The 72,089-nt window shown below is 40.1% G+C and overlaps 2 protein-coding genes across 11 annotated transcripts in view; both read left to right on the forward strand.

The window, feature by feature from the left end:
- The first annotated feature begins 3,381 nt into the window (after window positions 1–3,381).
- On the forward strand, window positions 3,382–28,324 carry ccdc9 (coiled-coil domain containing 9). Its single transcript, XM_029446354.1, is given in 17 exon segments — window positions 3,382–3,500; window positions 4,679–4,731; window positions 4,831–4,935; window positions 5,558–5,701; window positions 8,095–8,508; window positions 8,511–8,642; window positions 10,750–10,833; window positions 11,073–11,237; window positions 11,360–11,541; window positions 13,682–13,743; window positions 17,265–17,466; window positions 17,934–18,090; window positions 18,622–19,156; window positions 19,281–19,457; window positions 20,316–20,471; window positions 20,777–20,840; window positions 26,221–28,324. Coding segments are annotated over 15 exon segments (2,580 nt in total). The 5' UTR covers window positions 3,382–3,500; window positions 4,679–4,728; the 3' UTR covers window positions 20,839–20,840; window positions 26,221–28,324.
- A 15,677-nt stretch (window positions 28,325–44,001) lies between these two features.
- pak4 (p21 protein (Cdc42/Rac)-activated kinase 4) overlaps window positions 44,002–72,089 on the forward strand; it is a 30,940-nt gene continuing 2,852 nt past the window's right edge. Inside the window, exons 1-9 of one of the 10 annotated variants that reach the window (XM_029445810.1) lie at window positions 44,011–44,128; window positions 62,660–62,879; window positions 64,480–64,716; window positions 65,176–65,387; window positions 65,529–65,739; window positions 65,906–66,124; window positions 66,755–67,213; window positions 67,607–67,740; window positions 68,466–68,592. In XM_029445810.1, the coding sequence (XP_029301670.1) occupies window positions 64,516–64,716; window positions 65,176–65,387; window positions 65,529–65,739; window positions 65,906–66,124; window positions 66,755–67,213; window positions 67,607–67,740; window positions 68,466–68,592 (1,563 nt within the window). In that variant the 5' untranslated portion in view covers window positions 44,011–44,128; window positions 62,660–62,879; window positions 64,480–64,515. The other 9 variants (XM_029445809.1, XM_029445817.1, XM_029445814.1 and 6 more) reach the window with 9 other exon arrangements.

Below are 72,089 nucleotides of genomic sequence, written 5' to 3' on the forward strand. Positions count from 1 at the left end.
CACACACACACACACACACACACACACACACAAACACACACACGCACACGCACACGCACACACACACGCACACACAAACACACAAACACACACACGCACACGCACACGCACACACACACACACACACACACACACACACACACACACACACACACACACACACACATAAACACACACACACACACACACACACACACACTGTCCTCTCTATTGGACAACATGTCCCACCCCCTCCAGGACACTTTGTCCGCACTGTGCAGCTCCTCCAGTGACAAGCTGCTTCACCCGTGGTGTCTCACGGAGAGATAACGTAGGCCCTTTCTTCCTGCAGAGGTCAGACTGTACAATCACCACGGCCCCTGGTACACCCCCACACCAAGAATAATCTATTCCAACACTGTGTGTAATTATGAATGCCTTGTGCAATATTCACTTTATATAACTTTGCAATTACCACTGTCATGTGCAATATTTACTCCTACACATCGACTGTACTTATATTACTGTTACTGTATTTTATTCTATTTAATTGTTACTCGCCACTTTACTATCTTTGCTGTAACAATGTAAATTTCCCCGTCGTGGGACAAATAAAGGATTTCTGATTCTAATTCTGATTCTGACACACACACACACACACACACACACACACACACACACACACACACACACACACACACACACACACACACACACACACATATATGCATCAATGGCAATCGGATGGAACAGATACCTGCAGCCTTCAGGTGGCTGTAAAGAGCGTCAGTAGAGTACTAACTGTTACATTGATCTTTATTCTGTGTGATCACACATCAGCTGGTATAATAAAAGTAGTAAGACAGACCAAACATAAAAGAAGGGGTTTGTGTGATTGTGTGACAAAAGTGCACTGAGTTGTTGACATACTTGTTCATATGAGGACCATAAAGGTGAAGCAGCTAAAGGGCATTCAGATGATAAATTATTTCATAATTTACACCTTTTGTTGTCCGTCATGTGTCAAAAATATTAACTATTAACTATTGTCATGTCAAAGTATGTCATTTTTTGTTATTTTATGTTACAATACATTGGGATACGTTGAGTCACATCACCTCAAATGTGGACCCCAGGAAGATTAGTTGTGCTTTTGATCACAGCTAATGATAATAATAATCCTATAATAAACTAAACTAAACCTATAATGAATTAAACTAAACCTGTCTCCACCTTTACCCTGGCAGCAGGTCCCTTCTGTATGTCTGCTGGTGATATGATGGCACAGACACGGCTCTGGTTGCACGATCTTATCAAGTGATTAACAAATCCTGCGTGGTCATTACTCAGTGATCTGCCTCGCAACAACGTAGCTGTTTGTTTTGACTGAAACTGGGCCATGGCATAGTCTGTCATCTGTGTGTGTGTGTGTGTGTGTGTGTGTGTGTGTGTGTGTGTGTGTGTGTGTGTGTGTGTGTGTGTGTGTGTGTGTGTGTGTGTGTGTGTGTGTGTGTGTGTGTGTGAGTGAGAGTGAAAGGGAAAGGGAAAGGGAGGTAGAGACAGAAATACTATAGTCTATGAAGATGATCCCCTGGAGACGGCAAACAAACAGTCACAACTCTCTGTCTCAGTTGTTGTTGTTGTTGACAATCAGCCTTATCTCACCTGCTTGTTGTTCTGAGGAGACTAACTCTACTCACCTATTCAAAGCAGATGCATCATCCTACTCAAAGGCGAGAGAGGTTATTAACATATACTTAGTCATGGTGAAGGTGGTGTTACAGTACATGTGGGAAAAGTACAAGACCTGAATTCAAAATCATGCAAAGTATTGTCAATGAAATCTTCATGAATATCTTCTATATAAGTTTGTAGCTGACTGCAGCCTTTAGTGGTCAGTTTTCTCTGTGAAAGACCAAACCAGAAACTTTGCTAAAAGCTAACCATGTTTTTTTTGTTGCTTTCTCGTTGTTTTTAATGTTTTTCAGCTGCCTGCATTGCCTTTTTCACAGCAGACAGTTAGACTTGTCCCAGTAGGAAAAGCACATGTGTTAGTAACAACATTAGCAATGGCTCTGTTCTGTTCTCAGTCAGCCAAGACAGAGTGATCAGTACGCACAATACCAAGACTCTGAATTAGCCATCATTGATTTTATTATTTACATCTGTTCTTTTCATACTTGAAAATGCATCTTGTGAAAAAGGACTATTGTACAAGTTTCCTTACAAGTAAACTAACTAAGTAAAAACAATTGCTGTATTTAAAGCTCCCCTTCAATAAAATACAAATATTTTGTGTCTCATATGGTTTATCTTCATAAAGTTAAATTAAAAGGTTCAAAATCCTACTTGGATTCAGTGATGGAATATACCTAAACTGCAAATGAATCAACCCATACTTTCTAACTAAATATTTATTTGCAACATTTTGGTCCAAGACCTTATCCTAGACCGTGTGTCACACCTGTCTCATGAAATAGATGAAGTGTTTTTCTGCACTAAGTACATTCACCTAAATACTGTACCTGAGCACACTCTTGAGGTACTTGTTCTTCACTTGAGTATTTCCTTTCTCTGCTACTTTATACTTTTACTACACTATATTTCAGAGGCAAATATTGTACCATTACTTAACTAAATTTGACACATGTAGTTATGAGTTCCTTTGAGTATTTATAGGTTAATATGATAAGATTTAATTGATCCTGGTAAATTGGTAAACTAACAAGCTAACAACAGATAAAGTACATGAATGAATTAAAATTAGCTCCACCTGCAGCTTCAACATTAAAGTGATGAACAAATTAGTGGATCAATAATTATAATCCAATAATATAAGAAACATAATTATAAAATGGGCCATGCTGCATAATGGCTACTTTTTGTATTGTATATTTTGATGCCAATACTTATTTAGGCATAGCCTACTTTTACTTAATCAAAAATGTGAATACATGACCTTTACAATCCTTGTTACAGAGTATTTCACATGTTGCTTTTGCTACAATTACATAAGTACAATACCTTAGTATTTCTTTCACCATTGCCTGTTTTTTAATCTATGAATATGCACATGTTTAGTTTAGTTTATTTTCAATTTCAAAAGTGAAACTGCATGAAACAAGATGGCTCCTGCTTGTGTGTTTACCTTTAAGAGTTTGGGCGGCAGGACATTTAGTCAAGTCAAGTTAATCCGCTTGGCGATGGCGTCCTCTGGTGGACAGTTTACGAACTACATTTGCTGTACGTATATATTTGTTTATATTATTTACGTCATTGTTTAAACATTTAAAAATAATGATTTCATAAAAACGTGTCGCTGTATAAGTAAAGTGGTAGTAACACGAATTTATCTTTAACTGTCTCTTTAAACCGCCGAGACGGGGGTCGTTATTTGGCAGGAAGTTAGCAAGCGGCTAACAGGAAGCCGAATAATGAGGATTCATTGAGGCGCAGAAATTGGCAAAGAGCAACGAGTAAAACGTTGGTCTTTACAGTCGTTACAAGTCCCACTGATACAGGTAATATTAATAAAGTGTCGTTAAAATGCATTTAAATGAGTATTTCGCTGTTTTGTTGTGTGTCGGTAGTGTCGTTGCTGTGGTGTGTTTGCATCGTGGCGGTTCGGCGCTGTGTCGGAACAGACATGGCTCAGTGTGCTTACATTAACGTTACTTCCCAGCAGAGCAAAAATAATATAGATTAATTTAACTGTTTATTCAAGTACTGTAAGGTTTAATGTCGTCTGTGTGTGGTGTACCATGGTTGCTTGTTTTGACTCAGGTAACTAATTTATATCCTAATACGCTTAGAAGCTTTGTAAACGCATGAAGGATTTATCCATTTGGGTTCTTGTGTCTCACACACACACACACACACATATGCACACGCACACGCACACACACACACACCTGGCTGTAATCCCGTTCCTGGTTAAAAAATAAATACAATAAAAACACTTAAGAACACATGTGCAAACATCAGCATGGGATAAAAAACAACCCGCCAATTAATCACAAGCCATTTACTCTATAAGAGATGCAGACATTCAAGGCATACATCTCAAAATAACTTGCACGCAAACAAACACTGACATATGACTTTTTAAAACTATTGTGTTTCGACAAGGTGACCCTGTTCCTCCTTCCAGATGCATTAGAACATAATCAGAGTTCAACACGAGAAGCGTCAGATAAAATCCTGTTGGCCTGCTGAGTAGTCGACACAATCAAAGAGAAGAGGGGTTACCCAATGTACCCTCAGACTAGTGCCAAGTGGTACTGCAACTAATTATTGATTAAATTATTGGTTGATCTGATAGATGGGTTATCATTTTTGTAATAACAAAATTAGAAGTGCTACTCCTGATCAGTGTAATTAGAAGACACAGGAAAAATACCACAAACACAAGACAACTTAAGCAATTTAACACCCACAGCCAACAACAAAGGGTTTGAAATAATAAGAAGTACAATAAAAGTAATTATTGCACTTGAATAAATGTAATCCTTGCACAAGATCCAGTAGGTTTGCCCTCCAAAAGATGGTCATATATGCATTACAATTAGAGAAGCAAGGAAAATCTTAGATCCAACAATGCTCATACAAATATGTATAAAAAGAAAGATGCAAGGAAGTGAAAACATGACTGGTTTACACTGCAGCATCATCTTCATCCTCTTCATCTTCCTCACCACAGGAGGAACAATCAGTCAGCCACCTGTGTATGAAGACAAGTCAGAAGCAGCTATGGTGAGTAATTATTATCTATATTTTCCTAGTTCTTCATTAACTGCAGACTGGCCTCCTCTTCGTTTCTTTGCTCTTCTAACCCCCTCCTCTCTGTGCCAGTCTTCAGCGGTGGATCTCAAGACTAAAGAGGAGAAGGATGCAGAGTTGGACAGACGAATTGAAGCTCTGAGGAAGAAGAATGAAGCCCTGGTCAAGAGGTATCAGGTACGGAGAACTTTTCCACACAAGCGCACACAAAATGTATCTTTTATTCCAACCCATCAAGTGAGTGATGCTTCTGCAGGATACTAAAAGATAACTGAGGATATCATCACTGACCTTAAGTCTACAAACCGTACTGCACGTGACCATGAATTTATTGTTAGATTTGGTCGTACCAGAGTGTCCTGTAAAAAATCAAGAACATTTCTCAGAGCTTTATGAAGAAATATATTTTAAACAGTTATTCAAAGTCTTGTTTTTTCACAGGTATTGGGTACAAGTGTTGTTCCACCACACTAAGTATTTTCATTTAATTTGTAAAAATAATTCAGCGTGTGCAAAACTGATCATTAAGCGGATCAAGTATCAGCCATGATGACGTCCACCATTTTCCATTGTATGTTGTTGAAGTTATTTAATGAATCAAAATGTTCTGCCATATGTGCGATAATTCATTCACTACGACTCGGCCAATTAAAACCGGGACAGAAAGCAAAACCTTTTCTTTTTTTTCTGGGGTTTGAACACACAACATACCCAAAACCTGCTCAGACTTAGCCAGGAGTTTAGGTTTGGGACACGGCTGTAGTGACACCTCACTCATTCAGTCACCTGATGTCCACAGGAAATAGAGGAAGACAAGAAGAAAGCAGAGCAGGAGGGCATCGCCGTGACAACACCTCGGAAACCCCGCACTCATGAGCCAGAGACGGACAGGAGGAAGTCTGAGAAAGAAAACTTCTCCGTCACAGTCGACCTCTCTAAGACGGTAAGACATGATGTAGATCTTTTATTTAAATCATGACACGTTTTCAGAAGAACGATTAATCATCAAACAGATTAAAATAAACCATAATAAGATGGTGATCATCAGTTTTATGATGATCCTGCAGACCGAAGACGCAGCTTATAAACCGACAGATTCTCATTACTGTGTTCACCAGTCTACCCATCATGCACTGCAGCAGTCCTCTGCCCACTTCTTGTGTTGGCTGGCAGTTGCATTTAGGATAGAAATATTTCACTAATATACATAAAATCCGACACATACATTATATAAAGGAGTGCACATTTAACATTGTATACAATAAGTGACTGTTATTGTCATAGTTGTTCAAGTGACATCAAGAACAATGGCTAAAGTTCTTGATATGAAATGAGGTGAAACGTTATACCCGCTGGTTAAAGCAACAGCAATTCAACAAGTTGAAATATAAACGATATAATAACATAATTAGATTAAGAAGCTGTAGAAACAGTGGAAATAATTTCCTAACATAAATAAGTGTGGAAATTATAAATCGGTGAACGTCTGGTTCCAAGCCAAGTCCCGACAGATTGAGCTACTGTACCCCAACGCACATGGAAAAGTTAAATGTAATGTCTGTGTTTTTGCAATCAATATCAAAACGTTGCCTCATGAATAAGTGGTGGAATAAGAGTACATTCCTAATTCCAATGCAGCTTTAATTGTCATTATGCATTTAGTGTCATAAAAAATACATCTTGTTTTAAAACCCATCTAACAAACTAAGTGGACACAACAAACGGCAAAAGCATTTGACTGATAAGAAACTTCCTCTAACTTTGTAAAGTCAGTCGGCATCGGGATCCTGTTCGATCACTGTATATGTACAGCGTGATATTGATTTATTATATAATATAGTCGTTTTTCTGGACGTTGCACGAATGAGCCATTCCTAGGTGAAATAAATGGATGTGAATGTCTGTTCTTGACACAAAATTACATGACAGGCTAAAAATACTAAATGTTGCCATATGAGAGTTTATGAGATGAAGGTTTTCATCTGTTTAGTGTCCTGTGTTGGTTAGCCGTCCATCTAGTCCGGATTATTCTTGATTTGATTTGAACACAGAGCTGAGATGGTTGAACCTGTTTATAGCAACATAATGTTCTGGGCCAGAAGAGTCAACATATTTAACACGTGTCCTGAAAACAAGCTCTAACCGGTTTATCCAACTCTTCATATTGCGTAGGGTTGGGCCTTTCAAGCTAAAATACTTTTCAATCACTGAGAACTATTTGATCGTTCCTCGATGAAATGCGCCGCGTGAAGACAGAAGCAGAGATGCTTGTTTAGATGAAATGCGGTCAATATAAACGACATACTAGTTGAAACGCAAAAGAACATTCATGGGGGGGGGGGGATGTGAGCTAGAGCGAGGTGCCCGCTGCGCCGACAGCAAACAGCTGTGTGCTCGCAACCTTGATTAATCTTCCCATCCCTAGACAAAAATAAAATAAAATGTATCTCTTTGTGCAGCGTCGTCCAGTCCAGAAAGAGCGTCAATATGTAGTTATTTAGGAACCGATGAGCAGAACTGACATTCTTTTTTGTTTCTTCTTTACGAGGCCTTTTTGATAAATTTCTAATTTGGACCGAGTTTCAACCCTAGTCTGGACCCTGGCAAAAAGAAGTGACCGTTTTAAAGTGGATTAAAGGGAAGCAGTCAGATGATGTTGGCTTCACCGAAAGCTTCGTTGCATATTCTGAGAAATTGTAGAAGACATTTTTAAAAATCAACAACAGTATGCAACTGTGCGGCGTCACAGTGCCCTCAGCTCCTCCTGATGACTGCACACCCTGGTGTTCAGCCTACAAAGGTTAGAAGACAAAGACGGGCCTAAAGGGTAACGTGGTGGCATCTGCTCCACATGTGTACCTGTCTGAATGGATATTAAAGTCAAAAGGTCAAATTTGGTTCATTAGTCTGTTAAACCATTTCTAAAGCTTGACAACTTGAGTCCTAATCCCTGATCTTAAAGAGCTCCTAGAAAAACGTATAACCAATCATTGCCTCTTGTTCATCACCTCCCTGCCTCGCTCTCTGAGTTCATCCTGTTGTAGTTTTGCATAATCCATAGCACTTATTACTCTTTTATACTTTTTTATAATGCACCAATTCTTGAGATTGAGTCTGTTTTATATTAAAGGTCCAGGACAGGAAATTATTATTATTTTTTACTATTACTACCCCGTTGATCTGCTGCTACATTTTTAAAGGATAATAGAATATTCGTGTTCACAGATGATTTCATTTTCCCAAAACAAGCTTCAATGCAGAGTAGTGAACAATATGGTACTCAGTAACTAAAGTACTGTGTGTGTGCGTGTGCGTGTGCGTGCGTGTGCGCTGCAGGACAAGAGAGTTGTGAACGACTTGAAACCTGGAACGCCTCGTGGCCGGAAGACATCAGAGGAGAGTGATGGCCACCGATGGCCCAGCGACGGTCACAGAGGAGGGACAAATGACGGCCACAGAGGACCAAGCGACGGCAACCGATGGCCCAATGATGGCCACCAAGGTGGCCTGAGGGACGGCCATCGAGGAGGGCCCAGCGGTGACCACCACGGGCCCAGCGAAGACCCTCGAGGTCCCAATGACGGCCAGCCAGGGCAGAGCGACGAACACAGCGCCCCAAGGAGGATGGGGTCGGGACGGACGGGTCGGGGAGGTCAGAGAGGAGGGGGAGGCCGCCAGGAGAGGAGAGAATGGGAACCCAGGACACCCAGAGATGGAGAACCTGGAGAGTCAGGAGGACCGGGACGCAGAGGAGGAAGGAGAGGAAGAGGAGAAAGAGGAGGAGGAGGAGGAGGAGGAGGAGGAGAGGAGGAGAAAGAGGAGAAAGAGGAGAAAGAGGAGAAAGAGGAGGAGGGACACCAGGTGGGACGGACAGGAAATCTAAGGTGAGTGTGGATGAACTACTTTACTAAGCTACTAAACTTTATTGATTGATATGAAGTCACAGTGAAACTGCAGAAGAGCAGAATTAGATAATCATACTCATCATACTAATACTCATCTTAAAATCGTCCTGTATTTAGCTTGTTCTGGATTAAACTAAACTGGTTGCAAGAGGGAGGATTAGAGCTACTCTAGGACTAAATTGAATCCTAAATTAATCCTTCAAGGAGGCAGGTTTAACCTCTGCTTAAATCCAACTGTTTGTTTGTGATGCAGCATGGACTACTTGGAATACCTAAATGAAGATGAACATTTACAGCAGAGGCCAGCCGGACGAATACTTGTTGATAGGAGTAATCCATTAAATTACTATGATGAAATAACGTTTACAGACCGCTTTAGAATGTACAAAGAAAATGCATTGTAAATAATATATTTGCTTGAGTCTAGCCCATAAGTCTTCAACAGGGGGTCCGCAAAACTGTTTTTAGATAAAGCAAATATTATTTTATAACAATCGCACAGAACTCAGACAGCACCCCCCCTCGTTTGAATACCGCTGCAGTAGGGGGTTCCTGCTCCATGCTACACCAGTTTGGGGGTCCTTGGCCTGAAAAACGTTGAAGACCCCTGGTCTAGCCTTTTCCTCCTTGTCTCAAAGAGGAAGGCCTTTACCCACTTCGCACCAAGCTTTTGGCAACTGGAACTTTTCATCGGGAAGCTGGTGATTTGTGTGGCGTCAGTGAAGCAACTGTTTGTAGAATAGTTCACAAAGTCTACAAGACCATTTGTGAATTGAGGAGTATTTATATAAAGATCCCTGATGCTGCTGCGCAAGCCAACTATAAAGTGCAGTTCTATGAATATGGCCACTTCCCAGGAGTGATTGGCTGCATAGATGGATGTCATGTTCCCAAGTGTCCATCAACTCCTGATGTTGAGGAGTACAGGAACCATAAGAACTGGTTTTCCATCAATGTCCAGGGTGTATGCAATCCTAATTTAGAGTTTTATTTAATTTCTTGCTCATGAACTTCTCTGGCTAACTTTTCATGCATGGTCATGTTGTTCTCTGCTGAAAGGTGGTGGCATCATTCTCTCTGGGATGCTACAGCAGATGTGGATGGCACACACTCACTGTGCCCTGGCTCTTCCAGCCTGTTTAGATTAATTTCCTCTGGGAAAATAACCATTAGAAACACAAATATAACCATCTGACGTCACTAATTAACTATCTGTGGTGTATTTACCATTGGTGCTCAGATCTTCATGTGAACTTTCTACATGGTCATCGTCTGGTACACCACCCAGTTGTTTGTTTCTGGTCCTCCAGCAGTCTTAAATCGCTCTCAAGCTTTTTAAAGCCAGTTTAAGGTTCTTCCACAGAGTCTATAAAGGCAAATATAATTCTACATGTGGTTTTGAAAAATATAAATCAACCACTCTTTTTGTTTTTCTCTGTAGCAGTAGTTTGGATGGTTGGACACAATTTGCTTTAGTAGCTTTTTTTCTTCTTCATATTCACTAAAGGTTTTGGAACATATTCTTTTTGCATCTGCCAGACTTGTGTCTCTAGATTTACATCACAATTGGTGTTTTTGAATCCATTCTGGGTTTTCATAAGCACCATTACACCAACAGCATGTTCTCATACTTAACCTAATGAGGCTTAACCCAGATGTTCTCCTTTAGTCTTGCTTACCTTATTCCAAGACTCTATAGTCTGCGACTAACTAAGCCAAAGTTAAGCCACCTTTATGCTAGCTAGAGACTTAGATGTTTTAGATTAACTAGCCCACATTAAGGCCTAGTCCTGGCTTAAACTAAGCTCTGTCTGTGAAACCGCCCCTCAGGGTTTTCCGGCTAAATAGTTTGACCCGTCTGAACTTTTACCGCAACGGCATCCGGCGCACATTCCTGGTGGATTACTTTGTAACAATACATTTATATTTCTGTTAATTGATGCAGCGAGGCATAACATATTTGCTGCTGTGAACTGTTCTTTCTGTTCTTAGTCTGAATGCCGTGTTAAAATCCTGCATTTGCAAGTAATGAATTGTGATCTGTCACTAATAATGCAGCCCTGTGTTGTTGTTGTGTTTTGGACAGGAGTGGGAGGAGAAGAGGCGACAGAACATTGAGAAGATGAATGAAGAAATGGAGAAAATAGCAGAATATGAGAGAGGACAGCGGGTATGAGAGTCACTGTTTTTAAAGATTATTTTAGTGTTTCAGCCCTTTTAAGATGTCATTTCATCTGTTGTGCTTTGAATTTCTTTCAAAACCATCCAAAGATTCCTGTCTCCCATCTGTCTTCTCACACTCTGTTAATCAGCTTTATTGATCAACTTAAAACACTCCATTTTCAAAAGGAACTGAGAGTAAACTTGTCAAATGTGATGGAGCTTTACATTTGTACTTCCTCTCCTTAGTCGGATGGAGATAAGCCGATCCGAAACTTCCTGGATGACCCGAGACGTTCAGGCCCAGCGCCAGACATAGACCGCAAGGAGGGAAGCAGGAGACATGTACGAAACTGGGGAGGTCTGGACTTTGATAACGTCAAGACAGGAGCCGAACTGGAGAAAGAGTGGACCGTGAGTAATGTCATTCTTTAAAAAGGTCCTATGCCATCTGGGCTTTTGACAGCCAAACCATTCTTATACTTCCTACTGTAGCATTAATTCCCCTCACTTATTGACCCCGCCTGTCTCTGTAGAGTCGAAGGCCTGGTCCGAAAGACTCTGTGGACATGACCATGTCTATGACCGGCCGGGAGAGAGCAGAGTACGTGCGCTGGAAGCAGGAGCGTGAGCAGATTGACGAAGAGAGACTTGCACGCCATCGTAACGCCACAGGCCAATGGAAACGAGAGTGGGACGCACAGAAGACTGAGAACATGTGAGGAAGCAATTATTAAACCTTGATTTGTATAAATTAAAAAATATATATATTTTAAAGTTATCCATCCATTTATCTACCCACACATATACACATACACATATACACGTATACGTGTATATGTGTATACACATATACATGTATTTGTGTATACACATATACATGTATACACATATACGTATACACATATACGTATATACGTGTATACATATACATGTATACGCATATACGTGTATACATGTATATGTGTATACACATATACACATACACATATACATGTATACACATATACGTGTATACATGTATATGTGTATACACATATACACATACACATGTATATGTGTATATGTATACACGTATACATGTATATGTGTATACACGTATACATGTATATGTGTATATGTATACACGTATACATGTATATGTGTATACATGTATATGTGTATACATGTATATGTATATGTGTATACATGTATATGTGTATACATGTATATGTATATGTGTATACATGTATATGTGTATATGTATACATGTATATGTGTATACATGTATATGTATACATGTATATGTATATGTGTATACATGTATATGTATATGTGTATACATGTATATGTATACGTGTATACATGTATATGTATACATGTATATACACGTATACATGTATATGTGTATACATGTATATGTGTATACATGTATATGTGTGTGTATATGTGTATACGTGTATATGTGTATACATGTATATGTGTATATGTATATGTGTATATATGTATACATGTATATACACGTATACATGTATACGTGTATACGTGTATATATATACATGTGTATACATGTATATACACGTATACATGTATATACACGTATACATGTATATACACGTATACATGTATATGTGTATACGTGTATATACACGTATACATGTATATACACGTATACATGTATATACACGTATACATGTATATGTGTATATGTATACACGTATACATGTATATACATGTATACATGTATATACATGTATACACATGTATATACATGTGTATACGTGTATATGTGTATATACATGTATATACATGTGTATATGTGTATATATGTGTATACATGTACGTGTATATGTGTATATACATGTATATACATGTGTATATGTGTATACATGTACGTGTATATGTGTATATACATGTATATACATGTGTATATGTGTATACATGTACATGTATATGTGTATACATGTATATGTGTATACATGTATATGTGTATACATGTATATGTGTATACAAGTATACACATGTATATGTGTATACAAGTATACACATGTGTATGTGTATACAAGTATACACATGTATATGTATACATGTATATGTATACATGTATATGTATACATGTATATATGTATATGTATACATGTATATGTATACATGTATATGTATACATGTATATGTATACATGTATATGTGTATACACATGTATATGTATATGTGTATACACATGTATATGTATACACGTATACACATGTATATGTATACACGTATACATGTATACATGTATATGTGTATTCATGTATATGTATAGATATGCTGCTTTGTGAAGGTTCCACTTATGGCTCTGGGTAATTGTGAAGGCATTTTTTACAAACTAAAGAATCAGTCAATTATTGGAAAAAAAGATCGACAGATTAATCAGTAATGAAAATAATTAGTTAATTATTTAATAATATTAGTTGGTTAATAGTTCAAAATGAGCTCCACCTCAACCAACTACAACAGTAAAATCCTGCTTTTGCATTAATGCATGAGTATAATCTAATGATTTATAATAGTAAAACAGTCATGGGGGACATTTTTCAACTTTTAATACTTGATACTTTTATTACATTTTGCTCATAATACGTGCGTACTTTTACTACTTAAGTAACATTTTCAATGCAGGACTTTTCTTATAACCGAGTATTGTCACAGTGTGGTATTAGTACTTTTAGTTAAGTAAAGGATCTGAATACTTCCTCCACCACTAGACAGAGGATAGGTGAGGACGATAGAAAGTTGTTGTCGTAGTCATCTTTATTCCAACTGACAGGCGTGACGAGAAGACCCGCTGATATCTGACGCCTGTTTGTGTGTTTCTAACCCTGTGGCTTTTTTCACAGGTTCAAGGAAGACCCATATGTGGCATCAGAGGGGAGCACACCCGAGCAGGGCAGCAGGAGAGGCAAGTACACACACACACACACACACACACACACACACACACACACACACACCCCAGTGTGTTGCTGTGGTTACACAATAGCTGGCAGGACTCTGACAACATGTCCAGTCCATGTCTCCGCTCGTCTGACATGATGTCACTCCGACATGTCGCCACATACACACAAACTGTAAACACACATCACGGACACAACACCACCTCCATCTAATCAAGGCGGTTATGTAAATAAGGGTTGATTAAGCTTGTTATGTAAATGCTCGCTGTATTTCCCCGGAGTCCAAATCAGCCTTTTATGTTGCGGTGGTGCTGATTTTAGAGGAGCTTTCAATGACTCCTATGAGTGTCAGTGAAGTGAAGGGGAAAACAACAAGTGAATAAACAGCACGGACCACTATGAATAGATATGAGTATTTTTAGATTAATTACTCTTTAAACCAAAAGTCCATGTCTTATTCTGACCTGGAGCCAAATAACTACCAAAAAATATTTTCTTTATTTAAATGGATTCATATTTAAACGGAATATTAACACACTTTACCCCTCTGTTGTTTTATTTTTATTTGTTTGTGCAGGTTCTCTGCTATGTATACTTTTTAAACTGCTCTGATGGGGATGAATACAATTATTGATTTTGAATTTAAAACACCAGCCAATATAAGTATGCAGTATGTGAGGCTGTAGCATAGTAACTATGAAATGACAATTGGTTATTAAAACACAGATTAAGTTTAATCTTGAGCCTTGTCCTTCTATGTAAATTGACACTTAACCCCGACAGCCAGTTAAACACGTTGAGGCTCTGAAGTCGTCTCCTTACAGTGTCAGCAGCTTTATTATGGCTTAACTTTGGTCATGCATGCTGGTAATTTCAGGCAGTCATCCAGATGATAAAATAATTCACTATGGTAATCCCAGGACGAGTCAAACTCTGTTGGCGCGGCTTTGCATCTTTAATGGCGTGTGTCCACATTCTTTCTAGCAGAAAGGCTCTGGCTTGGCGCTGGGCTCTACCTTTACTACCTTGTCATTTGCAAGTACTTTCATTATGTCAAGTGTTAATTGTAAAAAGAAATGTTAAAAAATACAACAATATTTTGACAACATATCACCACTTTGTTGTGTGTCGTTGTGTGATAGATTGGCATCGCCCCTTTGCTTTTTATTCTCTATTTGTGCTACTATCTATTTGTTTAACATTGTTTTTTGAACCCCGAGCACCAGCCCGAGGACGCTTGCCCTCATACTTTGTTTGAATGAGCTTGTCAATCTGACAGCCATAGAGCGAGGAGGGCGGTCCGTACTGCGATAAAGGCACAACACGCACCTGCAGCAACATTCAGTGTCTGCCCGGCCGATCTGCTCCAACAAATGGGCTTTTCAGTCTTCATTATGATGATGATGATGATGGTGATGATGATGGTGTCTGTCTGACATTGAAAGCTCATGACAGATAGACGAGGCCCTAACAAGCTTCTCGTAACCAGCGCTTTTCAGAGATTTTAAACTAGAAGTGCTTGGAGTAGCCGCACAGCTTCTCATTGGGAACAATTGAAAAGGACGCTTGGGCTCAGAAAAAGACACTTTTTGGACACACGCCCTAATGCTGCGCACACAATGATCACAGTTTTGACTTCAGGTGCAGAAACAACATGTTGTTACACATTTTGGGCCATAACTCAAGAATTCATTTCTCTAAGTTATGACAATTTCACCCAAATGTCTAATAGGATAAAGTGATGACATGTTGGACAGACATGGATGTAACTACAACTTGACTGGTTGGCAGAAGCATACACTTTCTTGCATTTCGGTAATTCTACTTCTGTTAATTAATAGGACAGTCTTATCTTTAAAAAAGCTTTTACAAAGTCTTAAATGCAGCTTTCTAAAAACCTCCAAATACACTGGATTTGGCCGTTGTTCTGCGCATTAACCTCCGTTTGTTTAAATAATAGCCATTTGTATCCCAAAGCTCGTTAGCTGCCCGGTACAGAGTGTGACGGTGGATGTTTGACCCCAAACGCAGTCCCGTCCTTTTTAGGGTTCTTTGCTTTTGAATTTGGTGAGAATCTGTACAGAATCTTTCCCTGAGGCTGTCGACACCTTTTTAAAAAGCTTCTGACGGCACACGCATCAGGATGTGTAAATAGTTCTTAGAGTTTGTGTTGCCTTCCCTTCCAGTACCTGTGTGGGTGATGTGTTCTTTTTCTGTGGCCAGAAAGTGGAATCATCAGTCAAAAGTAATCAGCAGCGACATCTTCCAGGCTGGTTTGTACCGTGAGAGGGTTCAAACTAAAGCTGAGAATTGTTTCTAACGGCTGCTCAGTCCTGCTTTCTTTAATTTCTTTGTGTCTGACTGCAGAGGATATTACGGATTATGACATTACACATGTGCGTGCGCGTGTGTATTCGTTCACACAGTTAATAATTTCTGGGGTGACTTGAGTGTCCTCTTCACGGCCTCTGGCTCCTCTGTTCATCTATTCATCCTCTCAAATATTTTCTTTTCTCCTCTCTGATCCCTTCATTTCTTTTGTACTTGCATCTTCCTCTTCTTGACTTTTTTATTTTTTATAACACATCCTCCCCTCCTCTCCTGCTTCAAGCTCTTATCCTCCTCCTCCCTCTCTGCATCTCTCTGACCTTCTCCTTCCTTCCTCTATCCTCCGCTTACATGTTTCCTTAACTGTGACCGTTTTCGTTCTTTCACACCTCCTTTGGTTTTCTTTCCATCTCTCTTCCTTCCGTACTTTTCTTTCCCTCTTTCTGACCTTCCCGTTTCTTTCATCCCTCCATCGGCTGCTCATCTGTTTTATTTCTCTCACTTTGACTTCACCTGCCTCTCTCAATCATTTCCTTTCTCTGCCACATCCCTCACATACTAGAATCTTTTGCATTTCATCTTCTCATTTTCCTCCACGATGAAATCAGGGGAGAGACGGACGCACTGATGGCTTACTGAAATAAGAATTACAGGTATTACTTCAAGAGGGTTTGTTACAATATACCACATACAATATGCAACCCACAAATGGGGCATTCACAGCTTCTTAAGTGGAACATTTATTTCTACATCCCTGATGTTTTTGCCAGATAAGTGTCCTTTTTAAAAGAAATATAAAAGAAATATAACCACAATGATACACCACGTCTCTTGCCTCCCACTCGGAGCCATCCATCACCCACTAGCTGACAAACAGACGTTTGACCTCGTCCCAGAGTTCAGGACTCTGCAGCGGTTTGACACGGCAGGACAGCTGCTGTCACACAAGTGTTGACTCTGATGTTACATAAGACATCGACTCTCAGACTGCAGCAGCAGAAATGGACTGTGTTTTAGTTTTTACTGTGTAACTACTTCTACTTATCACCTCAAAGTATTTCACCTCAACTCTGTCCACACACGTCCACCATTTCTTTTCTCCTCTTCAGTCCCCCTCCTCTTTGATTCACCCTAACCTTTTCAGATCAAGTATTACAAAACACATTGATTTACACTCGCCATCAAATTTTTCTTCCAGACGACAGTAAGCGGCCTCCTAAAGTTCCGACATTTGGCGACTTCATGTCCCAGGGCAGGACCCCGGGGCAGCGGGGAGACCGTGGCGACCGGGGCGACCGGGGCGACCGGGGAGACCGGGGCGACCGGGGAGACCGGGGCGACCGGGGAGACCGGGGCGACTGGAGCAGAGGGAAGGGCCGAGGACAGAAACCGAGCTACAGGTAAATCCAAACGGCTCCTCTCCTACAAAGATTATCCAAAGATGTTTTAGTTCATTCTCATAGTGATAGGATGTTGAAGGTGTTTCTTTATCACTCTTATCTAATTACTATTTTCATTTTTATGAATACATTTGATCAAAACATATGTTGACATTTTATGTTGTGTTTTTTATTGTTTAAATGAACAAATACAATTTCAATAATTTGTGTGTGTGTGTGTGTGTGTGTGTGTGTGTGTGTGTGTGTGTGTGTGTGTGTGTGTGTGTGTGTGTGTGTGTGTGTGTGTGTGTGTGTGTGTGTGTGTGTGTGTGTGTGTGTGTGTGTGTGTGTGTGTGTGTGTGTGTGTGTGTGTGTGTGTGTGTGTGTGTGTGTGTGGAGAGACACTAAAAGGCTTTTTTGTTAAGCGTTCTGTGTGAATTCGGTGTTTGCTGCTTCCAACATTGATATTATGTGAATATCTTTGACAGCATGCATGACAACCGCTGGGAAGAAGAAGAAGAGGAGAAAAAGGAGAAGGAGGACAAGAACAAGAGAGAGGAGAAGGAGGACAAGAACAAGAGAGAGGAGAAGGCTAAAAAGAAGGAGAAGGAGGAAGACAAATCCAAATCTCCCACAGCACAGAAGGTAGAGGCTTCATCTGTTAACATCACTGTACAGGTGGTGGTGGCTGCAGTTAAACACCGGCAGGGAGCTAAACTGGACATGTTTTAACATTTCCTTTTTAGAAGAAAGAACACAGACTGCATGTACACACAGCACTTACTCAAACCGAACGAACAACTAAGATTTCATAAACACTTTAGGTCAGGTAATGGGCTCATTTAATGAGCTAAAATCTATATGTTATTGTGAAACGAGCCACTCGTAGTAATGAGTCCGTAGAATATTCAGACTCTGCAGTTCCCCTGAACTCTGGGGTTTTTCAGTGTCTTTCTTTGAGCAGCTACAATGGGAGTCATTTCCCTCAGGAGTTGGTGGAGACCAAATCTAAAAGCTCAACAAAGGAGAGTGAATGATGACGTTTGCTAACAGGTTCTCCTGATTTAACAGCAAGTTTTTGCCCCCCCACCCAAAAAACTCAGTTGTTGCAGGTTTTCGATTTCAAACTTTTTTCAATGACTTTTCCAGTTATCCCCTCCATCCATCTTTTCTCAGGTGGAGGCCAAGAATGGAGACGGAGAAGATGACGACGAAGAATGGGAGGATGCCAGTGGGGGAGAAGACGACGAAGGGAGCGACTCGGAACACGACTCGGAACACGACTCAAGGGGCGACGAGAAGAAAGACATCGGGAAAGAGAAGCCAGCAAAGAGCAAAGACAACTCCCCTACATCTCCCACACCTCGTTCCCGACCGACATCAGCAGGAAGCCCCAAGGAGCAGCGGCCTCCCAGGCCCAAGGTCCACATCCCTCCACCGGCAGCAGTTCAGGAGTCAGCGGAGTGCGGAAAGCCCCTCAGCCCCTTCGTCCCTCTGGACAGCCACCAGCCTGTTTCAGACTGGGGGGAGGAGATGGAGATGCTGTCGCCCCGGAGCAGCATGGGAGGCGAGAGCCCACTGAAACCCCCCAGTGTGGAGTCCAGCCCGCCCCAGAAGAAGGAGCAGGACCTGGACGAGGAGCCAGAGAGCCACACTGCAAATTTCAATGAACCTGCTGAGCCACGGAACGAGGAGGATACAGGTAGGAGATGTAAGTCCAGGTGTCTCTCTCTGTTTGTTCTCTGCTCGACTGTCCTTGTGTCCTAGCTTGTCTCATCTCTTTCCTTTTCCTCTCTTACCCTCGTACCCTTTCCCGCTCTGCCTTTCATGCTCAGCCATAGACGTTTCCTCTCCTTCAGACAAGCCTGAAGACCGGCAGACTGTGATGGTGTCAGAACCAGAGTCCGTCCCTACAGACTCCCCCGCTGAAGAGCCATCTGACCCCGCCCCCTCTGAAGTCTGTGAGGATGCCGTGACGATAGACCAGGATACACCTGCTGCTCCATCACAAGGTAATATAAACCTCAAAAAAGTAAATAAACACTAATTAAAAGTCTACATTTATGCTAGTTGCTCTGCGCGGCTGTACTTTGGCACTGTGGTGCTTTGAACTTAATGCTAACGCTGATGTTAAAGTAGCTATAATCTATATTTTTATGATAACAATGTATCAGCAGCTCATTGTTTAACTGCCTGGCCCATAGCTTAATTTCGGCTGCAGCAGGAAGCTGTTTACCGAGAAAAAGCTGTGAAAAGTCATCGTACACTTCCTGCTCAACAGCAGACGGACAGTTCGAGACAAGCTGGTGAACATAGTGGAGCATTTAGCATCTAAAGAGACATTTCCCTCAGGAGTTAAAAGAGAGAAGATTATTACTTGCATTCATCAGGTAGACTCAAACATGACTCCTAATGATCATCATCAATGTATTTCCACTGGATCTTGTGAGACTGGTGGTTGTACCATTTTGAAAGTTAAATGCATTAATCTGGTGCACTCTGAGAGCACAATGACGAGGCTATATATGAAGAACGTTGTGCTCTTGTAAACAATGCTGTGCTCTACTAAACCTGATCACGGTACAAGAGGAAAAGTTAAGGCACCACTAAAGCTATTATAGTTCATCATGATCCAATGAAAATCCATCTTTTATCTGTCAAGATATTTCACTCTTAACCACAAATGTAAACCTCCTGATTGCACGAGACGAAGTGTAGTGATCACCAGAGTCTGTAGCATTCGTCCCCTGGGGGCCACGCATGTCTGGACAAAATGTGCAAGGCCATCCATCCAATAGCTGTTTACCAATGGATGGTAAACAGCATTGAAGAGATCAGACCCTGTAACGTAGACACTTTCTCTCTGACAGCAGACACACTGGACACCCCTCCCTCTCCAGCTGTCCTGGAGGCCGACCAGAGCTCCGCTGAACCAGCTAGAGGGAAAGACGACGACACGACGCCCGCTGAAGCCGACGCTGCTCCGACAGCAGAGACAGTGGAGTCCTCGGAGCAGACGTCCTCAGGTGCGGTGCATATCAGTGACTTTGAGACTGTTGCTTACTGTAAGAAACTTCCTGTGCACTTCTAACGCCCTCTCTCGCTTCACTCCCTTTTTTATTTTGTGAACATGATTGTTTGACATCATCGTCTTCGTTTTCCTCGTTTGTTGTTGTCCTGCTCACTCCGCTTTGCTTTCTTTCCTTCCACGTCTAAATAAATAATGGTGGGAGCTGTTTGGTGTCATGACAAATCCAAAGATATATTTATACACTCACACAGCATGTTGCCTGGTTATTGGATCTGACACAAGTCTCCTCCATCCAATCAGGACCCCACTTCCTGTTTGAAACAACGCCTGACTGTCTTCCTGCTCCTCCTGTGATGAACTGAAAGTATTAACTCCACCTCCTGTGATGATCTTTGTTGTTTGTACTGCCTGTGTGGTGTATACTGCCCCCACCCTTCCTCCTCCTGTTCTCATCTTCCTCGTCATGTAAAACCTTTTTAGTTTTTCATCCTCTTGTGGCTGACACAGCGCTGCATGGTATGCTGCCTGCATGACAGACCTTGGTGTAATGCCTGTCATTCTCGCTTGCAGTTTTGCCAGTGTTAGTGTTTGTGAATGAAATGACACGTGTTACTGCTGAGGAGAGAGGAGATAATGTTAAATGTGGGTTTCTGTCAATTCATGTCATCCAACTAAACTGTCCTACAAAACAAAACAAATTGTAATATCATCAATCAGAGATTCTTCGCTGCATCATTGTCTATCAAATGTTTACACTCATAAATTAAATATATATATATATATATATCTCCCAGGAGGTTAACTTGTAAAAATGCCGATGCTACGTTGGCTGCTGTGTGTTTGTTGGCCCGAGTTATCGTTCAATGTGCCGAACAAATCTGGATTTAAGATGGTGCACAGATTGAGAGCGCGGCGCCTCAACCAACATGTATCTGAGCAGAGCCAAACTGGAGATCTATTCATAAATCAAGTGCCTCAGAGTAGGACATCACTCCAAAGAGGGATTTGTCAAAAGTGTTTTATCAACATTCTTAAATCTCTCTCATCTCCAGACAATATTATCACCGAAGTGTCCTAACCTGTTTCATGCAGAGATGTTTCGTTAGAGGAGAGCTGATATATGCAGGTATATAGCATAGAGCAGGAGTATGATTGAAGTTGTATTATGCAGTCCCTGCAAAAACACATGGCCTCAGGTTGCACTTCACTGGGAGAATACATGATATTATTTGAGAGATGTTCACATGGAGGGCACATAACAAGGGACCAGGGAAGAGAAGAGTAAATGTTCTTCACAGAACCTTTTACCACCTGTACCACAGAAACTGCACATTAATATTCCACTTTGGGCTTTGATGAAGCTGCTAGTTTCTCATAGTTCCCTATTAGCCAGTGGCTGCAGAACACTTACAGCGGTGGAGGGAGTTTCCAATTTCTGTTTGCCATGAATGAACTTAATTCTGCTTCCTGTTCCGCTCCTGATGGGCTGGTTCACGACCTTCCAGTCACATTTTGACCCTTTTAACTGCTTTCTCTGCATTTCTCCACCGAAGAGTCAAAAACGCTTACATTTAAAAAGAACAAAACAACTCTTCAAGTGTTTTGCATGTAGTTGTTGAACATTTCATTAAAAACCCTGAATTCCCAGAAAGATATTCCTGAGCATGAATGGGATTTAATGTTTGTTTGGGGGGAGTGTCCATTCTACATAAGGACACACGCATGTGGAAATAAATGATATTTTTTCACCAAAAGTTAGCAGTCTGCTGTGCAGAGAAGGAACAGCATTCACACCATCATGTAGGGAAACAAACAAACAGAAAATAAATGTGAAAAATCCAAATACTTACAATATGGCCGTTTCATTTAATGTCCGCCCATAAGGAAACCTTTATTGTTATTGAGGTTAATACAGTAGATTCAGCCTCTTGGATCCAAAGTGCCCCATGGTACCATGGTTCATTAGTGACTACATTTTCTGCCACCAATCCTCCTCATAGAGCTACACGATCTGTCCGCCCATCTTCTGTTTCTGCCCACCGCGGTTCCAAAGCGAGCTAAGTAAATAAACCACAGACTAGATGAGGAAGTCCGGCCGTGAGACGCTCTCCTTACAACCACTTAGCTTCTGGCTGTGGTGTTATCACTTTAGCTAATGTCTAAGTTTTAGGGAAACCAATTATTTTATATGAACTGGTTCCTACCCAGAAGAATCTTCTGTTTAGATTCACATAGTAAATACAGACGACGACTGACGCTCTCCTTGCACTTTAAAAATACCAAAGTCATCCTAAAATGAAGTTTGAGCCATATGTCTTTATTAAACAGTTTGGGATGAGGACATGCAGCATGTTGAAGAACCAGAGGGCTTTTTTAGTGAGGGAGTGACTACCGGTATACTTCAGGTTGTTGAAAGGTCAAAAGGACACTAGAAAAGTTTCAACAGCCACAAGACAAGAAGTCCAGATGCGTCGGTCAACAACTAAGTTGGTTAGTGCTCTTTATAATAGCTGCTGTAGCAGGTACGGCTGTACGAGTCACTTCTTATTTTACATCTCAAGGTTCTGTTGAGGTTTCAAATGAAGCCTTGAATGACGTCATATTTATATTTTATGACGTCATCACACTCCAACAAAATCCTGAATGTCATCCGCGATTAAATTAGTTTAAATTAGTCCAGTTTTTTATTACATCATCTTTATTTAATGAATTTATCTCTTGAATATGTTTCTATAGATTATTAGTAATTTACTCTGATCGCTGCTTTTTCACCCGCCTGCCCGAACCCCCCCGGCGGACCAGCGGATTGTAGGTCGACCACTACTACTACTACTACTACTACTACTACTTACTACTACTACTACGCAGCTGGACTCTAATCCTACAGGAAGTAGACTCTCTACAATACTAACAATTTTAGTAACTGCAGAAACGCTGTGTTCAAACAGAATTAATAGACGTGCAGAAAAAAAGAAGCTGCGCAGCTTGTAAATGTTGATTTAAGAATTTGAATGTCAATGTTTTGAATGAGCTTCGAACTATTCGGTACAGCCGTAGTAGCAGGAAGAGCTGAAACAATTACTTTATTAATCCTCAGATCATTTCATAATCAATTAACTGCCAAAGATACTGTCTTTCAGATTGAGGATTTCAAGTTTTTCTTTGTCATAAATATATATATATATATATATATATATATATATATATATATATATATATATATATATATATATATATATGTGTGTGTGTGTGTATGTATATATATATATATATATATATATATATATATATATATATATATATATATATATATATATATATATATATATATATATATATATATATATATGTGTGTGTGTGTGTGTGTGTGTGTGTGTGTATATATATATATATATATGTGTGTGTGTATATATATATATATATATATATATATATATATATATATATATATATATATGTGTGTGTGTGTGTGTATATATATATATATATATATATATATATATATATATATATATATATATATATATATATATATATATATATATATATATATATATATATAGTAAACTAAATGTAATCTATATGTTGAAGACGTCGTCTTGCTGTGGGAAATAGTGTTGTGCCATTTTCTACATGAACAACATGTAAGGAAAAGATTCTGACTCCATTTGCACTGGTGACTCATTTGTGATAAACATTAGAGTGTGTGTGTGTGTGTGTCAGGGAGGAGATCAGGGAAATTAGAGGCACAATTAAGTTTTAAAAGGCTTTTCAGAGGAAATGAGCTGCAGCCTGCTAGACGGATGATCTGGCAGACAGAACGGAGACCGTTTTGAAGTTTGATTGAATTAAATCCTGTGATGTTTGCGAGGCTCCACAGTATCTGACACTCAAGTACCAGAAAATACCCCATTAAAAAACCATGACACTGGTCCAGTTATCTTGCAGTCACTGTTCACATTCATAAAAAGAGCATGATGAGCAGAAAAAACTATCATCCACCAGTAACTTCATTCAAAAATACTTCCAGTGTTTGTTCAGGTCCACTTCACTGGAGTCTCAACTGTCCATTATTATTATATATATTTCCCATATACAAATATTGTATTCAGGGCTACTGTTCGGCAGTGGCTCAGCCAGTAGGGGCTTGGACTGTGAGCCGTAGGGTTGCTGGTCACCGACCAGACCTAAAAAAAAAGTGGAGTGCGACTGCTACTTGGAGAGGTCCCAGTTCACCGCCTGCCCTGTCGTGGTGCCCTTGAGCAAGGCACCGGACAAATAAATGTTTTTGAAATACCTGAAGTGTTATCAGCCCCCGACAACAAGGATTGCCGAAATGCCCCGGGGCAAGTAATAGTCCTCGCTTGATTGGGCAGAATAAAAAATAATTCAATACATTGTTTTTTCCGGAGCTGATGATGGAAGTAGCGAGGGAGTGAGCCACGCCGCTTCCTCCTTATGTCTGTTGAGAGTTGCACATGCTCAGTACCGATTGGGCACTCGCGAGAAAATGGCGGCGTGTAAAGTTTATGAGCTGAAGCATTAGCAGGCTCTGGATGATCCTGGAAACAGTTTAGTTTGGTGGTGTTCAGGATGTGGGCGAAACTCCAGGTTAATTAAATAGATATTAAACATGACAAATAACTTTAGTCTTTGTTATTGATTGATAAGCTTTAATAAATAAAACTCTTTTTATAATAAAAGATTTACTTTAGGAAATTGGATTTCTGACAGTAGAAACAATAAGTCTTTGTGCTAAGTTAAGTTAGGCGGCGGCTCTCTGTAGCATCATATTAACGTACAGACATGAATCTTATCAGTTTATTTCCCAAAATGTCAAACTTTTACTTAATGTCAAGACATGCTGAGCCCAAAAGATGACTTGTTTTGTCCGACCAACAGTTCCACTCAAAGAATTCAGCATGGTGGTGACATAAAACTGAGACAATGATGAAGGATTTAATTAATTGATGTGTTATAAGAACTGCCGTCAGTAAATGTTTTGGGCGTTTCATGACTTAATTGGACGAGAGAAAGATGAGGAACAGCAGCAACAAATGGCTCCTGTCGGACACAAACGGGGGGTGTTGTCAGTTTCTCATTTAGTGAGGGAGTGACGTCCGGTATACTTGAAGTTGTTGAAAGGTCAAAAGGACGCTAGAAAAGAAGAGCTGAAACAATTACTTTATTAATCCTCAGATTATTTCATAATCAATTAATCTTTCAGCTCCTCCGGTGTGATCCTCTTCTTACTGTGTGGCATATCTGCAGAGTCGGATCACTGAGCGCAGTGTTTCCTTTAGTTGCAACACTGCGCTCATGTCATAGTGACAAGATTAGGTTTCATGTATTATTGAATTTGTAAATACATCGTTTCAAGTAGAACATATTTAATGTTGAGGCTCATAATGTTGGTTATGACTTGGAAGGAAAGTGTTTGTTTACACCCGGGTACGTGCACAGTACGTGCACAGTCTTTGCAGCTTCATGATTCAGTATTGATTATTAGGCACTCATCACTGCGTTCAGCAGCAGAGGAGCTGTATGGGAAGGGTGCTGTTAATAGCGCTGCTAGAGTCACCGTAAGGACTCTGTCCCCGGGGCTGCTTTGAAAATGTGCACACTTTACGGTTATTGTGATGTGCTTTGGATAAAAGCATAAAACACACACACACACACACACACACACACACACACACACACACACACACTTTACCACTTTCTCACTGTGGTTGTATCCACAGGCTGAAGCTGCTGGGAACAATCAGACTCACTTCTGAGGAGGGTGGAAAGATGAGAAGGACGAAGAGCACACTACTCATCACTGGAGTGACCGCCACACATCTAAATAGAAAAAGAAAAAATGACTAAAACCATGAGGAGGAGGAGGAGGAGGAGGAGGAGGGACTGTGCATAGCGCCCATGGACCGGCCTCTCTCACAGCTGCTTCTTTTGGATCAGTGGGTCTGATCCCCTCTGGTGTTTTGTCTCACTCAGTTAAGTATTAAGATATAAAGAGTGAAATGTCAGTCGCTGGTTTTCAAAAATGTTTTGTTCTCGCAGTGGGGTCTCAAAGTTTTCTGCTCTGGGAAAATGAACTGCACATGATTCGATGTAGATATTTTTCACAGCACACTCAGAGCTTCACAGAAGTCGGCAACAAGTAACATTTGTAGTGGGCTTTACAAGGCCGAGCCCTACCTGACCTGATGTCAGTTTATAAAAGGCTTTCAGCTGACCTGTTTGGAGGTCCACATCTTTTTTTTAAATGTACCGCTCTGCTGTCTCAGGAACAGAACCGACGTGGCTCATTTCTGTGTGGTTTCGCCTGGAAAAGTATCACTTCATCAACCATTGATCAGATTTATTATTGGGTCTCAACATTGCCAGCTTGTTGGCTAGTTAACCTTAGCATGTGGCGACCTTCTTTCTTGTTGTAAAGCCGTCTGACTTGGCTAACATATTTACGGGAAGCATGCATTAATTGCTGTTACTAGAGTACTCCACTGAATTAGTGTTGCACTCAATAACATTTTTATTTTTAAGAATCAGTTGATACAGCAGAGCCAGAGACTTTTTATTTCTTGTACATTCTTGTACTCGTCAAAACATTGCGCTTACATTACCCACAATGCAACTTGACCGAGGACAAGTGGCATAACTTGAGGCAGATTTCGTGCAGCTTCCCCCGGAGCCACAAAATGCTATATACAGCTTCTTTTTAACTTATGCAGACGTACTCCCCAACGCCTGTCGAGAGCCAGCTGTGCGGGCCTGCTGTGTGTGTTGTAGAATAACTTCAGTGATCATTCACCTTCAAGGATCAGGTGTGTTGCTTGAGGGCACTTTGATAAAGACACCATGTGACCTCCTCCTCAAATCTATCAAAAAATGATGTACTTCATGGCGGCGGTCCGTTTGCTTCACAATCAGAAAACATTTGATATTTTTAATGATGCAGACTGTCGTCATTTAGTTAATTATCAGTTCTACAGGGAAATGTGTTCATATCCGTCTGGTAAGAATTCCAAACTGTCTTTAGATGACACACTGCCTCTTTAATTGTTCTTTAAATCAAGGGTCTCATTCCAAAATGGCTTCATGGTATAAATGAATAATTGTCACTAATTTGGAAGGACAGACCTGCATTAAATGACCGGTTCAGTAACGTATATCAGCGGAGTAATGAAGTTTGTTTTGGAATGAAAGCCTTCACTCATACCTCAGCAGACCAAGGGCTTTCAGTGTGGTTTGTTTTTGAGTTTGTGCTTTGTTTTCTGGAAAGTCTTTGAATCATGATTGTGGACACTGGGATAAATTGGTTGCTTTAATGTTTTTTTGGTTTGTTTTGTATGAGAGGAATAAAGCTGATGCATTTGGGTTGAAAGGAACTTCAAAATGTACAGTTTTTAAATGGAAATGAACATTCCACAATTGGGTGTTTGTGCAAAATATAGCTTGTGAGCTATGAAAAAATATTTAGTTTTTGCATATGGATGTTTGTTTTTCTGAGCTTCGATGACTGATTGTAACTAAGGCAGGAGATATTTCAATGCATATCCATTTCTACAATGTCTTCCTGTTTGATACATGAAATCGCTCTGAGAACCAACAAGGTTTGCCTTTTTGGGCTGGAGGTGTGCAGCTGTTTTCATAAAGATTATCAGGACTAGCATGAATCCAAAATTGTAGCTTTTTAATGTTGTCAAAGCCATAGATGAAATAAATGTCCCTCATCAGCTCACACATCAGAGAGAAAAGAGCCCTGATGTGTGTATTCATGTGAAGCACACTACTGCTTTATCACTTTTTCTTTCTCTTATTTAGCCAATAAATGTATTTCTCTGATGTCTGAAGCCACGTCTGATTTATTCCGTAGGTGTTAGACCAATGACAGACTCTGGCTGTCTGAGGGCCAGGGGCAAAAAATATGAAGGGCACCAGCTGCATGCAGTGGGGCAGCAGGACGCAGGTTTTCTTGCATGTAGTGAAGCCTATATAGCACTGCGTCATGTTTTCCCCACTAGAAGAGCACAGTAGAGTTAATTACATTTTATTCCACTGGGAGGTCACTGCATCACATTGTCTTCACTGGGAGGTCACTGCATCACATTGTCTTCATTAGGAGGTCACTGCATCACATTGTCTTCATTAGGAGGTCACTGCATCACATTGTCTTCACTAGGAGGTCACTGCATCACATTGTCTTCACTAGGAGGTCACTGCATCACATTGTCTTCACTGGGAGGTCACTGCATCACATTGTCTTCACTAGGAGGTCACTGCATCACATTGTCTTCACTAGGAGGTCACTGCATCACATTGTCTTCACTAGGAGGTCACTGCATCACATTGTCTTCACTGGGAGGTCACTGCATCACATTGTCTTCACTAGGAGGTCACTGCATCACATTGTCTTCACTGGGAGGTCACTGCATCACATTGTCTTCACTAGGAGGTCACTGCATCACATTGTCTTCACTGGGAGGTCACTGCATCACATTGTCTTCACTAGGAGGTCACTGCATCACATTGTCTTCACTGGGAGGTCACTGCATCACATTGTCTTCACTAGGAGGTCACTGCAACACATTGTCTTCATTAGGAGGTCACTGCATCACATTGTCTTCACTAGGAGGTCACTGCATCACATTGTCTTCATTAGGAGGTCACTGCATCACATTGTCTTCACTGGGAGGTCACTGCATCACATTGTCTTCATTAGGAGGTCACTGCATCACATTGTCTTCACTAGGAGGTCACTGCATCACATTGTCTTCATTAGGAGGTCACTGCATCACATTGTCTTCACTAGGAGGTCACTGCATCACATTGTCTTCACTGGGAGGTCACTGCATCACATTGTCTTCACTAGGAGGTCACTGCAACACATTGTCTTCATTAGGAGGTCACTGCATCACATTGTCTTCACTAGGAGGTCACTGCATCACATTGTCTTCATTAGGAGGTCACTGCATCACATTGTCTTCACTGGGAGGTCACTGCATCACATTGTCTTCATTAGGAGGTCACTGCATCACATTGTCTTCACTAGGAGGTCACTGCATCACATTGTCTTCATTAGGAGGTCACTGCATCACATTGTCTTCACTAGGAGGTCACTGCATCACATTGTCTTCACTGGGAGGTCACTGCATCACATTGTCTTCACTAGGAGGTCACTGCATCACATTGTCTTCACTGGGAGGTCACTGCATCACATTGTCTTCACTAGGAGGTCACTGCATCACATTGTCTTCACTGGGAGGTCACTGCATCACATTGTCTTCACTTGAAGGTCACTGCATCATATTGTCTTCACTGGGAGGTCACTGCATCACATTGTCTTCACTGGAAGGTCACTGCATCACATTGTCTTCACTGGAAGGTCACTGCATCACATTGTCTTCACTGGAAGGTCACTGCATCACATTGTCTTCACTGGGAGGTCACTGCATCACATTTTCTTCACTGGAAGGTCACTGCATCACATTGTCTTCACTGGGAGGTCACTGCATCACATTGTCTTCACTGGGAGGGCACTTATGCTGTGGTTTTTTTGTTAGTTTTTTAACATGGGGGCAGCATTGTGTGAGACTTGAAAATAAAGTTCAGTGTCAGGTTGAAGGCATTTCTGAAAGCTATAGTGTGCACCCATGTTGGATTAAAAATGTTGAGATATATGTGCTGATGACCTCCGCTGCTCTCTTTTATTCATCCAGCACAGAGACTCATGAATGTACGTCCTTGCTCACCAGGCAGTGAGGCAGTATGAAATCATTCTGCCTCGTGCACAAATGGAATACCCAGAGTGCCCTGTTGTTGTGTTTGAATCTGTCTCCTGCATGATTTTGACCTTGCAGGATGCTGCAAGAAAGAAGAATGGCTCCATACCTCTTCTTTTCATCTCCATTTAACAGCACTCAATGCGCATCCCACATTTTATGGCTGCAGCAGGTGACTTCTCTGTGTAAAATAAGCTTATTTAGCTTTTTTAGGGTTTTGATGTCTCTTTTATCAGCTCCTGCGACCCGCTGCTGTGCTGTTTTCAGGCTGGAGGAAAAAAATCAGAGGCTGTGATAATTTGTGGATGAGGATCGCATCTCTCCCATCTTCTGCTGCGGGACGTTTCTCACAAACTATGACCCAATCGTTGGGTGGTGCGTACTTTCAGCCCCTCCTCGTCCGAATCTGCGTAAAGTAGGCGGAATGGCGCTGGAAACGCAACGAATTGTCCTTCAGAATAAGAGTGTCTTCCTCCATCATAAACGCAAAATAATTGTCCTGCCAAGTGAAACAAGCAGGTTCCTCTGTTCTGTCATCCCGAGGTGGAAGGAGTCATTAGATCTTTAGAAGTAGCAATACCACATTGTAGAAATACAAGTGTTACAAGTAAAAGTCCTTTATTCAAAATGCTGCTGAAGTTAAAGAAAAGTATTCGCAACAAAATATACTTTTAGTACCAAAAGTAAAAGTACTCATTTTGCAGAATGGCTCTTTTCAGAATAATGATTAGATTATAATTAGTGATGCATTAATGTGTTCATAAATTATATGTTGCAGATGATAACGTAGAGATAGTTTTAACTGCTTAACACATCTTGCCACCACTACAATTGTACTATTATTCTGTTACTCTTTCTATTTCTTTATTGCATTTTTTTCTTTTTATCTAGACTTTTCTTACATTTCTGTATTTGAGCTGCTGCAACACATGAACACCCCCTCGCTATATTATATATGATGAAATAATCTGTTGTAGTTTATATCATTTAAATGAGGCTATATGATATTACACTTTACTATATTATAACCATACTATATTGTTTTTATATTTCATACTATGTACTATACTAAATATCATGTTATATTATATGACCACTTATCCCCTATACTATATCTCATATTCCATACTATGTCATAATCTACCATATTGTACTTAATTATGTTTGTATGTCGCTGATTTTTGCATAATATATAATATAGTATATTTATATTAATACAGACAAACTTCAAGTACCACTACTTAATCATTTAATATAGTATGTTAGCATAGACTTGCTGTCACATTTTGTAGTCTAATGTTTATCTCCAAATACTACTAATTATAATAATTTAGTTTTATATAATCCATATTATTTATTTCTTCATTTATTTACATTGATATTTTGTGTTTTGTGCAGTTAGTTTGTGTTATTTTGAAAATTCCCACCGGAAACAGCCTCTGTCAACATGGCCAGCATGACAGCGGTCCCATCCAGCTGATGCCAGAGTCAGCCTCTTTGAGTTCAGTTTGCCCAGTGCGCACGGAGGACTCACGGGGGTCAGAGGAGGCTGCGGGACCCGAGCAGCTGCCCTGCGGTTTAGGCTGCATTCTTTTCCCGGACAGGAGGAGAGGGGAGCATCTGGCTCTGCTGTCCTGACTCAAATGAACACACAACATTCCGCAGAGGAAAGATCGTTCGATAATGTTTTAGCTCTAATACCAAGATGAAAGCGGCCGGCAGACAAGTCACCGTGACTGCGGAGAAGCTAAACGGGGACATGAAGCGGAGGCCGAGCTATCCCGGGGAGCTGCGGGCCAAACACGCCAACATGTCAACTAAGATTTGGGTGAAAGTAGCGATGGCGATCGCCTATTTCCTCTGCGTATCCGTGGCTGCGTTCATCCTGGTGATTTACTATGTGTTTTTCTGGACACCGGACAAGCAGTACAACATCACCAGCACCGTGGCACCGAACCCCACCGACTGCTTGCCGATGTTAGGATGACTATACAGCACACACGCACATATCTGCACACATTATGTAGGTGATTGCACACACACCTGACATGCGGCTGCAGCAGGGACGGATGGAAGCGGATCGAGAGACATGACTGCATCCAGAGTTTGGGATGCTGACTGAGGACCTGAGGGAGGACAGAGGGGGCAGGTGCTGACGGAGTGTTCACTGTTCCGCATGCAGGATGCAGGATGCAGGTGGGGAGGGAATTATTGTTGTTTTTGGTCCCAGCTTTACCTAAACACCCAGTCCTGAGGGGTTTCATATGTTTTTAGCATGTTCCTGTCACCAGACCCAAACGACATGTTTGCTTCCCCGGCCAGTAAGAGTCTTAAAAACCTCCAAAATGGGATGCTTTTTGTTCTTGATTTAGTGTTGGGATGTTTTACTGTGTGTGTGAGGGCTAAAATGGTGGTTCTTCTGAAAGTCATTCTTTAACTCATGGGTGGATTATGAAACAATGGGCCCCTGAGCACAGAAATGTAAAAGGCCCCTCAGACTGAAAGAGACTCTTTCAGTGAACCAGAACAGTTTGAATGCAGCTGTTGGTTCACAAACTGCAGTTGAACTTCAGTATTCATGACTCATAAGGTGCAGGTTTAGCTTTCTAAAGCAGAACTGCTCTCCTGTCAAACTGATCGTCAGACATTGATACGTTTTATTTGACTCTTAATTGAACATCTTGTCGACTGGTTGGTCGGATGAAACAAGTAATTTGAGACGTAACCTTGGGCTTTCGGAACTAATAGCGTCTTTAATTATAGTATGAAAACATCATCAGATGCAGCCCTAAGTATGCATTTCAGCTGTAACATAAAGAGAAATCAAAATGCACAAACAAATACATAACCCACGATGCAACTCGACCACCAACAGTCCGGTAAGGGATTCTGGCTTGTTATGCAAGTAGCTGCTAATGTGGCGTGGAGCAGAGAGGAGCAGCGGGCTACAGGTTGGGTAAGATCTGTATGTATGTCTAATTCTATTTTCACACCCCCAGATTATTTACATTTTTCAATTTGTAGTCTTCAGCCCAAACCGACTCTGACTCAAGTGACATCACTTGAGACAATTTGCGTGGCTCCCTCTAGAGCCAGAAAAGGCTTTATACACCTTCTCCCCTGATGGGCCCCTGATCCTGAGCCAGAGGACCCGCTCAGTAATCCACCCAAGCTTTAACTCTTGCACTTTCCAGTGATTTTAAAATATAATTTCTGCCTCCCTCAAAAAACCCAGACCATTTTTCCTGGAAATCATACGAAAACCACATCATACCCCTAAGACCCCCCCCGCACCTCCCCCCTCAGGAACCCCTGACCCCCCCCCCCCCCCCTGAAAACCTTGAATTTCCTGAGGAAGATCTCCTGGACCCCTTTCAAGAACTCTTGAACCCTCACAAGAACTGTAGAGAACCCTTAAGAACACCCAGATGAACTCTTTAACCCCCAAATATGTCTCATACACCCTCCTGAAGAACCCCTTACAACTCCAAAGATCCTACTGCACACTCCTCGAAAACCCTTCAAGATCTCACCTCAAGAACCACCGAGACCCCTCAAGGTCGCCTCCTATAAGATCCACCTCTCTGCACTAATGGAGACTTCTTTTTTAAAATATGCATATAGATAGATGATTGACTTTTCTCTTTGTTTCCACAGCAGGGGGCTGTTTTTATTCAGGTATCTAGAGGAACTTAAAGCGATACTGTACTGTAGCAGAAGTAGCCTGAATTGTGATCTCTGGTAGCTTGTAGCTGTATGAAATGCAAAGTGATCACTCGGTATACTCTCAGTAGTTGCAGCAATTTAACCTTTTTAGAGCAACTTTTGTCTTGCAGCTCCTCACAGCATAATTATTCAATGCAACGTCACGTTTGTACCTCTTCTTCATGACACGGTTTGTTCACTTCACTTCCTCTTCATAATTTAAACTACAATCCCTCAATCTACTAGACTGTTTTATTTACGATTTAGCCTTGACAATTTATTGTTATGATAAACTATGCATTTATTCCAGTGTGGGTGTCGTCATTCTGACTGCTGTCAACAGGTGAAGCGGTGCAGGCCAGGTCGCGCCAATTTTTATTTATATAGCCCAATATCACAATTTTACCAACAATCTGTACAGCATGTGGTGTCATTCTGCACTGAAATAACAGACACACACTTCACTGGAAAGATAGAGCTGATGTTAGCTTTAGTTACTTTTCAGATTACAAGTTCTCATTGTCTTTACTGTCCAGTGAAAACCATGTATCTCCAGATGTGTTGATGTTGAATGTTTGTGATGAACTGAAAAATGAAGTGTTCCTTAATGTGTTGAGAAAATTCTCCTACTTCTTAATCTAAATAAACTCTTTAAACACCTCCTGGATCAGCTGTAAAATGCTTCGTCTCAGAGCTGAAAACGTTTTACTGAGAAACTCATGAACTTTTTAGAGACACGTGGTTCTCACAGGACAGAGACGCTACAAACATGATGATCTTATAGAATATGATGCTTTGTGTAGATTAAACCACCAACAGGATATAAAGGTGTTTAAATGAGAACAACGTTAAACATCTACAGCAGCAACATGCAACACACACATTAATGCAGCAGCAACATGCAACACACACATGAATGCAGCAGCAACATGCAACAAACACATTAATGCAGCAGCAACATGCAACACACATATTAATGCTGCAGCAACATGCAACACACACATTAATGCAGCAACAACATGCAACACACACATTAATGCAGCAGCAACATGCAACACACATATTAATGCTGCAGCAACATGCAACACACACATTAATGCAGCAACAACATGCAACACACACATTAATGCAGTAGCAACATGCAACACACACATTAATGCAGCAGCAACATGCAACACACACATTAATGCAGCAGCAACATGCAACACACACATTAATGCAGCAGTAATATGACATCACATATGATAATCACTGACAGGAACATTTACTGCTCAAGGACTTAACTTAACTACATTTAGCTGATTACATACTTTTACTTAAGTAAGATTTTGAATGCAGGACTTTGTAGCGTAGCTCACAGGGTGGTATTAGTACTTTTACTTAAAGGATCTGAATACTTCTTTCATCACTGCCTCTGTCACATTTTCCGACATCCACTTTGTGTTCAAATCAGTGCTGTTAGATTCTCTAAATGACGGCAGGAAACAAAACTTGCGTGAGTACATTCTTCAGCATGTCAGCTGCTTGGCTTCCTCCCCAACCCTCCAAATCCACTGACCTTTCTCATGTTTATCCAATTATTCTGCTGTAATCTGAAGATTGGGAAGTCTTCTTCACAAAGGACGCAGTCCTATGTTCTCTTTAATATGCAGTTTTTAATTTTTTAGATACACAGCAAGTCTTATTCACTTTCACCATCCACAGTCTTAATTCTTTGTATCAGATAATGTTCATTTCACCCTCACACATGTTTATCTCAATGTGGCTGATCAATAGTTTAGTATTTAATCTGTTGATTGTAATGGCATTAAGTTCTACTGATTAGTTTTGTTATTACAACATATTTGAGCCCCTAAAGAAGATTTAAATGACCAGGAGGAGAGATTACCCCCAGCAAAACTATTTTCAATGTGCAGAAACTGTCCTTTAATCTGCATCTGGATCAATTGCAGCAGCAACTTTGTCGTTCACCTCTACAGAAACCCAGAGTTTCACTTCCAGTAGGGATACCTAGCTAAATGAAATGATAAAAAATGAAAGCTCAAGATGGAAAATGGCGTCTGACGTGTTTTAATGTATGTAGAAGTCAAATGTATGCACATTAAAACATCAGGTGTTCAATTTAAAATACAGTTAAATTATTTTAATTCGGTAAATAACTGTAATAGACGGAGTTGAAACAATATTCATAAAGGAGTAACAGACACACACACACACACACCCTCAGAGTGTGCTTCAGGGAGTTAACTCGAAGTGTTATTTGTAATATGGCAGCACGAACAGTCCCAGCGCCTCGTATGACCCGTATGACCCGTATGACTCGTATGACTCAATTGAACTCCTTTATATTCTGTTGGGTAGTTTAATCTACACAATGCATCATATTCTATAAGATCATCACATGTTTGTTGATGGGTTGAGGGTGGACAATGGAGTGTCAGAAGGGATTTGAAGGATGAAGCTGCTGCTGCGAGTCGGTTCAGAGCCATAAGCTCAGTCACCTTCAGGCATAAAGCTGCAAAACACACATTTCCTCAGCAAAAGGTTACATGAGTGACAAACATTTTATTTTATCAGCAGTAAATGAGATGCTGTAGATTCACTCTGTGTGTGGCGTGTAAAGCACTAATCCGCCTGAATGTTGTGGGATACAGTTGGATTGATTGAAGAAAATTGACAGCTGAACCAACTTGAACGCAAAGTGTTTTGTGATTTCTTTTGGTGCATATTTGAGTAGCTCTAAATACACAACCTCTAGCATGGTTATATGGTTGTGAATACATCCTGATATTTTTATTTAGATGTCTTGTGTTCTTCCAAAAACAGAGATTTGTTTTTGTTTTTTATTGGGGATTTGTGAAGTTAGTTTTTTAATTCTTGGCTTGACAATCGAGAATACAAATACTGTCACACCACTTTTATTTGGTCACCATCGTAAAAGTGTCTAATGTCTGATTTCATGGTTTTAAATTTCAAGCTTTCAAGCAGTAAAACCTGACGTGTGTGAGATGTGATGAAACAGGCCCGCCTGTATTTTACCTCTTCACCACTTTGGTCTGACCCCCTGTTAAAGTAATTAGCTGGTAGGATTGATGATGAAGCTCGGCTCTGAACCATCCTGTCAGGACTCTCATTACTTCAGAGGCCGCTCCACAAACTGCTGAGCTATGTCATTAAGGAAAGCGTTTCCTTCTGAGCAGTTGCGTTTCACATTTTAAACACAGATGAGTCCAACTGCACCATTATTCACAGACAATAAAAATCAAAAGTCAAAGGATCTTTAAAGGGAGCTTTTCTTAAGGAGGATGAGATGCTGCATTACTGCTTCATCTTTGACGCATGAATGTTGAAGCATAAACATGATCCACAGTGTAGAAGGGTAAATATATAATATAAATAATATATACAGGAAACATATTGAATGCAGCAAAGCAAACAGGGCAGGGAAGGACAGCTGCAGAAGAGCGAGCATGCTCAGCAAAACATCTCAGTGGATACATAAAGACTGGAAATCAAACTTGGAGAATGAACACAAGGAACCAGCGGTTTCAGCACATTCAGAGAACATTGATCTTCATTTGCAGAGTGTCGAGAAAAAGTCGCTGATCCTTGAGAATCGCCAAATTAGCTTCCACTGCAGGATCAACTGAAATGAAGCCAGACAATTAAAGGGCTCATTCCCAAATTGTTTTATACCCATTTAAAATAAATAAATGTCATAACCTAATATTTTTAGGAAAGAGAGAGTGTAAACACAAAGGATCTCTATTAGTTTTACTCAACTCTAGTAATAGCCTATACTTAATAAATATCCTTACATATAAAATATACACTTGTATAATTTCAAAATAAAACTCTTTGTATTCATTTACCTCCTGAGGCATTATAAGCTAATCATATGTGTATGAGATCAGTTTATAGTACTGTTGGATGCTGGTGATTTGATGAATGTGTCTGAATAATGAGTGATTTCTTACTTTCACAGAACTTTCACATTTATAATCAGTCTCATAAAACATGTACAAACAAGTCCTCAATAAGCCAATTTTGTCTGCATTCACATCTGAGATGTTCAAACTCCACAGATAATGTTTGTATTCTGATCATTTCTCTGCTCACTGATACTAAACCTCATTTTAGATGGGGTCCTTTTGATGAAAACCTTAGCCATATGTGGATTTCTTAAGAGTGTTTATTAACACGCAACAAATCTCAAACCGATGCTAACTTTAAAAGGCCTACTTGTATCCTAAAGAGTTTTATTTTGGAGTTACACAAAAATAAAACAATTCATTTATTCACATTGACTCATTGACTCCTGGTGATCAGAGCACAATAAAGAGAAACACTTCTTTAAAGAGCAGTACGTGTATTTCAACACTAGAGGTCAGTGTTGCACAGATTAAACTCTGCAGTGAGCCTGAGATATAAACGCAGTTTTACACACTAATGTTGGCAGTGGTGAAATGTAACTGAGCACAATATTACAGTATTACTCAAGTACTGTACATTTTTTAGGTAATTGCACTTTACTTGAATATTTCCGTTTTTTGCTTCTTTTGAATTTTACTTCAATGTTTTGTAGTTTTTACTGCATTTTAATTACTTTGCAGATTATGTTTTGTGTTATGTTTGTATTATAGATTTAGCTACCTAACAATGTGTAAAGTCATTACAATTAGCTACACATCTACCAGGAGAACACATTAATGCTTTTAATGCAAAAAACAATTATAATTATAATCCAATGTTATAGCCTAACATATTTTTCTAAATTGGGCCATTCTGCATAATTATTATTATTACTTATGGTACTTTAAGTACATTTTAATGCTAATGATTTTTCTACTTTTACCTAAGAACAATTTTAATGCAGTGCCTTTACTTGTAACAGAGTATTTTTGATTTGATTTAATCAGTTTTCTGTCTAGAATCGTTTCTTCAGTCAGAGGTGGAAGAAGCAGTCAGATCTTTTAATTAAGTAAAAGTAGCAATACTGCAATATAAAACAACCTCCCATACAATGACTGTCCTGCATTGAAAATGTAATTTATGTAAAAGTATATAAGTATTATTATCAAAAATGTACCTTATCTATCAAAAGTACTCATGGAGCAGAAAGACGGCCCCTGTGAGTGTCAAAGTGTTTTACTATTACACATTATTGGCTTATTATTGCTGACTATTAATGATGCACTAATATGTAAGTAGCATTTTACTGTTAAAGCAGGTTGAGGTGAAACTAATTTTGGCGATATTATATACTGTTGGTAGTTTAATCTACAAAGCTTTAAAATAAATGTAGTGGAATAAAAATCTACATTATTCAGTAAAGTAAAGTACAAGTACCTCAAATGTTCTCCTCAGAACAGTAATGAGTAAATGTTCTTAGTTACACGTTTTCACTGTCTGCTGTGCAGCCGGATTTGTAAAACACGACAACAAGAGTAATTATTTTGGTTTCTTGAGCTGTGTGACACTTCAATTTGAAATCACAATCAATTACGAGCAGCACTGAAGGCAGCACTATTTCACACTGACCATCACTGTATTGATCCGATGAACCAGGAAACAGTCAATTCAATTACATCTGTCTTGTTGACCTACAAAGAGCAAAAGAAAAAAAGAAAAGAGCAGAGAAGTGGGGGTCGGGGTCGATGGGTTGTTTTTACCCACTTACATGATATCTAGCGTGGCATTTGCATTAACTAGATTCTTTTTTCCTTTTAAATTGTTTAACTTGTGCTCTCTGCAGACTTCATAACGTAAAGTCACTCAAATTTCCTTATTCCTCTTTGTCTGTGTCACCACCACCATCATCTCCATTCTCAACCAGCAGCTCCTCCAGGTCGGAGTCTGATTCCACCCAAAAGTGGAATCTCAGTTCAGGAGCGGTGTGACGACGAAGAGCCCTGAACACGTTACAGGAGCCTGGTGCCTCATCTTCATCTCTGTTACTCTCACCGTCTCTGACTCTCTGACTTGTATCCGAAGCAGAAAGTTCAACTGGGCTTAGTCTGGCCTCCAGGAAAGGTTGCCCAAATATTCTGCCCCTATGTGGCGACATAACAGGCTCTCCATCATCCTGGGAACATATGTCCCTGAGCGTGGAGGGGCTGCACGTGAAGCGAGGCTGCAGAGGTGGAACAGCTGACTGACACATGTGCAGGTGGTCACTGGTCACCAGGCGAGGATGTCCTGATCCGGCCCGGAGCAGCAGATGTCTGGGAGTCAACCACCTCCACAAACCACTGAAAGCTTTGATGCTTGATTCTTTGGCGTTTGTAAAAGTTTGAGAGGTGCATTTCCTCTTCATCCACCTTCTCCAGACAGTTGTGATTCGGCAGGTGAGCGGAGAGCCAGGGTGCAGCTTGGTGTCATTATCACTTCTTGTAGAAAGTTTTCCCTCCTGGATGGTAAGCATGCTGTTGCAGGCCTCCTCCTCTTCCTCATCCTGGCAGAGCAGCAGAGCGTTTGGCATCACTTGTTTTGCCAAGAGAATGGATAAGGAGGCAGCTGGAGGAGAGGTGATGTGATATTCCACCAGCTCTCCTCACTTTGCCACACTCCCTCGCTGCAGCCTGCTTTCCTTCAGTTTCACGAGGCGTAGGGGTTGCAGATCACGTGCTCGGCTCAAAGCAGGTCACCCCCTACGTCACACAGGAAGCGGCCTGAATGATCGGATTCAGAGAGAGACTGCTGTCCTTTCACTGGCTTTACAAAATGACCCTGAGCTGTCCCTCTCTCGTCCACATGCAGCCTCAGAGGGCCCCTCCTGCATGCCTCTCTGTCTGATCATTGACTGTCAAGCCATTGCTCCTGCTCCTCCTCACTGGACGCAGCCACATCTGCTCTATCTCTCCTACGTCAGGCTTTTTACAGAAATAAAACCATCTTTCAGTTTTAAAGTTAAAGTTTAATGCCATTATTACGGTGTTGTGATTTAGAGGCACGCATCCTCTTCAACTTCTGGATTCAATCTCAATCACTCTGGTTTCAGATCTATTACTGGTGATGCCTCAGGTACACATCATTGTAGGGTTAGGGTGGTCTTCTCTCCAAGAGAGACGTGACACTAAGCCCTTACTGGAAACTGACCACATTACCTCTCAGAACGTCTTTGTCACGTCATATTCCACGAGCTAGGTCTGAACTTGGAAAAACTGCTTTTAATTTAAGTGCACCTGGTACTAAAACAAAATACAGCACCGCCTTAATAAAATCAATTGACTTATACCATTTGGACATTTTAGAAATGTGATCTTAAATCCTCTGACCTCGATGTGTAATTGTTTTACAAAACCTGTGTTTTATTTAACATCTTAAATAAACTGATATATCTATCAAATAGTTTTCCCTAATTAAAAAGTTTTATTGGCTTTTGTATTATGGTATTGCCTCTTCTCTGTTTGTACATCTCTTTGTTGTTGTTTTGTCACAGTAAATGTATAAATAAAGGTTGAATGAATGAGTGAACCTCCTCTGTGCTCCAGCTGTACAGTGCTGTGTTGTCCCTGCCGGGGCAGAATATACCAGAGGGGTGATACCATGATCATGCACCAGCGTCATGTCAGCTCCGTGCATGCAGCAGTCCACCTCCTGAAATGAGTGTGATGGTTGGACTAAGGGAGCAGCAGCTGTCTCTGCTGGAGAATCAATAACCAGTTCTGCCATTTCTTCAGCTCTGACAGATCTGTTTATCACAGTTTGACTTTGTCAAAGTAGAATAAAACCTGCCAGCTGAATTTTCTCTCCCGTCACGGTCTGGAGGAACTCATGCAGTCGAGTTTTATTCCCCCATTGATCCCAGTCTGGTCTTTCTGCCGGAGGAAGAGAAAATATTAATTGTCTATATGACTAAATGTGTCTTTGATTAGGGGAACAAAAGATGTCTGGACAGTGTAACAGAGCTTCAGCACTAATGATATAAGTACACTGGGATAAAAGGAATTTGCCTTGGAGTTTTAGTGCACAACAATAAACATGGCAAGAGAACATTTTAATAAAAAGCAAGTACAACTGTTTTGAAATGAAAGTGCCGTGCAGATTAGTGCAGGAATGTGCAAAAGTTCACAGTATGACGTGTAAAGATTATGGGCAATGTACAGAGATAATGGTCCAACAGATGTGCGTTAATGTAACACATATGTGGACAAATATGAGCTCCATCAAAGAGTGACATGTTTCTGTGCCTCATTAGGAATAAAATAGCAATGATTCTCTACTGAATTTTGATTCCTGCACTTGTTTGTTTAGGCAGAAAATCTTTTGTTCTGTTGTGACAGATTCTATTTTTCACATCTATAAATATATTGGACAGAAACTTTTATACATATATGTAAAATATTTATACTGCCACTTACAATACAATCACAAATCATCTGACAGCAGCAGATGTTTGGGTCGGAAAACTTTTGTCTTCATATATCTTATTGTCATCTTGTGCAGCCGGATGCGTACAGTCAGTCGCTCAGGATACTCTCCATTCTCTATGTTGCTTTTATGTTATGCATAACAAGACATTTCAAACTGAGCACAATAGCTTAAAATGTTGCAGTTTGCTATTGCTGTGCTGCACATTAGGCCTGCTGTGAGTGTAAGTGGGTGAAGTGTTGGGTCAATCTATCATGTAACCGAATAACAAATTGATTAGATGGAAAAGATCCCCGGGCGTATACCGACCTCTGATCCCCTTTAACCTCCTTATTACCCTGTGCACTGACTGTTAGAGCCAAAACATACTAACCACGTCTGGCCATGCTGTAAGTTTAAACATTTGTAAGTTTGTTGTAAGTTAGACTTTTGAGTGTGATGTTTTCTTTTTTTATGACACAATGAAATCTGTTTCGGGAATTTTAAAAAAGTTCTCTCACCTGCAAAAATCACGTCAAAAATAACTCTAATTTTGCAATGGGTAATATATATTTTTTAATCAGTAATATCTTTTGGTGCAGATCTTGCAGAATCCTCTTTACAAGTTACATCGTGACAAGATAATATGGAGTTGTGCAACATTTGTTTGCTACTACAGTATTTGATAAATAAATAATTAGGTAAATAATCACATGACTAAATTGGGGAAAATATATAAATAAAACAATAATTTGTAAATTAGTTTAAGAAATTATCATTATTATTCATTTTAAATGTTCATTCTTCTTATTTTTATAATAACAGAGTTTCATAGGACTTATCAAAATACATTTTTCACTTCACCTTGATGCTGAGTAAACAACTGTGTATTTACAGCAGCTGCCAGTTGGTTAATTCAGGGAAAAAATATATTTTGAGGTAGCCTACTTGTAATTTACTTGATTACTTCCATTTTATGCAACTTTATACTGATATTCCACTACATAGTGGAAGCATATATTTATTCCTAAACTGCAATTATTTTAAATGTTAAATTGCTTTGCAGATTCAGATTAATAAAACAAAAATATAGGCTAATCAACAAATACATTACCGTATGATGTATTATTATAGATTAAGATGAAACTTTATTGATCTCCCAGAAGTAATAAGTAACAGATAAAGTAGCCTTTATAAAGTAACGTTAGTTAAAATGGCCCCCACTTTTAGGATACCAGCCAGCAGCAACAATACATTGATGTATGCTACATATTAACACATCAATCATTATAATCCAATAACATAACAAACATTATTACAACATTTGCTATTCTGCATAATGAGTACTTAAGGTGTATTTTCATGCTAGTAGTTTCTACGTTTATTTAAGTAAAATATTGCATGCAGGCCTTTTACTTGTACCACAGTATGTTTACTGCTAGTTTTACTTAAGTAAAATATCATAATACTTCATCCACCGCTGCACATAGTTTTACAAAAAGATGTATTACATGTAGAGCATATAGTGTTAGCTAGCTCAGTGTGCCTCTCATGTATGAGCATAATGTAGCGCTAAAAACATTATGCTAATTCTACCCTCACTCGTCTCCCTAGCGACCTGTCGCTGACTCGGTTGCCATGGTACTTTGCTGCAGTTTCCCGGATGTATTTCCTACTGTTCAACATGGCGTCGGGAAAGTGAGACTTCGGCTAATGTTACTCAGTTTGCCCAAAGTTAGCCTGCGTCTGCTCTTTTAAACTGAGGAAAGTTTATTTCCATACCGCGGTGGCAGCCGAAAAAAGTTTTCCTGTGAGTTTCGGGGTGAGTAGGCACATTTGGTTTTAATAATTGTAGTTTGTTCTGCGCTAGCTTGTGGCGCGTCTCTGCTCCCCGTTTAGGTGCTAACAGTGGCTAATGTTAGCCGCTTTTAAGTCTGGGTTTGAGGAGACCATAGTAACCTCCTTCGGTGTTGTCTCTTTCTCCGTGTGTGTGTTGTTTGAATACCTTACTGAGATGTAAAGCTTGGGGTTTTCACAGTATGGCCAAGATACTAGATGATGAGTCACTTGTGAAAGTTGTTGAACAATTAAAAACCGCAGCTCTGGGCACATTACCAAGCTAACTTCACGTTAGGGCTGTGTTTTTTTGCTAAAACCCCCTAAGCTCGCTGGACGGCTTAATGGCAAATCCAGGAGAAAAGCTGGTTCTGGTAACATTGGCAAATTCTTATATGTATGCCAGCTACCATGAAACACTGCAGCCAACTTGTCTTCATTGTCATGTATTTATGATAGTGATGGGATGTAACTAAATACATTATCTCAAGTACTGTATGTATGCTTCTTTATACTTCTAACGTTACTCCACTACCCCAGAGGTAAATATTGTACTTTTTACTCTACCACATTTGTCTGAGAGGATTAGTTACTTTTCAGATTACAATTTATCATCCCCTTCCTGTCCAGTGAAAACCATGTATCTCCAAAATGTGTTGAATTGGAATTTGAATGTTTGTGATAAACTGAAGAATGAAGTGTTACGTTTGAGTCTTCAACTTCTAAAGCTAAATCAACTATTTAAAAAGACTCTTGGGTCAGCTTTAAAACGCATCATCTGTGTTGAGATTCGTGGTGATTTTATAGAATATGATGCATTGCTGTAGATTAAACTACCAACATAATATAAAGGATTTAAAATGAGCACATCCTTAAACATCTACAACGGCAAAATGCAACATACACATTAATGCAGCATTATTAATCCCAAAACATCATATAGTAATAAAACACTGACAGGGAACATTTTACGGCACAATCAATACTTTTGATACTTAACGTTTTGCTGATAATACTTGCATACTAGATTGTACTGTAAATGCTCTTATTCTGTCTAATCTTGTACTAATTGTTATGTTTCTGCTGTGAAGCACTTTGGGCTGCAATTCTTGTATGAAAGGTGCTATACAAATAAATCTTATTATTAGTGTGTGTGTGTGTGTGTGTGTGTGTGTGTGTGTGTGTGTGTGTGTCTCGTCAATGTCTAGCCAGGCGGAAGGAGGAAACAGGATATTGTCTGTCTGAGAGTCTCTCCTCCTTCACCTCACTTTTTATCACAAAGTCATCCTTTGGTCTTCAATGTTGTTCCCTCCTCTTCACAGCAGGCATATATGTATGTGTGTACATGTATGTATGTGTTATTAATATGAAGTGTGTGCATGAGTGAGTGGCAAAGAGATTTTGCATGTAGTTAGTTAGCAAGGTTGTGTGATTAGTGCTAGGCACACCACACATTCTTGGGATGCCAGAGCTGTATGGAGGGGTCACTCTCCTCTCTCACATATACCCAGCAGTGAGCACTGACTTTTATCAAAATCAACCCCCATCTCTTCATCATGCTCTGCAAGTTATTCAGCAAGGATTACTGTGTCAGGAAGTAACCAGGTGTCAGGTTAAAAATCACCGGGAGCTACATATCAGATGACAACATTTGCACTGATAGCTCAGCATCTGTATCAGTGGATTACACCTATAAAAAGTTATGTTTTTGAAAGGTAATAGTATTTGCTAATCGCTGATATTTAGGTCATTAGGAAATGACCTAAATATTAGAAATGTTTTTGGGATCCATTTTTTCTGGGAGAATGGTACACCAATATGATGGCTGGACCTTTAGGCAACCTTGTTGCCTAAGAGAGGGAATTGGTTGTGATAATTTAATTCCATCCATCCATCCATCGTCTACCGCTTATCCGGGATCGGGTCGCGGGGGCAGCAGCTCCAGTAAGGAACCCCAATCTTCCCTTCTCCGGGCCACATCCTCCAGCTCCGACTGGGGGATCCTGAGGCGTTCCCAGGCCAGTGAGGAGATATAATCTCTCCACCGAGTCCTGGGTCTTCCCCGGGGTCTCCTCCCAGCTGGACGTGCCTGGAACACCTCCCTAGGGAGGCGCCCAGGTGGCATCCTTACTAGATGCCCGAACCACCTCAACTGGCTCCTTTCAACGTAATTGAATTGATGTTGTTAAATTGTGAATCTATTAATCCAGTCCAAGAAGCGTAAAGTTTGCTGTACATCTTGGTGGTAGTTGTGGAAGCATTCAGATTGTCTGCTGTGTAATGTAGAAAGAGGGATTAACAGGCTGGCAGAATTAACACTCCTCATGCATATATATATAGATATACATACATACATACATACATACATACATACATACATTAGTTTATCATGATGCTTTTTTGTTTTTTTTAACTGCATATTGCACAGGGCACTGTGTGATGTTTTGCATAAACTTAGACTTCAATAGCAATATTTTTCCTTTCTCTCCTCCAGGACAGGAGGCTTTAATTACCTTTCTGCTCCTCTCCCAGCTGATTATACTAGTTTGAACATTTCTTGTGGCTTATGGGCTAAGACACCGGCTATGAACTGCAACGTCCCCGGTTTGAGTCCGGATGGGGGAACTCTGTTATATCTCTCTGGCCATTGTTTACTGTCATCGCTCTGCTGGCACTATGTAATAATGGCAAATAATGCCCAAAAAAACAATCTAAAGCACAATTCCTATTAGTCCAGAGAGTGATAATTGTTTATAATAATCTTATTGTTTTTCACTTTCTGAAATAACACCTGTTGCTGCCAGATTTGATCAGCTGTGACTTTTGTAAATAACAGAATTGACAATATGTACCACGACAAAGGGCTGTTACTTTTTTATGCAAAATTCTAACACGTTGTGTAACATATATGATTGGCCAAAGAAAATATCAACATTTGATGATGAAATTGTGCTTTGTTAGAGACAGCTACTGTGTTCACATTCAGGATTCAAGCACATAGAAGTGAACAACAGCAACACCTGGAATCAATTCAGGTTGAAGGCACTCACCGAAGCTTTCTTGACAGTCAGCACAGATTTGGAAGAGTGGTGTTTATGGGGGATCTCAGTAGGAGTCATGAAGGCAGAGACAATCAGGAACTGTTGATGACTGTTGACAGACGTGTCCCGCAGGGGGCAGAGCTGATGGCAGGACATGTTGTCATTAGGTGACCTGAGGGTCCCTCAGAGAGAGAGAGACAAACACAGCTGCTGTTCAGGCGTCTTCCATGAACTCTAAACAGCTTTCACATCAACATATGAGGTCCTGCGATGTAATGTCAATGGATAGCAGCGGCGGCTGTTCTAAGCTCCGTGATCTGCGGATGTTTTGATTATGTGGCCAACCAAAAGTTTGGGATAGTTTTAACTTTTAGAAGCGATTTGTGAGAATACCCACATCCAATCAGTAAACAGAGTCCTGTGACATATTGATCTATGTAAGAAATAATTTCTTCCTGCCTGAAACATATGTACATGCCTCCCGGAGGCAGAAACATTTTCATTATAGCGGCATGCCGTAAATTGGCGCTACCTGCTGTGTTTGTGGCATAAAGCTGTGAATGATCACATTAATATTGTGCATTAAAAGTCAGAGACATCACCCTGTACATTTGAGGAATTGTGTGGCAATTTATTATCAAGCATTAAATTGTTAGTGTCATTTTCTGTGTTGTTGTTATTGTTTTGTCCTCTTTGGGTCCTTGCTGGTGGAGTTTATGCTGTAGAAACATTAAAAGTCTCGTCTTTCTCCTGGCATTAGGTTTCACAGAAAAGATAGCTTAAAAAAGAAAGGGGGAAGAGAGAAATGGAGTGATATGGGAGAAAGGGAAGAGGAAGAGGAAGAGAGAGCAGTTGATACTTTTTCTCTATGTGCAGGTAGGTTTGGGTGTTTGTGAAGAGTCCAAAGAAGGCGAGGGCGTGAAGGGGGGAGGCGAGGTTCAGAGCCAACACTGGGCCAGATTCAGCTAACAGCTAACAGCCAAACAACCAGACCTGCAGAGACAACACAGCAATAACCCCAGACTCCACCTCCTATCAGGGGGGAAAAGCTTATGTGTGGATAAACTTCCATTCTCTGTTTCTTTCTGTTATTGTTTGGTAAAATCATTGATTTTTTGACAGGATTGTTTATCAAACCTTTACATATTAAGATATTTTTAGTTTGAAGTAACAAAATAAATCAGTGGAAAACAGCTATAGTGACTTATTAAAAGTGATCAATGACATTGCCCGTAGCTTTGTACCCCTTTAAAAAGCACGTCAAAGTGTCTGGAGACAGAGGATCAAGCTAAGCTGACTGGTTAAGGATTAAATAAACCCTGTGTGGGTCATATAAGACCCTACATTATGATTCCTCCCCGTAACAGGGAGAAATGGCCAGACTTATTGCCTTAGAGGGAGAGAAAAAAAATCCTCTCAGGAATGAATGCAGCAGCCAACATCAACAAAGCTGTCTAGGTGCTCAGAACAGAGGCAAGAACACTGTGAGTAAAGGAAATGCTCAATATCACAACAATTACAGTATAGACGTAGTTTTTGTAGAGCATTGTAGTGGAGACATTATGATTACTTTTCTTTTCTGACAGATTGTGTGGTTGGTGATTAGTTGATCAACAGAAAATAAATCATATTCTACTATTTTGAAAATAGATAAATAATTTACTTGTCAATCAAAAACGCTAAACGTTCCCAGCTTCTCAAATGCAATAATTAGCTTCTTTTCCCATGTTTATATTACTGTAAACTGAATATCTTTTGGTTTTGGACTGTTGGACGGACAAAACAAGCACTTTAAAGTTGTGATGGCATCTTGCACTATTTTCTGACATTTTATAGACCACACGATTAATTGATGAATCAAGAAAATAATTGTCAGATTAATCCATAATGAAAATAATCGTTGCTTCCACTAACTGTTAATTGTACAATAGTACTCTGTCTGTTCATGTTAAACTCTTCTGTTCCTCGCTGTGTGTCTTTTCCTTTGCACACAGCAACACAGTGAGGAGTTTGTTCTTGTGTTTGCATGTACAGTTGTTTTAATCTCGTCTGAAAAATCAAGCTTGGGCCTGCACGTTCCCAATGATATGAAGGTTTTACAAACACACACAATACAAAGAGATTTCTGGATAGTGGCTGCGTTTCACCTCAGTTGTACTGCTGTTGCAATGCCAGTGAAAGGCAGTATGATATTGTGGGAGGGGAGAAAGCTGCTTTTTTGTTGCACTCCCATTACTCTGGAATAGTCTGGATGACACAGGCAGGACTTGTTGCAGTGCTCTGTCTGTAAATAAGTGTGTTCTTTCTCAGGATCCTGCTATTGAATTAGGATCTACTATCCAGCACTGTTAACCAATCTTTAAGATTAATACAACTATATTAAGACATGTTATTACAAGCCGAGACAGCAATGCTGGTTTTGTTTTCAGTTTTTGAGTCTACACCTACTGTAGCTGGAACCTCTTCATCTGTGGACAGATTTTGTGATGCAACAGCGTCGCAACCGTGCAAGATGCAGTCACAAAACTTAACAGATGTGTAGTTGAGATCATAATGAAAGCTGAGATCGAAGATGGGTGTGGTCCGAGCAAGGGCGCCGGAGGTTAGTGGGTAAGAAGTGGGAAGTGGCCATTGGCCCCTGTACTTTACGCCCCAGTCCCGATTTGGTGTCTGCTTTTTAATATGAATTTAGTTTAGCCCAAGGTAGACATTAAAATGTCCAAACTTTGAATACTTGTCACTGGCTTTACTTGCTCATGAACAACACAGTGGTAGCTGTTAAAGAAGAAGCGTGTTTACGATCACTTTGCTTGCACATATTTTCAGAGCTAGTGTTTTGTACAAGCATCTGATTGTTCTGATCACAATTTCTTACCTCCACTGTGTTTTTAGTCTGAATAACATTCACTGATCTGCTATTTGGCAGAACTGCCTTGCAGACAGTACACCTCAGACCAGCTGATGGAGTGATGACTGGCCTCACTAATAACAGGGGAGATTGATGTGATGTTTGACCTCTTCACAACAACTTTATCTCATTGCTTCTGTTTTTTTCAACATGCCATCACCATGTAATGATGGTGCCACACACTGAATCATGTATTTTACAGTATGTTGCAAATGTCACTAACTTTGTTCAATAGCACCTTGTGTTTATGGGCAACAACAAGTTAGGATGAGAGTAGTTGAGTACCAGTGGTGGAATGCACATTTACATATTCAAGTACCGTACTTAATTTGGGGTACTTGTATTTTACTTGAGTATTTCCATTTTATGCTACTTTATATTTCCAATTTGATGGTGACCATATAGACGTCTTTATTTTGGATGCTTTGTCTTGGCTGTAGATTCAAAAGGGAGGTTGTTTGGGTTTGTTTTCAGTCTGTTATGTTCAAACTCATAGAACAGAAGTTAACAGCGCAGACAAACATTGTTTTGATATCTTATCTTTTCAAATGTTTATAGTGTTTTTGTGTGTGGGGACTGTTAACGTCCCATTCATCCCTGAACTTGCAGGTAGACCAAGATTTCCTTCCAGTAAACTTGGCTTTTCTGAACTTGATATTTCAGTGTATCAGACAATAAATGCAGGGAAAGCAAAGGTCTGTCTGAGTATGTGTGCTGAAATATGTGTAAGCTAGCTTGTGTGATCTACGTTGAACTCTCTTTATCATTGACCTTTCCACATTCCACAACCTGCTTCTGGAAGTCAGCCCTCATTGGCTGCAACACTGCATGCCTTGTTTGAACTCGGCCTCAGGATTGGCAGGTTTGTGTGTTGTCTGGCTCTGATACGTTGAGTGGAACTTTTCCTGCTGTATTTTTACTCTCAAAGGAATGTCAATGGGCCTTGTCCTTATAGCAGCGGACACCTTGTAATCTGTTAGACAGTAGATGATAGATAATGAAACAAACAAACTCCTAGTATAAATTGTGTTTCGGTGTTAAATTACTACTTTCTGATGAAAGAGAATATGGAGAGTTATCATACGATTTTAAAGAAGCAGATTTATTTGTTCAGTTACTAATTCCCTACATTAGGCTGAAATAACTTCTGTTATGTAATGTTACATATTAGTTAGTATGACAACAATACATTCATTAAGTTTCTTGTCGTATGCACAACAATTACCAGTTGCCAGGCTCCCTCCAACAATGCTCATGCATATATATATATATATATATATATATATATATATATATATATATATATATATATATATATATATATATATATATATATATATATATATATATATATATATATAAACAAATAAATATATATGTATAATATAAAATACAATACAATGATAAATATTTGTGGTAGACGGGTGTACATTAAAAACTAGTTTACTAAATGTTGTGTTATTTAGGAAGCCACTCGCAAAATAAGTATAAGAATGGGTCTACAATACATCTCTGCGAAGTATCCCTCTGAAATATAAGAGTTTATTTTTAAATCTGATGGTTGTTTAAACAAAGCGGGACACAGAGTCAATATCTTTAGCATATATAATGTGATTAAAACAACAATGCTGACACAATGTCCAGTGTTGGCGTATTTAAGATGTGTTATGGCAGTTAGCCTCGACTCACTATCTGTGTGTCCTGTGAAATGTCTTTGGTGATGGATCTGTTGATGTTAGCAGGCAGACGTGGCACTTCACAGTAGCCTGCCTTGATTAGACTGCTATAATAATTTAAGCTGTCAGAGTTTGTTGTGCCACAAAGTGAGTCATATTGTCATGTGATGTCATGCAAAACCTAATCCGTAAAGAATTATATTTAACCTTCTCAGTAACCTAAATGATTGACTGGAGATGCAACAAATAAGAATGTCTCACCATTCATCCCCTTTTAAGAGTAAATAATCACTCAATCAATGCAAATCCTCTTATTATTTGCATTCATGTGCTGCTGTTATTGAAGAAGTAAATGTATATTACAGTAATAGTCGATCCCTTTCTGTGTTATTTATCATTGCAAGCTGAATATAAATATATTGGTTTAGTTCTAAAGATTTCAAGTTCTTCAAGGTACTTATACTTTTCGATTTCCATATACAGCTTTATCCTTCTTCTCCACCACATCTCAAAGGAAAATACATTTTATTCCACTACATTTATTTTATAACTCTAGTTACTTTTCAGCTTACAGTTTTCCTACCCTTCCTGTCCAGTAACACCATGCGTTTCTAGATGAGGTGATTTTCGAGTCCTGCGTTCACATTTCTAATCAGATAAATATTGGTATCAAAATATATTTAAAGTACCAGAAAAGTACTCATTATGCAGAATTTACCACGTTTATATTAATGTTCATTATTTGTTCATACTTATGGATGCATTAATGTGTTCGTTACTTTAATGTTGAAGCTGTTAAAGGTTGGAGTCATTTTAACTACTTTATATATGTTATCTGCTGGGTGGCTTGTTTTCCAACAATTTCAATCAATAAAGCAAATACATGTTTTATCTTAATCCATAATATTACATTGTTATTTATTTGTTCATTATATTTTGTATTATTAATTATAACATTTGTAATATTAATCTGTGGATGAAAATAAATTTAAGATGTCAGGCAAATTTTTGTGGAGTAAAAAGTACTATATTTTCCTCTGAAATGTCGTTGAATAGTATAAAATATAAAGTATTATAAAATAGAAATACTCAAATAAAGTACAAGTACCTCAACATTGTACTTAAGTAATACTGCAGAATGAGTCATTTTACTTTTTGTACTTAAAATCGATTTTGCTGAAGCATTTGTACTACAGTAAGGTTTTGAATGCAGGACTTTTACTTGAATACTGTAACGTGAATACTTCTTCCACCACTGCAGTACAGGTGACAGTAGACACGTGTGACAGGAAGGAAGGACAAGCGGAGGAAGATGCTTCAGTGTCTTTTATTTGACAGGACATAAGGGTGCTAATATCTCGCGCTAATATCTCTCGCTCGCGCCCTCCCTCCGGTGACGTCATGATACTGGGCCGCGCTTTGCTGAAACCATAGGAATGCGACACACTTTGTATTTACAGCCCAAAGCTACAGCACTTTTATATATACATTTATATTATCTGTTTTTATACGCCAACGCTCAGTCTGTCACCCGGTCCGTTTTTTATGAAGACGAATCAACGCGTCCGACGCTTTAACTGAGTTTCATTTCTTCGCGGAAACAACTTTGTTGCTGCAGGAGTCTCTTTCCCTTCGTCCTCAGCTGCGTTTCCGACATGAGCTCAGGTGGATAGTGTGTTTCTGTACCTGTGACTAAAAGTGAGTAGGCTATTCCCGACAATAAAGTTGTAAACACGCTTGTATCGCTGTATCATAGTTCACCTCTTAGTTTTGTCGTGCGTAAAGAAAGATAAGAGTTATTAATTACAACTTGTGGGAGAGCTACTCGGACCGAGCGAAAGTTGACCTGGGACAAAACAACACAACGCTGTGAGTCAGAAAAAAACATAGTAACTTTATTGTTTGTCTTTTGTGAAATGAGGGAGTGAGGGATGATCTGTTTCACATGGACAGCCCTGTTGGACTGCTGGGAACTGGTTGTGTCTGCCTTTACTCTCCTCTGCCTGACTATTACCATTCAAACCTGTTACTGACTGCTCATATGTGTGACTGTCAGGCAGCTGTTGGACTCCCGGTCATCTGTCTCTCTTTGCGCAAATGTTGGTGACACATGGAGATGACGGGAAGAACAGCTTTTGGTAATGATTCACTGCTTATCTTTGTGTTCAGACTCGGTAGGAAGTTGGTTATTTGTACTCTTTTGTGCAGGAAGTTTGTTTTTTATTGTTATTTAACTAAAGGGAGTAGCTTGGAGTTCATAGTTATGAAGAGAGAGGATGCTTATGCTAGTGCCTTAAACGTTTTCTCCAATAATATCTATTCAGTAAAGTCTCACAAATCCTTTCTGTCTTTTTGCCATTAGTAATGTACAAAACACTCAGATGGGTGATTTATATCTAAATGGTCTTGTACGTTTGAGTTATTTTTCATTTAAATCTGAGTTTTAGTTATGTTAATGTTATTAATGATTTTGCGTTATCTTTTTTAGAATTGTTGAAACTATATATACTATATAATAATCTGATATGGGGATGGATGGGTTTCAATTAAATATGATCAAATCTCTCTCAATTGCACAATGGCCATTACTCAATAGAGTAACTATTGCTCTTCAGTGAGTATCATCTTTACAGATTACGCCACAGACTCACGAACCCACAGATTTAATCATAACCGCTCCTTCAAATTGTAAACACTAAAAATATTTTGGGTTTTGCTGTGTTGAGTCTTTGATGAGCAGTCTTACGTGAAAGAGTGACCCTGAAGTGTGTCTGAAATGACTCCTGCGTAGACAAACGGTAAGGACTCCGGATGATCAGGAGTATAATCCTTAAGGGTATGATATTCTGTTTATGATATTTGTCCGCATGCATTTGCTCTAATGAAATAACTGGAATCTGTTATTACCCGTTGTTGGAGATCTCGTAATATTAACATCAGCTGGTCAATGCAGTTTCATGTCATGGGAACTTCAGTAGGCCAAGTGTAACAACCAGTTCTGTATCTTAACTACCTCATTTACTGTAATAGTAGACAGATGTTAGCAGGCCCACTCAGCCTTATATTAAAGCTGCCACACATGCATGTGTTGTGAACCAGTGGTGGAAGGAGTATTCAGATCTATTACTCGAGTACCAGTACAATAATGTAAAAAATACTTCATTACAAGTTAAAGTCCTGCATTTAAATTCTACTCTGCAACATTATCAGCAAAACATACTTTAAGTATCAACAATAAGAATACTCATTCGGCAGTAAAATGTCCCCTAAGATTAATTTAATGTTTAGACAATATTAGACTGTTAATACTGATGCCTTATTGTCCTGATGCATCAAGATACAATTACTTTCTTGTGTACTTTCACCAATGTTGTTTGCAGGCTGATGGTCATTAGAGTAATCAGTTGTGTGTGTAACGCGGCACCAGACTGTTGTAAAATAACCCCAGAAGACCCTGCGCCTATGAGCAGATCATGTGTTGTGATGTTATTACATAATGTTATGTTGTGACTTCACATGACATTGCATCACATGACCCTAAATAACATTAAATATTGTATTTCGTAATACTGCATATTGTTATGTCGAATCTCCCCATGATACAGTATGCTGTTATCTATTATGTCATACACGTAGTATAATTTACATTATGGAGAATAGAACAGCACAGTTATTAATGTGTGTGTGTGTTTTCAGTAGTGAGAGAACAGGCTATTCATTATCAACCCGGATTCAGCACCAGCAAGCTAATGTAAGCACACCACAACAGCAATGGTAACCTGAATACTGTCGTCTGCTGTTTGGCATCTCACTTGAGATGCCAAATGTCTCGTGTCACGTCTCATGTCACGTGTCTCTGTTTCAGGGAAGAGCTGATACATTTGTATTAATTTCTTAGCTTTGGTAAACACCATCTCAATGGACCATTTAGGTAAAATAAATACTCTATTAGAGCTGCAACGATAAGTCAACTAATCGATTAGTTGATTTGACAGGAAACTATTTTGATAATCTTTTAATCGTTATGGTTTTTTCATACAAAAATGTAAAAGAAAATGTTTTCAACCTCTCAAATATGGAAATTTCCTGCTTATTTCAATTTTTTCTAAACTGGATATCTTTTGGGTTTTAGACTGACAAAAGACATTTAAGGATATCATCAAAAAAAAATTGGGATGGAATTTTTCACAATTTTCTGACCTTTTTATAGACCAAATGATTAATCGATGAATCTAGAAAATAATCTGCAAATAAATCGATACTGAAAATAATCGTTAGTTGCAGCCCTACTTTATATTAAATGTAGCCTATGACTGCCGTCCGGAAATGTTTATTGTTTTTTTGCCTTGGCTGGTAACTTCGTGTACTCCAGCAGTGTTTTTGGCAGGTTACCAGCCATCATTTAGAGGCTAAAGTGGCCTCAATTCTGGAAATGTGTTCAGCTGTAAAATTTGGACATTCATCACCCATTGTGGCCTGTATGTGAACAAGAGAGTTTCTATGCATTAATCAAACCTATTCCTACTTGTGGTAACTGAATTAAAGTGTTCAGAATATGCTAGTAATGACTGAAGTTAAGCTCCACTTCAGTCTGTATTATGTTTGGAAACACCAGCATTTGTAGCATTTTGTAATTGTTTGTTTTAAATGGAAGGATGACTTGATGGTCTTCTTGGCAGATTTAGTTTTTGCTCACGTAACTCGTCTTAGCTCAACTGCAAGCTACTAAGTAATTACCTGGGTTTATTTGCCTTGTTACAAGTTGGTAATAAGGTAGAAACCTCAAAACCAGCTCTGAAGTGAATCACGGTGCCATAATGATTGGTTTTGGCTCTTTGAAGTGTGTTTACATTGGCCTTCTCAACCCCTGAGTGTTGTTAGTGTCTTCTTAGAAGACAAGTTATGCAAGGTATGTCTCAATGGAGCCACAGACAGAAAATCATTAGAGTGAAGGGAGGAAAAGTGTGATGCATTGCACGCTTTCTTTGTCGTGGCCGATGCTGATGAGGTGTTTGCAAACTAATGGCGTCTTTTACTTATCACTTGGAGGGTAAAAGGCAGATTAGTGGTAACCTACTTAATGTGAGGTCACCACTGTGTGGATGACATTTTGTAATGAGCATTTGCAATAAGAAATCCCCAAGATGACAGAAAACGTTCAGTTTTGTGTCCTGATTTAAGCAAACATTGGCCATTTCAAGATGACATTCTGCCGTGCACTGAAATGCTTCAATAACATTTTAGATGTAGACGTCTTTAATTCTAAAACATTACATTGGAGAGAAGTAAAATGTTGTTTATGTTGAGTAAGTACTGAAACTATCTCCGCCATTGTAATGATTGTACAAAGTTGGATCATTTTTTGATTCATAATCGTTCAAATTTGAATACAATTTCTGATTGTATAGCAATATTGGCAAGTATTCTTATTGTGATCTTGATTTCAACCATATGACCCATGTCTCATTTTGGGTATTAAAACATGTACACGATGTGGTTTTCTGTTAATGGGGTTTGCAACAGAACACATTCTCAAATGGCATTTATCATATTGTGTTTCTCATTCTTATTGAAACTTGACTCCAGTTCGGGGCATATTCCATCAAGAAAGAAGCCAAATTATGTTAAAAGCAAACAACTATATTATTTACTTTGCCACTCGTTTTGGTCCTTCGTCATTTGCTTGAATTTATTTGTGTGTGAATACAATGTGCTGTTGGACATACCCGACACTATACATGTGCTTTATGAATCTATGAGCAGAATCAAAAAGCTTGTTTTATGTTTTTTTACAAATCCACCGGCCTTATAAATTTGGATCTATTTCCAGTTTAGAAATGTTTGATCCCGGACTGTATCATTGCCGTTTATTTGTGTTGTTGTTGACCTACGGTGTCTTTTCTGAGCGTGGACCACCCATGCACAATACTTGAATCAGGCCAGAGGACAGCGGCTTCATCCAGAGCTTGTCAGCGTGTCTCTGGCCCACTGACCGGACAGGCTTTCTCACTGTTCAGCCAGGCATACGTGAGAGATTGAGGGAGAGAGATGGGGGGGGAAAAAGTGGGAGGAGGATGGGAGACTTTTAAAGGGGGAAGGAGAGCAGAAAGAGAGTTTGAGGGGAGTGGTGCGGGTGATTCAATATGGATTTTGTGTAGGCGGGAGGGGAAAACACAGGGAAGCTATAACTCCAGTGATTGTTGTGTTTAGGGAGGGATTCTGCTTGTGTTGCTCTGTGAGAGGAGGGGTCCTTTTATAGCTTCTAGTTTACGCTGTATGTGTGTGAGCATTAACACTGTTTGAGTGGGTGGCAGGGTGCAGCAGTTTAGCTCTTCTACTTTATTTATCCTCAGCAAAAAGATGTGTCTGTCCAAAGCCATGTCCCATTTGAAGAACATCATTTATATCTTGACTTGAGATCAGTGCACATATTTATCCTTGGATGAATACGGTTGACTTAGAACAATGTATGTTTGTAGCATTTAAAACCTTGTGTTTATAATAAATAGAGTTTAGCTTCAAGTGGATGCATTAATTGGAACAGGGTGTCTGCATGTCTCAATAAAAAAAGTATTGAACTAATTTAAATTCTTCGTGCAAAACTGTAGTTTAACGTTTCATTTCACTCTTAAAAATGTAGATTGCCCTCAGTACACTACTTTTCTTTTGAGAAATCAAACTGGTTGTTCTTAAGAGTCATAAACTGAACATGCAGAGAACTGTAATCAATCCTAAAGGCCGTGTCACACATCTCCGTATGACAGAAACGTATGCAGGCGCATACGGAAATTCCAAAGAGTCCAAATACGTCCAACTTTTCATCGCATCGGAAAAGTGAACATTTACAGATACGCATGTCTAACCTATTGATAGAGTATCACTTACTTATACAAAATGTATCAGACGAATGCATAACGTATACAAAAATATGGTGTATACAAAATATCAGCAACACGCTGGTGTACGTTGATATAAAGTAAGGTATAAGTAGTATTCATTAAGAGCTCACTGTGTTACGCTGGTGTACGTAGATATAAGGTAAGGTATAAGTAGTATTCATTAAGAGCTCGCTGTGTTACGCTGGTGTACGTAGATATAAGGTAAGGTATAAGTAGTATTCATTAAGAGCTCACTGTGTTACGCTGGTGTACGTAGATATAAGGTAAGGTATAAGTAGTATTCATTAAGAGCTCACTGTGTTACGCTGGTGTACGTAGATATAAGGTAAGGTATAAGTAGTATTCATTAAGAGCTCACTGTGTTACGCTGGTGTACGTTGATATAAGGTAAGGTATAAGTAGTATTCGTTAAGAGCTCACTGTGTTACGCTGGTGTACGTAGATATAAGGTAAGGTATAAGTAGTATTCATTAAGAGCTCACTGTGTTACGCTGGTGTACGTTGATATAAGGTAAGGTATAAGTAGTATTCATTAAGAGCTCACTGTGTTACGCTGGTGTATGTTGATATAAGGTAAGGTATAAGTAGTATTCGTTAAGAGCTCACTGTGTTACGCTGGTTTACGTTGATATAAGGTAAGGTATAAGTAGTATTCATTAAGAGCTCACTGTGTTACGCTGGTGTACGTTGATATAAGGTAAGGTATAAGTAGTATTCATTAAGAGCTCACTGTGTTACGCTGGTGTACGTAGATATAAGGTAAGGTATAAGTAGTATTCATTAAGAGCTCACTGTGTTACGCTGGTGTATGTTGATATAAGGTAAGGTATAAGTAGTATTCGTTAAGAGCTCACTGTGTTACGCTGGTTTACGTTGATATAAGGTAAGGTATAAGTAGTATTCATTAAGAGCTCACTGTGTTACGCTGGTGTACGTAGATATAAGGTAAGGTATAAGTAGTATTCATTAAGAGCTCACTGTGTTACTCTGGTGTACGTTGATATAAGGTAAGGTATAAGTAGTGTTCATTAAGAGCTCACTGTGTTACGCTGGTGTACGTTGATATAAGGTAAGGTATAAGTAGTATTCATTAAGAGCTCACTGTGTTACTCTGGTGTACGTTGATATAAGGTAAGGTATAAGTAGTGTTCATTAAGAGCTCACTGTGTTACTCTGGTGTACGTTGATATAAGGTAAGGTATAAGTAGTATTCATTAAGAGCTCACTGTGTTACGCTGGTGTACGTAGATATAAGGTAAGGTATAAGTAGTATTCATTAAGAGCTCACTGTGTTACGCTGGTGTACGTAGATATAAGGTAAGGTATAAGTAGTATTCATTAAGAGCTCACTGTGTTACGCTGGTGTACGTAGATATAAGGTAAGGTATAAGTAGTATTCGTTAAGAGCTTGCGGTGTTACGCTGGGGTGCGTTGTTGAACGCTGATGTTTTGAGCATTTTCAAAATTACCGGACGTGTGCTTCATAAGATATGCAGACGTTACGTTAGACATACGTGAATACTTGCCTACGTAAATATAGTATGTGAATATCTACGTGACTACGTTAGTGGTACGTTATATATAGGCTACGTCGGCTGACGGTGAATCCTACAGCCAATGTATTGATAACGAGTGGATACCCTATTCCGCTTTTATTCAGCTCTAAAAACAGTGATTGGTTAGTACATATGGGGCTCTTTATTCAAGAGTGGGTTTTTCTATTTGAGAGCATGCCTCCCATGATTTCTCGTTCAGATTTTGCCCGCACACTGACAAAAAAAAAAGCCAGGGAACTAGCTTTAGAGGCAGAAAGGGATGAACGAACCTGGGTAAAGAATAACGCCCTGTCTAGGGCGCTCCAAAACTAAAGCAAAGGCACCCACAACGAAGTAGGGATAATTTCATTGGTCAACACTAAACCTGGCATTCTATTGGTTGGGGAATTTTGACAGGGTTTTTGCACAAAAAAATCCAAGAGCAGAGGAGAAATCTAAAAGCAGATGTTTCACGCGCGCACAGAATCAGCCAGAGTGTGAGGAGAAGGGCTGGAGCTGGAGCGCAGGATATCTGTGCACGCAACAATATGTCTGAGTGCAAGCATGCAGTTTGAGGAGAGGCAGAGCAAATCTAAATGCAAGCAGGGACTTCTTGAGTGTGGGGGCATGGTTTTTGGGGAAAGCATTACAAAATCTGAACGTGAAATCAAAGAGGCATGCTCTCAAATGAGTAAAACCTTTCTCTTGAATAAAGCTGGTAAAAAAGTATATAGTATATAAAAAGTACATTATATGATTTTGATGATATTTTGAGTGCTTATATTTGACATCAACATTTTATATAAAAACAAAAGCAGCCATCATCTTCAGACACAAATAAAAACCATTTCTAAAGTAATCTAATGTTCACATAGTGTGCTAGGCTGAATGGGTTCTATAACTGACTAATATTCATCACATCTCTGTTGTTATTTCCTAACACTGCACGTGCATTGATCGTCTACAGAATTGCACACCCAGACTCACATTGTCATGTAAAGCCCTCCCACACTTTGAGTTTATTCGTACTACAAACAGTCAACTACGTGCCACCTAGTGAACAAAGTTCTCTCTCAAATCAAACTCTTTGAGGTCAGAGCTCTGTAATCTGTTTGCTGTTTGCCAGACAGCCTTCGTTACATTTAAACTTTATCGTGTCTTGGCTCTTGACAGCAGCAGTAAAACCTTGTTTTTCACCCACAACCCCTGAAGCTAAGAGTTCCAGATATCTCCAGATGCAGCAAAAAAGCCCAGAATTTGAATGCCATCCACAATCCTCCATGTTTCACATCCAGACCGCTGTCTGTGACTATGGGAGCTACATGTCAATCTCAATACCTACATGATAGTTTTTCTGACTGATTTACGGTTTGTTAAAGCTCCTTATGCTTTCAATAAGATATTATGACTCAAACCATTAACTAACAGCCCTAACTGTCCCCATATGGCCGATAGAAGATCTAATCTTTGCGCTCGTGTACATATTGGTTTATGTTATTGTACTCTGTAGCTAATGTGATTTCTACAGCCACCACTTCCAGGTTTCATTAATGTATCCTTCTAAAGGCAGTAGTAACTACCTGAGTCCCAGAGTTCACATGCATTGATTGACTGTATTGCTGTCTTAGTCAAACACTAATGATAGTCCTCTACAGTGATTTATATGCCTCTTCTCTGTTGTCACCAGACTCATTAGGACTGGAAAGAGACATTTATCACTCGCTGTTGGAAGATACTTTGGCTAAGGTTATAAAATCCAGAGTTGGTAATTGGGTGGAGTAACTGAACATCGTAATGTGGTACTGTAGCATGGAGGACTTGATGATATGAAGTCACTTTACCACTTTGAAGATACTGGCAGGAAATCAATAGTGAAAAATCTGATTCGATATATTAAAAAATCTATATCTATATATTGTGACAAAATGTGCTGAAAGATTTAAGGGTGACTGTGATGGCAACATCTAGTAAAAATGATGGGGATGCTGTCACAAAAGATCACTGTAATCATTAAAAAGCTGTGGCATTTGGCCCTGTGCTGCTAGCTTTGCACCATGTAGTAACACTCATTGAGTATACAGGCCTCTCTGCACTAGTGCACATATGAAGAATATCCATATTAGCAAGGTATCCTGATTTTATTTGGGTTGGTTTTAGTCCAGTGTTGTGTTGAAGCTTTGTGTCGGTGCCGTCATTGTTGGCTGTGAAGCTCACTTTTTTCAGCATGTTCCTGGGCGGGTCCTGCTAGACTTCAAACACTCCTGCTGTGAAAGGCTTTATTAACGCTGCAGACTGATCTTGGCAGCGTGACTCATGCCCTCTAACTTATGACCCGCCCAGATCCCCCTTTCACTCAGCTCACCCACCGTCTTTTTGGTCCTCACATCTCTGCATCTTTTTCATTGCCTTGTTTTTGACTTCCCCTGTTTTTTGTTCTTTGATACAGTACTTTGTAGAAAAACAAGAAGAGAAGGCTCTGGCAGAATTTAACAGGACCCACCACTCCTGTTGCCCCCTCTGGTCAGCTGCCCAGCAGGGCCTGCTTCTGTTTTTAACACACTGATCACTGGTGAGCCTCTGTTTGACTCCTGGGAGTGTCTCCTTTGATACCCACTGACAAAGCAGCAAGGTTGAGAGGGAGACTATTCAGATCCAAGCAAAATATGGTGAGCAGTGTGCTTATCAGGATAGTTTGTGAACTCAGAAATCTTCCACCATCTGCAGGTTTTTTTTCCAGCCAACCATAATAGCTGCAGATTTGAATGTTACTGATTAGATGGGGACGTCTGTGATGATGCACTTGTTCCTGTAATTGATTCACAGTAAGACTATGTGAGGCAGTAGAAACGCTGCAACACTGAAAGTTTTAAGTTTCAAGTTGACTTTTATTTAGCAGGATACTCAGTGACCATAACAATGGAAACAGTTGTAGGAAAAGTACAGATGTTATGAATAACATTATTAAATAACGACTAACAATTATTCTTGTACTTCTGTGGTAAAAGACCCATGTCAACAAAGTGTTGACTCAAATTGTTGGGACATTTTGAGGTTATACTTCGTGGTAATACTGTACTGGACTGTAATATTTTGAGTGCTTTGTATTAGTTGAAATTCAGTGTATAGAGGAGCTAAATTATTATTAAGACTTTCAGTGCCCGTTGTTCGGTGATTGGAGGAAATAAACATACAACTTATAATTATATCCTTTTTGTACACCTTATGGAGATTTGCATATGCAAGTTTAAAGAGCATACTCTTTTGCTTTCTAACTCTTGTGTTACTACTTGTGTTTGACATTTGTTTTTGCACTAGCCTTTCTTTCTAGCCATCTTCTCTCTCTGTCTATCTCTCTGTCTTTGGTTGGTATTCATAGCACTCCACCATGAGTGCCAGTTCTTTTGCAGCCATCAAATATCAAGTTGTCCTCAAAGCAAAATTATCAGGCAGTTTGTTTAGATACCAGGACTGGGAAAAAAAATGTTAAAGGCATCCTTCCACTTTCACAAGCTGTCAGAACTAAGTCCAAGATAAAGTATGCATCTGTTTTATCTGACCGAAAGTGAGCTGTCAACAGCAGACTGGACTGTAGACAGTGTATTGTGTACATGCAAAAACTAGTAAGTACTGTACTTGACGTAGCACAGTGAAGGTCGCAGTGTGATTGAGACGGCGAGAAAAGCAGCAAGTGACGACGAGGAAATAGCTCATTGAGGATGCTGCTCTGATGTTGTCCCCCATCAGGCCGGTTGAGTTCTTAGTTGTTCTTATTAGGAAATGCTGGAGCCGGAGCAGTTGTCCTGTCATTAGTAATGGGAGACCAGCAGTGAGCCTATTGTTGAGGCTGCTGGTGACCTTTAACTAAAGGTCACAGCTGGTTTAATGCCAGTACGCTGCTTAATGCTTAATGGGCTAAAATAAGCAAGTTGGGTGGTAATTTATTTTCCCAACTACACACAAACACAAAGCACAAATCTTTTTTTTATCACAGTGATGTGAGGACTTGATTTTCTTTCCTATCATTGATATTTATTGGAAACTATACCAAGCCTGCTTTAAATTCTATATGCTGATTGATATGTTTCAAGTACTCTTTCGACCAGGTGTAATTTCATGTGTAATTGAGTGTTTTCTGAGATAACTGTCTATGCCTGTGTGCATGCATGTGTGGTATGTTCTACATATGCCACTTGGAAGTTTTACATTTGCATTTTGTCCTCAGTCTTTCCTGCTAACTCTCCTCCCTTTCCTCCTTCCTCCATTCAGGTCTGATGCTAGGCTGCAGCTACCACAGACACCATCATGTTCACCAAAAAGAAGAAGTCTCGTATCCAGATCTCCGCTCCATCCAACTTTGAGCATCGCGTACATACAGACTTTGACGAGCAGGAGCAGAAGTTTGTTGGTTTGCCGCGGCAATGGCAGTCGCTCATCGAAGACACAGCCAAAAGGCCCAAGCCCTTTATCGACGTCACGGTCATCACTACTGTAGAGCCAAGCAAGGTGGGATGATGTTTGTGAATTTTAGCTGATCCATAAATCTCCCTTTTGACTGAATTCTAATTTAAGATTCTGATTGAAACGTTTGCATCTTTACCACAGCATCGTAACTGCAGTGCTTTGCTCTTCAAAAGCTAAACTTTGTTAAAACAGTAATGTTGGGTAATGTAAATCAAATCGATTTGATTTGAAGTTGAGTCTTTCTTACTTGAGCACTAATTAACTTGGTGACACTAATTGAAAGTTTTAGCTGTACGGTTTTGTAGAAATGATGTAATTCTTTAACTAAATTGACATTGAATAGATGCTTTGACTAAAGACAAAAACTATATTTTAAGTACCCAACCGATCACAATCACATTTTTACAACCTGATTGGTACGACGAGCTTTGTATGTCAGGGCCTCTCATCCTGTTCACTATCCACTACAGTCCACTTTCTTTCTTTTATCAAAATCTCTAGACAATTGTTCGTGGCAGCAAGCTTGGAGTGGATGGCTCTCTGACATGGCTGTTGGATGAGTTTGACACCATGTCTGTGACACGCTCCAACTCCCTGCGAAGAGGCAGCCCTCCTATCCAGCCTCGCAAGGACTCTAGCTCTTCAGGAGGAGGATGGCAGGAGAACGGAGATCCTCACCACAGACACTACTCTCACTCAGACAGACAAGACAGGTACGGATTTAAACGACAGCATGTTAGCATCATCATCTTTATGATGGACACAGGAACAAAGCAGATGTGTTGTCAATACAAGCCAATGAGCCTTTACACCACAAGTATCTGTACTGATTGTTGCATCTCTCTGGCCCTCAGAGACCGACCCAGAGCAGACCACCACCAGAGTGGAGTAGACTCCCGCCAGGGTCAGCGTGCACTCCGTCCTCCTCAGTGGGATGAAGGAGTCCAGGGTCGGCCCCAGCAGCAGCCCCGGGGCCAAGAGCCCAGCAGGGCCCACAGGGACAGACCAGGCTCCGGCCCTCCTCCTCCGCCTCACAGAGACAGAGAGCATCGGGACCGGGACCAGGTAGGGACTAAATATGAACCCAGCCCCTCACCTTCACATGTATTAATGATAAGATTCATTACATGCTGTTCATAGGACTCACATGGCGCTCTTTCGTTTTCCTTTGTTTTCTTTCATACATCCCAATAATTCCTCCATCTCTCACCCAAACCCTGCCTCTCTTTAGGTGGATCAGCACAATGACCACAGGCCAAAGTCCAGCTACATGGTGCGGGATGGCAGCCCTCAGGCTCCCAGGGACAAGAGGCCTCTCTCTGGACCCAACATCCGCACCCCAAACCTGCCAGTAACAGAGGGGGTTCTGAAGACTGCCCAACAGACAACACGGCCGTTTAACACCTACCCGAGGGCAGATAGTGAGGGCGGACGCAGCCCCACAGGACAGGTAGGAACGGTAGCATAAACAGAGAGACAGACAGGCTGTTGCCAGGCAGGAGGAGAGACAGCCCTGAGGGAAGGTGCACAATGAGCCACCAGCTGATGGATGATAGCTCTTATCACATTGCTTTGTTCTTCAGGTCAGATTCTGTCTTGTGAAAGCAGTTGGTGATGCTTGAGTTATTTTATAAGAACAACTTTGTGCAAAAGTGCTTTACAGAATTATGTAATGAAAACAAATTTAAACTTTTCAGACGATTCAGGTTACGATACACTTAAAGGTCCAGGCTTGAATACCGGTTTGATTTTTGTTTTGCTTATATTTTTGATGTTCAGTCAAATCAAATCAAAGATGTCCCAGTACCATTTGTACTGACATTCATATCTGTTAATTTCACCCATAAACAGTTTTCCAATGGATTTTCCTGGCAAAATTATTACGTTACAATATATATATTGAAATAAAATGACATATTCTGTGATAGAGAATTACATCCATATTGCGCCCCCCACCACATAAATGTGGTATAATATTTTTAAAGACACAAGTTATTAATACATAATGCATCTCGAAACCTAAAAAGATAGTTTTCTCTCGACCTGTGTTCTGTTTGTGATGACGTTCTCTTTCTTACAGCCGGTTCGACACCATGAATCCTCCCCTCAAAACGGCCCCTCAAGCGGCTCCACCCGAAGTTCCTCCAGCTCCAAGCCCCCTGTAAGCCACCCACACCCTCATCACACTTCCCACCCCAGCCTGACCCCTGAGGCCACCCAGCACCCACACACCCCTCACCCCAACGTTCCAGCCCCGCGGCCGCCTGTGCCCTCTGTGCCTCCAGCGTCAGGTGCTCCGCCCCAGGGCCGCTCACCGCAGAGGGAGCCCCAGAGGGTTTCCCATGAGCAGTTCAGAGCGGCGCTACAAATGGTGGTGGATCCTGGCGATCCGCGCACCTACCTGGACCACTACATTAAGATAGGGGAGGGGTCCACCGGGATCGTGTGTATCGCCACAGTGAAGACCACCGGGAAGCTGGTCGCAGTGAAGAAAATGGATCTGAGGAAACAACAGCGCAGAGAACTCCTCTTTAACGAGGTAAACATTTATGATCTTGTGAAAGCTGTGATTCAACTCAATGTTCAAACACCAGATGTGATAATAAAATGCTTCACCTGATGCTTTGAGGTCTTTCACTGCACGTACATTTGCATCAATACCGACGAATGTTAGAATCCCCTCTCGATGTAAGGCAGTATAGTACAACCATCTCACGATGACCTTAGTGCTGAAGCCTGTCATTAACACAGTTGGTGTAAAACAACTAGGCAGATGGCCGGTCTGTATTTTTCTTCCTCCCTTTTAAAGCAGAAGAGAACATTGGCCGTCTTTCTTCTTCGGTCTCTCTCTCTACCTGCAAGGCCACTCTTTTGAGTCCATGTAATGTAATTATACCCTATCCGTGTCCATCTGTTTCCGTGGTAACTGCAGGTGGTGATCATGCGGGACTATCACCATGAAAATGTGGTGGAGATGTACAACAGCTACCTGGTGGGAGACGAGCTCTGGGTGGTCATGGAGTTCCTGGAGGGAGGAGCTCTCACTGACATTGTGACACACACAAGGTGGGAAAAATAATATAGAATTGTATGTGTGTCATTTATGTAGAGACTCGTGACTTAATATCTTTATAAATGTGATTTAATCCTTTTTATTTTATGATTATTACTGCCTCTCCATTAATCCCCCCATGATCCCTAAAACTGTTCTTCCACAAGGGGGCAGTGTTGTGTAATGTGTTCCACAGTAGTAACATGAGCAATACTACAGTGTAGAAAAACTTACAAGGAAAAGTCCTGCATTCAAACTCTTACTTAAGCAAAAGTATTAGTATCAAAATGTAATTAAAGTACCAAAAGTAAAAGCACTTATTATGCAGAAAGGCCCATTTCAGATTCATAAAATATATTATATTATCAGATATAATAATTGTTGCAGCTGGTAAAGGTGAAGCAATAATAAATCATTTATTTATTTATCATTTGTATTAATAATCTGAATCTGTTAAGTAACTAAAGTTGTCAAATAAACATAGTGAAGGAGAAAATTAACTGTACTTAAGTGCAGTACTTGAGTGAGTATACTTAGTTACATACCACCATGGCATTTTATATTTATTTATACAACATGTGTGTCTGTTTTTAGGAAACAGACACACAGTTCAACGGTTGGCTTCTGGTCTTGGTGCAACATATCACCAACATGGCTTCAGAAATAATCTCACCTGACTGAAGACTAAACCAGAGAAACAACCATGCAACTGTCTTAATCTCTGGTGTTTCCTTCGCAGGATGAATGAGGAGCAGATCGCCACGGTGTGTCTGTCTGTCCTGAAGGCGTTGTCTGTCCTCCACACACAGGGTGTGATCCACAGAGACATCAAGAGTGACTCCATCCTCCTCACTCATGATGGCCGTGTATGTACCACATACTTCACTCTGCTTTCTTTCACTCCAGATAAAACCGCTGCATCTTAGTTACTTTTAGGAGAGAAGAGGACTTTATAAAAGGCATTTAAGACCCATTAAAGTTGTCAAAAAGCTCAGAGGAGTGCAGAAAATGTGTTTGTGGGCTGACCAGTCAGAACAGAGAAGAGACGACTGTTCCTCGTGCGGTAGTTCACAGAAATAAAGTGAATAATGTAGATCACTTTTTTTTTATTTGTAGCAGCACACATCTGCGTTTTTATGCCAAACCACGACACTGTGGCTATCATGCTATCAGCTACACCTGTGCTTTTCCTGTCTCTCAGAATACACAAACAACACAGCACTGACTTCTCCCAGTTTTACAAGAACAAAAGGTTGGTTGTAAAAAGAAGCCAAACGCCTCAGTTGCCTTGTTTAAGCACAGCTGTAGACCTGGGGCTGATGCCGAATCACTTCCTGCTTGTTGAAAAGCAAATTTCTGCTTTCTATAGAAAATGAAACGAACATGGTTGCACAGCGAGACCAGGGGAAAAGGGAACTTAGCTTCTTGTGTGTCACAGTCAACATCAGTGGTGGAATGTAACTAAGTACATTTACTCAAAGTACATTAGAGGTACTTGTACTTACTTAAGTATTTACATTTCACGCAGCTTTATACTTAAATATACTTTTTACACCAATACATCTTTAGTTACTTTTCATTTTTTCATTTTGAATTTCGCTGATAAACTGAAGGATGAAATGTTTCTTTGTGTTGAGATTATTCTCCTACATCTTGATTTAAGTAAACTATTTAAACACCTCCTGGATCAGCTGTAAAATGCTTCGTCTCAGAGCTGAAAACGTTTTACTGAGAAACTCATGAACTTTTTAGAGACACATGGTTCTCACAGGACAGAGACGCTACAAACATGATGATTTTATAGAATATGATGCTTTGTGTAGATTAAACTACCAACAGGTTATAAAGGTGTTTAAATGAGAACAACGTTAAACATCTACAGCAGCAACATGCAACACACACATTAATGCAGCAGCAACATGCAACACACACATTAATGCAGCAGCAACATGCAACACACACATTAATGCAGCAGCAACATGCAACACACACATTAATGCAGCAGCAACATGCAACACACACATTAATGCAGCAGCAACATGCAACACACACATTAATGCAGCAGCAACATGCAACACACACATTAATGCAGCAGCAACATGCAACACACACACATTAATGCAGCAGTAACATGCAACACACACATTAATGCAGCAGCAACATACAACACACACATTAATGCAGCAGCAACATGCAACACACACATTAATGCAGCAGCAACATGCAACACACATTAATGCAGCAGCAACATGCAACACACACATTAATGCAGCAGCAACATGCAACACACACATTAATGCAGCAGTAACAAGCAACACACACATTAATGCAGCAGCAACAAGCAACACACACATTAATGCAGCAGCAACATGCAACACACACATTAATGCAGCAGCAACATGCAACACACACATTAATGCAGCAGCAACATGCAACACACACATTAATGCAGCAGCAACATGCAACACACACATTAATGCAGCAGCAACATGCAACACACACATTAATGCAGCAGCAACAAGCAACACACACATTAATGCAGCAGCAACATGCAACACACACATTAATGCAGCAGCAACATGCAACACACACATTAATGCAGCAGCAACATGCAACACACACATTAATGCAGCAGCAACATGCAACACACACATGCAGCAGCAACATGCAACACACACATGCAGCAGCAACATGCAACACACACATGCAGCAGCAACATGCAACACACACATGCAGCAGCAACATGCAACACACACATTAATGCAGCAGCAACATGCAACACACACATTAATGCAGCAGCAACATGCAACACACACATTAATGCAGCAGCAACATGCAACACACACATTAATGCAGCAGCAACATGCAACACACACATTAATGCAGCAGCAACATGCAACACACACATTAATGCAGCAGCAACATGCAACACACACATTAATGCAGCAGCAACATGCATGTAGTGTTTGTCGTGCACAAAAAAGTACACAAGACAGCAACTCAGTGTGTCAGATGTTGCTGAATGGATGTGTGGTTCTGCCGAGCTGAAGTTTCAACCTTACTTTTACCATTTCAACAAGGCCGATAAACTGAAACAAGTCTTCAGCTAAATGTGAGAGTGCTTTGGTGTGACTCAGGACTTTATTTGTTTGGTGAGAACAAAATGAGCCACTTGTTTTTGAGTCTCTTGCACCAACATACCCTATATGTGCAAGTCACAGATGTGATGCGAAGATGAGCGGACATATTAACCACAGCCTCTTTGATAACAGCTGATGAGAGTTTGTGGTCTGCACGTCTTTATGCGCTGTGGTGTGCAGCAGTGTGCATGGCCAGGCAGGCCTCTGCTGTGACACTCAAGTGCTTCTTCTGCATTGCTGTGCTCTGCGAGGCAGAACAAAGCACCTGCAGGGTCTGCTTCATTGTTGCTCGTACTCCTGCTAATGAGTTTCTCAGCGGACTCTCTGAGTCACTTTGCTCTATGATAAAGAGATCTCAGTGAAGCTGCATGGACCGAAATGATTAAATGTGATATATAATGATCTTTATTACGCTGCATGATATGGGAAGGTTTGTTGTATTTTTGTTTTGCATCATGCGTATTGACTTTCCCAATCAAAGGAAGTGTTTTCAGTTGTTGTTTATAACGCTGGCCGTCTCCTGTAACAGCATGTAACAGCATGTAACAGCATGTAACAGCATGTAACAGCATGTAACAGCATGTAACAGCATGTAACAGTGTGACCTGTGTCAACAAATACCAATGGAATGAAGGTATCATCCGTGTGCCATTTATCCGGGTTTAATTTCTTAAAACTTCACAGAGAATAATATAAAATGAGGTGTTTCTTTATGTGTTTTGTGCTTGTATAACTTTTGGATGTGCATTTATTTATAAACACTGAATGACAACATTTCAAACTTAAAGTGGTGGAAATTATTTTGTAATGTCATCCGAGAAGAAGACTTGAGCTCACGTTCACACGTCAAGGCTTCCTGCTGGCTGCTGTGAGGTTTTAGTTTTGGGTTTGGTTTGAGGTGCTGCCTGGCAGGGAAACGGACTCGTCCAAGCCTGTCGGCCCTGTGGACATTATGAAAGGCTGCTTCGGTCTAGATACTCAGTCATGCACAAACTTTCTCAGAAAGATGGGTGGATGGTAGCATGAGGAATGTCACCAATCACACATTTCATGAGCTGGACTCGTTGACTATTGAAGCAGAAACTGTGCCTCGGATCCCCAAATTGAATATTTATTTTGATGCTGCTGAAACGCAGAGAGAGAGGGATCCCTTCTCTGTTGTTCTATCTGAGGTTTCTTGCATTTATTTCTTAGTTAAAGGTTTTTTTTGGGAATCTTTTCCC

This window comes from Cottoperca gobio, chromosome 13 (assembly GCF_900634415.1).
Source record: "Cottoperca gobio chromosome 13, fCotGob3.1, whole genome shotgun sequence".
Classification (NCBI taxonomy): Eukaryota; Metazoa; Chordata; class Actinopteri; order Perciformes; family Bovichtidae; genus Cottoperca; species Cottoperca gobio.